The 72,089-nt window shown below is 40.4% G+C and overlaps 1 protein-coding gene, 1 non-coding gene and 2 pseudogenes across 2 annotated transcripts; 3 read left to right on the top strand and 1 right to left on the bottom strand.

The window, feature by feature from the left end:
• The first annotated feature begins 11,994 nt into the window (after window positions 1-11,994).
• LOC118668691 lies at window positions 11,995-12,139 on the top strand (annotated as a pseudogene).
• A 10,757-nt stretch (window positions 12,140-22,896) lies between these two features.
• TOPAZ1 (testis and ovary specific PAZ domain containing 1) lies at window positions 22,897-70,581 on the top strand. The gene is made up of 20 exons (XM_036333815.1): window positions 22,897-23,104; window positions 23,881-26,314; window positions 30,411-30,469; window positions 31,116-31,243; window positions 38,919-38,983; window positions 41,687-41,823; window positions 43,622-43,707; window positions 44,701-44,826; window positions 45,154-45,217; window positions 47,630-47,781; window positions 47,977-48,069; window positions 49,191-49,306; window positions 52,053-52,119; window positions 54,042-54,216; window positions 55,057-55,157; window positions 58,114-58,279; window positions 64,586-64,750; window positions 66,406-66,609; window positions 67,079-67,262; window positions 70,362-70,581. The coding sequence occupies exons 1-20, from the start codon at window positions 22,897-22,899 to the stop codon at window positions 70,579-70,581; spliced, it is 4,950 nt and encodes a 1,649-aa protein (XP_036189708.1).
• On the bottom strand, window positions 37,665-37,920 carry LOC118668663 (annotated as a pseudogene).
• Window positions 55,968-56,069, top strand: LOC118668725. Its single transcript, XR_004971732.1, has one exon. It is a non-coding gene; the product is annotated as a U6 spliceosomal RNA (small nuclear RNA).
• Window positions 70,582-72,089: the final 1,508 nt, after the last annotated feature.

Genomic DNA, 72,089 nt, shown 5'->3' with positions numbered 1-72,089 from the left:
GGCCCCACAGATGGTGACCAGAAGCAGCGATGGGGGGCGGAGCTGCTGCCTGGGGGCCTGATGACTCAGGCAGAGGGGGATGTATGGGAGCCCAGGTGCTGCCCAGGGCCCAGAGGTCAGCTGGGACTTGCCCTTCCATGACAGATGCTCGCGCTTCCATTGCCGGCCAGGCCTAGAGACTGCACCCATGTACGAATTTCATGTACCGGACCTCTAGTATTACCATAATTGACTTAGCAACCATCACAAGTGGATCAGATAAAGCAAGTGTGGTAGGGGAACACTCCAGAGCACCATGCTACAATTAGATGCTGACAATAAGACATATCCACATAGCTGTGCATACGTCTTAAACAAGCACTAAGTAGAGAAAGACTGAGATCCCTCCGTGGAACATCTATGTCAGAATACATTCTACTGTACATTGAAGGAATCATACATATATAAGGACATATTAAGTGCATTAGAAAGACTAGAGTGGAATGGGAGTGGATTTTAGGGGCAAAGGGAGAAAACACGTAGCTATGAAATGATACTCCCAGCAACTGCCAGACAACAATACAAAGAAATAACATGCTGGAAGATGGGGAGACTGAAAGTAGATGCTATTAGGAGCCTGTGTGATCAGCATACACAGACAGTGTTAAGGATTGTTTAACAGGAAGTCCAATTTGCTTTGCAGAAATAAATTTAAGTATTCTTAAAGAAAGCACTTTGATATTTATTGTAGTGGATGCAAAAGTAGCATAAGGCATAATAGTGCTTGTCTACGTCTTTCAAAGGAAAGCTTGCAGGAAACAGTAATCTGATAACCCAAGTGCTATTAATGGGAGCCTCAAAAAAAAAAAAAAAAAGAACATTAGCACTGAGACTGTCTTTCATTTATCCAAAACTCTGCTAGAGATATGTAAAGGAACTGCAGAGTCCTGAACTCAGATCACATGCATGGCCCTTCTAGAAAATAACAGCTCAAGACTGTAGGATATTTTTATCAGGCACATATGAAAAGGAAGAAGATCTAACCACTTAATAACCCAATTGTTTTAAATTCCTATGTAGCGTACAAGAGACATGGTTCCAAGTTAGCCTTTTAGTATGTGAATTATATATGATTTTAGATTAGACTCTTTAAACTAGAGACTCATCTCAGCATCTAATTGCTAGACAGGGTACAATAAAAATACATTTAAGGCCCCATGGAAACAGCAACAGCCATTAAAATTGTACTACTACTTAAAGAAAAACTTGTAACTGAATGAGACTGCTTTGGTATCACTATAGCACTCACATGTATGTATGTAGTTTGGAAAGGGCCAGCTCCTAGTGATATAAAATACATTTTGATTGTTTGCCTACAGTTGGGGAGGTTCTGAAAGTTACTGATAACAGCATGGAATACCCAAGCAGGATTTTGTTTAAGAGGACAAAGTATATGATAGAGGAAAAGGTGAAGAGTCATAATATTCTTGTCTAATTTCAATTTCAGCAATAAAAGGTTTCAACACATGCTCGCAGGCTCAGCACTATTGTGTATCTTGAGACTTCAATGCATTGGAATCTGTGCACAAGAACTTTGTAAAGTTGTCAAGATAAAGTGACTTACCGTCACTGTGGAACTGTCTCAGCTTGCTGCAGATGTAGTCGTCACACCTGTCATACCAAGTGAAGATACCCTGCAGATAAAAACCCAAAATTATGCCAGTGGACAAAGGCAGACAGGATGTGTTACACACGTAACACATTTAACCAAAGTGTAAAACATACACTTTGAATTGTTCTGGGGTAAGGAACTAGGGGTGGGAGCAGGAGGTTAGGAGAGGTCCCCAGCTCACTCCTAGAACTCTTCTTTCAAATGTATTAGGTAAATTTTTACGCTCCAGGGCAAAACTTATGTGCATTTCTTGGCAGCAAGCATCCTGGTATAAAATAGCCTTTGGCACACCACCATCTAGTGGCAATCAGAAAGAACTCAAAAACCTCAATTTTTTTTTTTTCTTTAAACTCACTGGAGGAGGAGTTTATGTACCTGGGAACCTGTTTTCTTTGCATTCTTGGCCCTCTCTGAAGAGGGGGCACTTGGTTGGAATTTAATAATGGCAGAGAAGACTGCCCTCATTTGAATGATCATGCTCCCTTCCATTATCTCAGGTGAGGATAATAGTAACTATCCCTAAGTTTGTTGTGAGGATAAAAATGTCTCACACATGCTTGTGACCATGCCTGTGCAGGGGAAGCACTCAAATATCTTTGCCAACAACCAGTGGTATAGCCAATGACATTCCTACACTTAAAAACTCAACTCACCACTCGTATGCAACCCAGCCATCCAGGCTTGTCAGTTGCCCACAACCACCCACAAATATAGGCGGCAAAGCGGTGGGCAGAGGCAGGGCTTCCACTGAGCAAGGGCAAGAAATCCATGAAGAAAAAGCTCCTATTCTTTCCCCTATTCTTAGAATCATGATTCTTTCTGTGAACTCCAAACAGAATTATGACTTTAACCATTTTTGGTTGCACAAACACCTCTAGAAGGTAAAACATGGGTTTACCAGAAAAATGCACACACAGTCTTACATTTGATGGTTTTGAATGGTTCACTGACCCCCAAAGCTTATTCCCATGAACTCTAAGGTTAAAACTGCCTCATTTAGAGACTACAGTGTTGTATGAAAACAGGTGAAGGGGCCTTTCCCTCTGCCCCTATGTGTTCTCTGCCCTGGGGTAAATGGGCTTGCCACTCACTCACTGGGGAAAAGCTGGCAAGTAGCCTTTAAGCTGCTGTAGCCATTTAGGTATTTTGTCAAGCTTTACTCTCTCCTTCTTCTAGACCAGGAAACAATGCCTGGGAGATGCCCCTGGGCAGTATGACAGCTAGAAGCCCAGGATAAAAGGCCTATGAAACACACTGACATTAAGACCCCAGCCATCTGTCAAATAATTTTGGATTTTAAATAATAACATGAGCAATTGTCCCACAGGCCTGGCTACCCATCCTATCTAATAATAGACAAACATGGTAATTAACCGTACCTCTGACACACTTCCCATTGGCTAATCAGGGCGATATGCAAATTAACTGCCAACCAAGATGGCGGCCGGCAGCCAGGCAGCTGAAGCGAACAGGAGGCTTGCTTGCTCCAGTGATGGAGGAAGCCAAGGTTCCCCGCCTGCCGCTGCCGGCCTCTGAGCTTACACTCTAAGAAACAATGTTGCAATTATAGAAGTTAAACAAAACCCAGAAACCTGCTTTCAGCCAGCTGGGCTTCAGCCAGCAGGATCGCAACAGTGTTTCAATTATAGAACCCAAACAAACCCAGATCCCTGCTTTTAGCAGCCAAGGTCTCAGAGCTGCAGCCGGGCCTCGGAGCTAAAGCCGCTTTCAGCTCCAGTGACAGCCATAGAAGGTAAATAAATCCCAGAATAAAAAAAAAAGAAGAAAAAAAGGAGAGGTTGGGAGCTTCAGTCACCCGCCAGCCTGAAAACAGCCCTCAGCCCCTCACCCAGACTGGCCAGGCACCCCAGTAGGGACCCCCACCCTGAAGGGGGTGTGACCAGCTGCAAACAGCCATCATCCCCTCATCCAGGCTGGCCAGGCACCCAAGTGGGACCCCCACCCTAATCGGGACACCCTTCAGGGCAAACCAGCCGGCCCCCACCCATGCACCAGGCCTCTATCCTATATAGTAAAAGGGTAATATGCAAACTAACCCTAACAGCAGAAGGACTGGGAATGACTGGTCACTATGACACACACTGACCACCAGGGGGCAGACGCTCAATGCAGGAGCTGCCCTCTGGTGGTCAGGGTGCTCTCACATGGGAGGAGCTCTGCTCAGCCACAAGCCAGGCTGATGGCTGCCAGTACAGCGGTGGTGGTGGGAGCCTCTCCTGCCTCCTCAGCAGCACTAAGGATGTCAGACTGCAGTTTAGGCCTGCTCCCCACTGGCAAGTGGACATCCCCCGAGGGCTGCCAGGCAGCCAGAGGGATCTGATTGCCACCTTAGACCCAGTCCCCCAGGGAGCGGGCCTAAGCCAGCAGGTGGTCATCCCCTGAGGGGTCCCAGACTGCGAGAGGGCACAGGCCAGGCTGAGGGACACCCCTTCTCCCCCTGCGAGTGCACAAATTTTTGTGCACCAGGCCTCTAGTCTACACTAATAAAAGACAAACATGCAAATTGACCAAACCTTCACTATGCCTTAAGCCACACCCACCATCCAATCAGAGCTACTATATGCAAATTAACCCAACCAAGATGGTGGCCAGCAACCACGGAGCTGGAGCGAGCAAGAAGCTTGGGTTGTCCCTGGCAATGGAGGAAGCCAAGCTTCCCACCCGCCCTAGCTGGCTCTGAGCTCCACTCAAGGATACAAAGTTTCAATTATAGAAGGTAATAAATCCCAGAATAAAAAAGAAAAGAAAAAATGGGAAGGCTGGGAGCTTCTGTTGCCAGGGGGCTTGGCCAGCCTGAAAACACCAGGCCTCTAGTCCTACATAATAGAAGGCTAATAAGCAAATAGACTGAACAGCCGAACAACCAGTCGCTATGATGCACACTGACCACCAGGGGGCAGACGCTCAATGCAGGAGCTGCCCCTGGTGGTTAGTGTGCTCACACGGGGGAGTGCCACTCAGCCAGAAGTCGGGCTCGCAGCTGGCAAGTGCAGCGGTGGTGGCGGGAGCCTTTCCCACCTCTTGTCAGCTGCCCACTACAACCACCTACAAACATAGGCAGCAAGCCGGTGGGCAGAGGCAGTGCTAAGGATGTCCTACTGATGGCTTAGGCCCAAGGCCCCGGCTGCCTCGGCCCTTGCAGCCCCAGCTGCCGCCACCCTCTGCAGAGTGATCAATGGTGGGGGGAGCAGCTCCGTGATCGATCGCCCCCCAGAGGGTGGCAGCAGCTGAGGCTACAAGGGCTGAGGCAGCCACTGATGCAAGGGCTGAGCCCCTTGCACAAATTTCATGCATCAGGCCTCTAGTATCTTCATAAAAGCTACACTTTCTATTAAAGTGACTAAATAAAGGTGCCAGAGCTGTCACCTACTGGAAGCCACAGGGCTTTCCCCACCCCATCATCATTCACTCCTGGACCATGGCAGCTGCCAGATTGCAGCATACCTTCTCCAAACTGAAAAGCTGTAAATGGCTCACTGTGATTTTAGGGATGTCATTAAATATAGTTTTATATAGTTCAATCATTTTAGAAAGACATTATCTGGCCTGGCTGGGGGTGTGCACAAACATTTTGTCCTTCCTAGGTCAAATACGTCACATACCCAATGGACTGTAGCATGAAGCAGGAAGAAGAAAGTTGGTTTTAGTGGAGGTCTTTGGATTTTCTTCCTCCCTGGTCTCCCCTCAAGAGTTGCTAAAGTTCCATTTTAAATTTTTGGTCTCAATTTTCCTAAATTACATGCAAGCCAAACAATGCCTCTGTGGGCATCATGCCACACTAATTGTAGTCTTGTCTTTAGTCAGCCACAGTCCCCGCCTTTCCCTTTTGTCTCCCAGGCATCAGAGCCATCTTTCATATCTGATGTTTTCTTTTATGATCTCTTTATACTTTGTTCTTTTCATCTGCTCTTTCATTAGATCATTCTTTGGCTATATCTACTAATGCTCATCTATAGATGTGTTCTTTATCTGCACTTTTCTCATGTTTCTACTTGGTTCTTTTGATGTCTTGCTCTGGCCTCACTTGCTCTGCTAACACTGTTCACAGATCATTCCTATTGCAAGTCCTTGACCATCTGTTCCAATAGTTCTGTTTCAAAGGGTTTGTGTTATTCAATTTGTGGTCTTCAAGTGTCTAGTCGTGGAGACTGTGAGCTACTTCCTTGAGGGTGTCTACTACCCTGCTTGTAATGAGTCCTAGTGAAGGCTGACAGTCAGGTTCTCCTCTGGTCCTTGTGAGCCTAAAGGATGAGCAGGTGAGGGATGCCAAGCACCACAGAACCACCTCTGACCTCACTAGACAATTCCCACCTTTAAACTCTTAGAAAGACATGGTCTTAGGAAAGAGCTACAGAGCACCACCCCTGGGTTTAGATGTGGAAGAACAGACACAGGGCTAACAGGTGTCTGGTCAGCCCTTCCTTTACTTCCTCTACTCCTCATACCAGCAGGGATTTTTGTCCTTTTGCTGCCCTGATGTTATCTGGCCTTCAATGGGGGTTGGGTTGCTGCTTCCAGTTCCAACAGGGAAGAAGCAGGCAGTGATTGTGCCCAGGCAACATAGAGGAAAAGCATGAAGAGAATCAAAAATGTCTTCTTATAACCATCCTCAGCCACCTCACATTTAAAAGCTGGGGCTGCCTCCCCCAGGAGTTCTCAATTGTTTTGTAAGTTCCTAGAGTCCACTCTTGCTTCTTACTTCTCCAGGGTTGATTTTCCTTGAGAGGCCAACAGCCCACATTGTTCATCTGGATTTGACACGAATCACTTACTATTCTTAAGGAAAGCCTCCTTCTCGTATTTGCTACATGCTTAACTCCTAGATGCACTAGATTTGGTTCTAGATGACTAAACAAAACCTTGAATAAAAGGCCTCAGCAATAATTTATTTATTTTTTTTAAAATATATTTTATTGATTTTTTACAGAGAGGAAGGGAGAGAGATAGAGAGTTAGAAACATCAATGAGAGAGAAACATCGATCAGCTGCCTCCTGCACATCTCCCACTGGGGATATGCCTGCAACCCAGGTACATGCCCTTGACCGGAATTGAACCTGGGACCTTTCAGTCCGCAGGCCAACGCTCTATCCACTGAGCCAAACCGGTTTCGGCCTCAGCAATAATTTAGAGAAAAAAAAAACACCATCATTTCCTAAAGATAGTAAAAATATATTTTTAATCTAGAAAAATGAGACCTTGGCCATCCCACCATGGTCCCAGGGTTGGTCTCCATGGATTATAGAACAAAGAATAGAGACAGGAGATGAGATACAAGGATGCTTATTCTAATCTATCTCCTTAGATTAGTTACTTGTATTGGAGAAACTGAGTGGTTAGGTGGTCAGCAGAGTGCAGAAAATAAATACCTACACACTCCATTTGCTGAAGGAGTGATTGGTATTTTGACTTAAGAACATTGAGAAAATCCAAAAATTCAAAGTGCATAGGAACAATCTGATATTGTTGACATAAAATTCCAGTTATTGATAGATTCCCAAGTACCTTCTGGATTCTCCAAAAATTTAGTCTCATTTTCTCAGACATGTGATGAGATTTAAGGAAGTCACAAACAGTGGATGAGATGACTGGATTGCTGGCGAGTTGTGACTCAACAACCTGCCCACTGGACAGGAAAAAGGAAGGAGACTTCCTACTCTCTGGCATCAGCTGCCAGACCTCAGTGTGGTTTTCCTACAGGAGGTAGTAACAGAAAGTATGTGAGCATTTCCACACAGCAAATGACTTCATCTTGGAGGTTTACTGGGTGCCAAAGAAGTGGTGTGGGTACTAGAGGGAGAAAGAACAAAGGAAGAGAAGTAAATACACACCTACTTCTTGGATGTGCTTCGTTACAAATCCATCTCCCATCAGGCTACGAGAGTCTTAGGGGCAAAATACTCTGAATTTCATAGTTCCAGGCTCTGCCACAAAATATAGGGTGGGACAAAAGTAGGTTTACAGTTGTTCATACAGAAAATACAATAATTAATAAACAGTAATACAAGAATAAACTGTTTCTCGTACTTACAAGTGAAACTTTTGCCCCACCCTGTATATGCTCAGTACATACTTGAATAAAGGAGCCAACTAGTGGATAATGAATTGGATCAGTAACTCAACAGCTTGCTATAATTCCTAGTGGCTCCCACTACCTACATGTATGATTCTAGTTTTGACCATGTGACTAGCCTCAGAGTTCACTCAATTTACTATCTTGACCTTAATGGAACATAAAGCCTAAAACTTCATTGCAGGACCAATATAACCATAGCCTAGGACAGTGGTCGGCAAACTCATTAGTCAACAGAGCCAAATATCAACAGTACAACGATTGAAATTTCTTTTGAGAGCCAAATTTTTTAAACTTAAACTATATAGGTAGGTACATTGTTATTAACTTAATTAGGGTACTCCTAAGGCTTAGGAAGAGCCACACTCAAGGGGCCAAAGAGCCGCATGTGGCTCCCAAGCCGCAGTTTGCTGACCACGGGCCTAGGATTTTATTTTATTTTTTTAATATATGTTTATTGATTTCAGAGAGAAAGGGAGATAGAAACATCAACGATGAGAGAATCATTGATCAGTTGCCTCCTGCACGCCCCTCACTGGAAATTGAGCCACAAACCAGGCATGTGCCTGACTGGGAATTGAACTGTGACCTCCTGGTTCATAGTTAGATGCTCAACCACGGAGACACGCCGGCTGAGCATAGCCAAGGATTTTAAGTCCAGCCCTTAGGTGGACAGATCTCCACTAAACTCAACTTTAAGAACAGCAACCCTAACAGTATACCTCTTGAGTAAAAAGAAAGGACATAAATGGAAATTTTGGTTTCTATTTTAATGCTATGGTAATAACTCAGCATTTCCCCATAATTGGTTTTAGAAATGCAATAATTAAATACAGACAAACATATAAATATATTATTTAGAAAAACACTGTTCCCAAAGGGATGCCATGAAAAGAATGTGACTCTGGGTGATTTAAACCTCTCTGAGCCTTAATTGAGAAGATACTTCAAACCAGGTTGTAAAGAAAATGTCTAGTCTAGCACAGACCTGGCAGAAAGTAGGTGCTAAACAAAGAGTTCCCTTCTACAAACTGCTTTAGATAATCTTATTGCTCATGCGATTCAGAATAGCCTTCAGACATCTAGAAACAAATGCCCCCAGAATCAATCTAGTAGTAAAAGGAAGGGTGGGGGTCATTAGCAGTTCTATGTTATAGAAAATTAGATGAAGAAAAATCATACATCTCACACATAGTGCCTGCCATCTTCATATATGCATAATTCATAAGGTTATAATTAAAAGGTGATGGAGGTAGATTGCAGCTCCCCACGGAGGTGCCACTCAAAGCTCTAGCTTTAAGTGTGCCAACTGGCTCTTGGGGACCAATGCCAAGAGTGTAGTTGAATGCTTTCTGCCAAAAACAAAAGATAATTTAATCAACATGGAAGGGCAGAAGGAGCTGGGCTCCTGAACCAACATAGTCTTGGGAATCACAAAGGTGTCTTTCAGGGTGTTCTGAGCCTGTGCCAAGTGGAGACAAGAGAGGTAGGTGGAGCCACAGCTGGAGAGTGGCCAGAAGGAAATGACAACCTCTGAAAGAGGAGAGATTGTGTGAAGAAATAAACCAGCCTCATAAGCCAATCCAATACTAGGGAAGAAGTACAAGGACATCCCAGGTTTAAAGTCAGTGGCGTTCTCTCGTTGAAAATTGTCTTTAGAGCAGCAGTGGCCTATCACGGAAGGGAAAGAGGAACAGCCAGTGAGGTTTTGATGTGTAGATGAAGCTGTGAGGCAGGACTTAGCCTAGGCACTGTATCATTTTGGTTTGAGTGCTTTGGGAGCCTGCACTGATAATCCAGGCAGGATGGCCAGTAGGAAATGACTTTAAGCCAGAGCTAACAAACCAGACCAGGTGCCCAAAGCAGCACTATCTTTTATTTAGCAATGCTCACACTTGACAGGACTCGTTCTGGCTTGAATCCAGGTACATTACAGTCCTGAAATGGAATCAAGACCAAGTACCTGAAATGAGTTGAAAACAAAAACCTGGGAGTTTACTATCAGCTAAAATAGCAACCATCTGGCCCCTTCATAGCCACGACCAAAATTAAAATGACTGGGTGGTGTTGCTATGGTGATTTAGTTACTACCATTGTAGACAGGCCTATTCCCTTGGGTAGAGTGACAAGGTCCCATGAGCCCCACATAATACTGCACTTTACCTCTGTATTCTGATCATTACAATTCAATTTTAAACTTCTGTTTCTAACCAAAGCCTCAAGGACCCATGAAATATACTAAGAGCCCAACTTCCTTTCAAATGCCATTATCTTGGACAGGCAGCACGGCTTAAATAACCCCAGGCCTTGTGCCCTTCTAGGGATGATTCTGAAGTTAGATGCAGAGTTCCCCCTACTTAGGACTTAAAAACAAAGCTAAAATTCAACCTCTAAGTAATTTTAGAAAAGCATAAAGCTAAAACACAAAAGAATAGCTTGTAACCAAAAGTTACTTCACTGAGGCAACTGCAGTTTACCAAAGGCCTAAGGAAGGGCTCCTCAAACACCCCATGGAAACAACAACAGTTGGCTTAGGAACCTTCTCTTCCCCCACATAACGACATAAGACACCATGGTTCTTCAGAGCAAAAATGGGGCAGTGGCTGGAGACCATATTCTCCAGAAAGCAGATTAAATGCACAGAGGAATTCATTTCTATGACGACAGGGAGACACACAGCTGACCTTAGCTCTTTCCAGGTCCCTCCATGCTGTAGGGACTCAGATTTTTCCACAAACTCTCTGTTTATCCTGGGCTTACCTTCCAGAGGTGATAAAGCTCTGGTCACAGCTACTAGAAGAGCAGGTTTCAGAAAAGACTCCAGGCACAGGCTGGATTCCTCACCACCCTTGAAGGCAGAGGCTGCTGGTTCAGAGAGAGCTTTTATAAGCTCTAACTAGATTTTTTTCTCAGGAAAACCTGAGGAGGAGGAGAATCCACAATTCTACTCAGCTGCTTCACATGAGGGAGCCTTCATTTGAGCAATAGTGCACTATTTCTTTTTTTTTAATAATTCTTTATTGTTGAACGTATTAAATATGTACCCTTTTCCCCCCATTGACCCTCCACCCCTTGCCCCAGGCCTTCACAACCCTATTGTCTGTGTCCATGGGTTATGCATTGTGCATACAAGGTCTCTGGTTGATCACCTCCCACCCACTCACCCTCCCCTGCCTTTCCTCCGAGATTTCCCACTCTGTTCCATGCTTCCACATGTCTCTGGATCCACTCTGTTCATCAATTTATTTTGTTATTTAGATTCCACCTATGAGTGAGATCATGTGATACTTGTCTTTCTCTGACTGACTTATTTCATGTAGCTTGATACTTTCCAGGTCCCTCCATGCTGTCTCAAAGGGTAAGAGATTCTTCTTTTTTTACTGCTGCATAGTATTCCATGGCATAAATGTACCACAGCTTTTTTATCCAACAGTGCACTGTTTCTAATAAGCAGTCAACACTTCTATGATTACAAGGAATATGCTAGGTAGGTTCTTAAGAAAACTAAAGTGGCTGTATTTTTCTGGAAGTAAATGGTCATTCCCCAGAGTCTAATGTGCCGTGGGGACAAACTACTGCCCAATCAGCACTTGGCAGCATGGGTTAAGTATGTGATTCTCAGGCCTCATTGTACAGGGGTCACACCAGAGGAGCTTAGTAAGATGCAAGTTGCTGGGTCTCACCTCCAGAGATTCTGAGTCAGTGGCCTGTGATTCTACATTTGTATCAAGCACCCTGCTAGTAACAATGTTAGTGTTCCATGGCCCACACACCTGAAGAACAGCATGCAAACGCTCAGTGGGGGCCAAGCCCCGACTTACACTTTTAGGAGTCCTTCCTATGACTCCACAACTCAGGTTGTCTGCTTCCATGATTTGTATGGGACACCATCAAATATTCAAACTAACGCTGAGCCTATATCAGTCATGAACAGGAGTGGCTCCAGAACCTCTCCATAGGGCGAGGATTAGGAATGCTAGACACAGGGACCTGGGGACACTGCTTGAGCTTAGATCATTTGGAGCAGCATGGGAAGGGACTGATGTTGGTTGTTTGGCAAAGGACCTTGATTTCATTGTTGAAATAGCAGTCACCCATAAAGATGGCTGAATCACACAGTAGTTCTAAGTGTCAATTTGTCCATCTCACACTGGATTCTGAGCTCACTGGGAGGCAAGGATTCATCTTAGTGTCCCAGAAGGGCATTCCATGCAGTAGGTGCTCAACAACTAGTTAATAAAATCAATTACTACCCCCTGGCAATGGTCAAGGAGACACCTGATTGGTGGTGTTGCTCTTGTATCAATCAGGGGCAAAGCAGACATACAGGCCTTAGTTCATCCTAGCTTGACGCCTGTGTCAGAGGTCAGGGCTGTTTCATGCCTGAGACACATTTTTAAAAAATCAATTGCTGCACCTGCACATCCCCTAAACCTTGCCCTAATGCCTACAGATAAGCACAGTGCCTTGCACACTATAAGACATCACAGAATTTTTAGATCTAATACTAGGGTCTCCAAGTCAAAGCTGCCACACAGGGCTGCACAGGCTATCAGTCACACTGTAGGCATCAAAGTGTAAGAGCTACGAAATTCAGAAGAAAACATAGGTGTAAGTCTTCATGACCCAGATTTATCAATGTCACAAAAAGCACAAGCAACAAAAAAAATAGAAAAATTGGACTTCACCAAAATTAAAATTTTATGCTTCAAAGAACAGCGTCAGAAAATGGAAAGACAACCCACAAAATGGAAGAAAAGTTGTGTGAATCATATATCTGAAAAGAGACTTATATCTAGAATATCTCAAAAACTCCTACACCTCAATAGTAAAGTTAAAAAAAAATAAATCAAAATTTTAATGGGCAAAGCATCTGAGTAGACATTTCTCCAAAGAAGAAATGCAATGTTCAACTTGATCAGTCAATAGGGAAATAAAATCAAAATCATAATGAGTTATCACTTCACACCCACTAATATTGCTGGAATTAAAAATGACAGATAACAAGTGTTGGCCAGGATATGGAAAAATTGGAATCCTCATACACTGGTGGTAGGAATGCAAAATGGCATAGCTGCTGTAAAACAGTCTGGCAGTTCCCAAAGGTTTAATACAGTTACAATATAACCCATCAATCCCACTTACAGGTATATACCCAAGAGAAAAGAAAGCATGTCTACACAAAAACCTATTCATAAATGCTCAAAGCAGCATTATTCATAGTATCCCCAAAATGCATACTAGTAAAACTCAATTGTTCATCAACTAATAAATGTACACATTATATCCATGCAATGGAATATTATCAGCAATAAAAAAGAATAAAGTACTAATACATGCTACAACATGGATGAATCTTGAAAAAGCGCTAAGTGAAAGAAGCCAAACACAACAGGTCACATATTGCATGATTCCATTAATATGAAATGTTCAGAAAAGACAAATACATAGAGACAGAAAATAGAATCATAGTTGTCTAGGGCTGAGGTGGTTGGGAGGAAAAGGGGAGCAACTGCTAATGAGTACAGGGTTTCCTTTGGGCAAGATGAAATGTTCTAAAATCTATAGTGGTGATGGTTGCACAACTCTGAATATGATAAAAGTCATTGAATTGAACACTTTAAGTGGGTTAATTGTTGTGAACTATATCTAAATAAAGCTATTGATTTTTTTAATCCACTGCAATAAAACTGACCAAAAAAGTACAAGGGAACAAAACTGTTCCATATTTTGAAAATCATTTTCGGTGGATTTGTTTATAATCAGATCCATTCATTAAAAAATTCTTCCAACTGCATCTGTTACCAGCAGGGCCACTGTGTATCAATGGACAAGTTGTACACTCAACAACACACTCGGCTGTAAATAGCAGCCTGCCCAAGAAGAACGTCATTTCAGGCCGTGTGCTTTCCAGCCTGGAAGAGTTGAGTTGACTTGTGCCCTTGGCCCTTCTTTGTGTCATCAAATAGTGCTGATTTTTCATTGCCACTCATTCTCCCCAACTTCAAAGACCCCAACTCACCTAAATTGTTTAGTAAATAATCCCTTTGAAATGCATGGCAGGGAAAAGAAGGCCAGAGTCAAGGGCAGAATAGATGTGAAACCCCAGCCTTCCACCTGGTTGGGTTTGAAGGGCTTCTATTTACTTCCTGAGTCTGTACTGTCCACTTGGGAACACGATCTATTTCCTCCTGAGCCCTGCAACCTTGGGTTGTGTTTCTTGCTCACAATGGACTGCCATGATTTCATTTCAGCAAAATGATTTGGAGTGTTACCTTGGAGTGCTGAAGCAGGTATCCCCCGCTTTTTGAATGTTTGCTTTTACATTACCACTTTGCTTTTACATTAGTACCTGTTTTTGCTAACTGAAATAATCCGAAGAGGATTTTTGCTTTTATAAAAAAAAAAAAAAGGGGGGGGGGTGAAAAACAAAAATAGTGTTCAGCATTTGTTTTGCAGCAGCCATTATACAGGCAGATCTCACCCTAAGCAGTGAGAATGGCCCAGCCAAACTCCTTCCTGGGTACTACACTCAGCTCAGCAGCTCAGAATTAAGCCACTATAACTTTGAACTGTGTCTGTGAGCTTTACATCAATTTATTTTGTGCATTCGTTAGCAAGATGTGTCCTAAGGTGATTGCTTCTTTGCTTCACACCATTTCAGCTTACACTTTAACTGCTAAAGAAAATTGACTGAACAGTTTGGCACACTGTTATTTTGAGAATAAAATGAGATGATACATATGAAAAAGAACCTTGAATGTTTATAGAGAACAAGTGGATTTTAGCTAGATAGAATTGGGGAAACGCAGTAATGCACTTTCAGCTGTATATCCTTAGGCTAATTATTTTACCTCTCTGGGCCTGAGCTTATCCATTTGTAAAGTGGGCATAATGGTAAGTACCCTTTCCTTGAAGTTTTTATGAGGATTAAATGTGTTAATATATATTAAGAACTTCAGAAAATTAATTCATACTTTGCTATTATTAAAGTGTTTCAATTATTATAATTTCATTGTACATTCCAGATTTTACTTTGAATGAATTTTGTAAGGATTTACTCCAATGTGTTGGCCACCAGATTATGGGTTTCCTCTTATCCTGATGAAAGCCATATTCCAATATTTCTAAATAAATCGTAACTAAACAGCATAATTTAGTGGCTAGAAACTTGATTCTGGAGCTCATAATCTGGTTTTTTAACCTAGTTCGGTCATTTTCCTATAATCTCTGAGCCTCAGGTTAAATAGGGATAATACTACTAATTTTATATGGTTGTTGTGAGGATTAAGTGGATTATTCTATGTAACGACTTAGAACAGAGCTTTCTACATACTAAGCACTGCATATGCATTTACTATTATTATTTAGATTCAAAATATGAAAATGTTATTGTTGGGTTATCTTTTTTATTATTGTTTTTATGATCAAAATTCCTTACTCTTCAGAGTTGCTGCTAAAGTAAAATAATCATCATCATCATCTCCAATGAAAATCAGGTACAAAGTAGGTCCACCCTCTTAAGCCAAGGTAGACCTTGAGAAGAATTCCAGGTTATCCATCCTGAGGTTAAAGTCCGGATTTACATCAAGTTAAACATTTAAACAAGTTAAGCACAAAGGAAAACAACTAATAGGAACTATTTAAGGTGGTTATTTCTTCATGCAAATTCAGATTTCAGGACAGAAAATACAACCTGTTCACCCCATAGTAGGGTAGTAAGTTTGTTAGCAGTACGTGGGGAGGGCTACAGTTGATGGACAAAACAACTAATCACACGCTTAGAACTTTTTAGAACTGCTCAATGACTGCCATTTTCCCCATTTGTGCTTTACAAGTACCTGTTCAAAACCATCAACAATAAAAATGGATAAGTTGGGGTACATTAGTACATTAAATATTATGCAGCAATGAAAACAACCAAACTGGAGCAGCAGAATGGATGGATACTGGCAACATAAACTGAGGGAATCACAAAAAATTCATACAGTATGACCCATTTACATAAAATTCAAAAAGAGCTAAAACTTTAGTAGCTCAGTTAAGAATAGATGTACAGGGAGTAAAACTACAAAAGAAACAAGAAATGGTTATCACAAGAGGCAAGAAAGGATGGAAGTAGGGGAAGTTCCTGATAATTGGGCAATGTTCCTTTGTTTGGCCCCCAGTGGTGGTCACAAAGGTATCTGCTTTATGATTATGGATTAAAATATTCATTTTATCTCTGAATGTTATATTTCACAAAATCATAACTCTAAATGTGTTTTTTAAAATACAGATTTGTTTCTCCTTTGTGTTCTAAACTATTTGCTAAGATTTATTTTTAGGTGTTGACATGAAATAATTTATAACAAGTAGAAATCAGTCGTGCCTTGATGAGAATTTCAATATTAAACTATGGAACACAATTCTATTTTATGGGTATCAACCCCAAAGGAAGGAGAGGGGTAGAAAGATGAGCTCTGAACTCACCCAGCACCAGATTATCAGCAGGCTCCTTGCTGCCACACTCTCAGCTGAACTCGCTTCGCTAACAAGCAGGAGGGTAGTATAAGAGCAAGGCTGAGCCCGAGCCCCCAGTGGGAAGGTTGGTAGGCATAGGTGGGTGGAGCTTCCAAGAAAAGTTATCTGAGCAGATTCAGGTAGCAAGGTCAGGCCTGGGGAGAGGGATATGAAGCTTGAGTCCAGAGGTAGGGAGACTCTGCAGTGTCTGCACGGGGAAGGGGCTGCCGCGTTACAAAGGCAAAAATCTAACTGGAGGAGAAGGCTGTCTGAGGGCGATTAAGTACAGCATCCTCACCCCCTTAATTCTTAGTCACTTCAATCAAAGCTCACAATGCCCAGCTGCTTTCTTGGTTGGGACACAACAGTATAAAGCAATGGTTCTCAACCTTGGCTGCACATTAGAATCACCTGGGAATTTTTTTTAAATCTTGATTTCTGGGCCTCATCCTCCGGAAATTCTGTTTCTTTGTTACTAATGTTGTGGCCCCACCCCATAACAAAGAAACAGAATTTCCGGAGGATGAGGCCCAGAAATCAGGATTTTAAAAAGATTCCCAGGTGATTCTAATGTGCAGCCAAGGTTGAGAACCACTGGTATAAAGGCTTTTTTTTTTAATGGACTTTGCTCTTAATGAGGTATTTTGAGATTTCTCTTACTCCTCAAACTGGTCAGTGACAAAAAGGATATATCTATGGGAAAGCCTAGGAAATTGTCAAAAATTTGTGACCAAAGACAAAGAAAGAAACTCAGTTTAGATGAGGGTATTGGCAATACTGTGCTTAAGAAAGTGTCAGATGTAAGCCAAGATGTCTTAAATGTAGAGCTAGCACTAGCATGAGGACTTGCCTTTCAAAATCTTAATGCTCCATGCACTAAGGGAAATCACTTATCTAAGTCTGCCTTCTGCCTAAATTTCCTCCCGCTGTCGGCGTGCTCTGGTTCTATCTGTGCTGACCCTTCCTTTTGACTTAAAGATCTCCAACGTCTTTCAAAGCAGCACCTGGACAGTGATGGGTGGGGGGACGGGGGTAACTAAATCATCCCATTCATCCCCTTCTGTGCTTACTGTCTTCATGCAGTATTCTCACCTCAGTAGAGGAGAGGTCATTATCAAAAGTTACACAGGATGGAGTAGAAGGGAGTCATGGGGACTTTAGAGACTTGGCTAGAATTTTGGAAGCAAGACTTACCACACTTATAAAAATAACACCTAATATTGAAAACCAGATTTCTTCCCCAAAAGTTTTCTTCACAAAATCTTGTTCAAAGGGACCAAAGGTCAGAACTTGTATTTCCTTTTCCTAAGAGGAAAAAGGTGTTTCTTGGGGAGGAGATGTCTGTCTTGGCTTGGAGATTTCCAAGGAGAAAAAAGCAAGGGGCTGCCTGAAATGTCCAACTCTGAGCTGTGCTGACTTGGAGGTTAACTAACAAATCTGGCCCAGATGGTGTGCTCAATGGTTGAGTGTCAACCTGTGGAAGAGGAGATCACGGTTCGATTCCCAGTCAGGGCATATGTCCAGTGTGGGGCATGCAGGAGGCAGCCAATCAAACGATTCTCATCATTGATGTTTCTCTCTCTCTTCCTCTCTTAAGTCAATAAAAATGTTATTTTTTTTAAATAAATCTGGTAGTTGGGGACCTGTGGGCTGGAGGGACCCAAGACTGATTCCCAGTCAGGGCATCTGCCTGGGTTGCAGACTCGATCCCCAACGCGGGGGACGTGCAGGAGGTGGCCGAACAGTAATTGTCTCTCATCATTGATGTTTCTATCTCTCTCTCCCTCTCCCTTCCTCTTTGAAATCAATTTTTAGAAAAGACAAATTTTTAAGGAGTTTTAAAGGTTTAATTCTGTCCAGACCCTATCCCCAGATTCCCTGACGCCAGGGGCACAATGATCCAACCTTAACTTTCCTTCCATTTGATGTAAAACTTCATTATTAAACTATGTATGACCTGACTGAAATTTCTAATGCACTAAATGTACTTTTCTCTTACCTCTCTACCTATGCCCCCCCCCCCCCTTGCCAAAGTTAGAGCTCTATTTCAAGGCTTCATTAAGCTCTGCCTTTGGGCTGCCGTCCTCAGATAAGCCCAAATAAAAAATCTAATATTGTCAGAGAATCAGGTTCTTTTCATTGACAACCTCAAAGTTATTCCAGTTGGAACTCCAACTCTTCATTCCCGTGGAGGTGCTAATGAAGAATGAGGTGACTAGGAGAAGGCAGATCTCTGAGCACGGGACAAAGAGCAGGACAGGCTGAAGGGCTGGGATGGAGGAGTTAACATTTACTTTCAGGAACATGTATTTAAAGCCTGATGCCTTTATGTCACAAATTCTCAGTTGCTTGTGTGTCTCTACCTCTACCCGAATCCCTGCTATTATCTCATTTGTAAGTGAAGGGGCAATAAGAGTAACTTTAGGATAACTGGGAGTTACAGAAGATAGGAAGAAAAGGACACGTTTTATGACAACCTTGGAATTGCTTCCCTGTTGGATCTGCTTCCCACTTGCAGGAACCCAGAAGAAAAACTGGTCGGCAAGGAGGCACAGCTGGCGAGCTCAGGGACTGTACCTAATGTAGCTCATTGAATAGAGCTTGAGGAGCCATGAGACCAGGTGCCCTCTGCTGGTTTCCCACTGCACTGGCCTCTCTGGCAGTAATTAAGTGGGCCTAGTGTCCCCCCAGCCAAATTTGGAAGGCTCTTGAAGCCAGAGGCAAGGGCATGTTATGCTGGGGCAGGTGGAGGTTTGGGGGCAGCTGTGCAGATGGCAGAGAGTCACTGAGAGCTGTAACTGTGGCTGCAGTGGCTGTGGGGGAAACCAGCCACAGTGCTTAGGAGGGACTCTCCTTCCTGGGCGATTAAACCACACAAAGAGGAGCAATTGCTAAAGGATTTAGGGCTGGTTTGTAGTTTTCTGTCGTTGTGGCTCCAGCTGACTTCAAGGTGAATCATAGGGCAGCCAGCAGCGGTGACTGGGGTTCAAGCCAATCTTGGAGAAAACTAGACTCACAAACTGTGAATGTAGCTTGTCACAATGATGGTGCAATAAACTAAAAACTCTCTCCAGATTCTACGCAAGGAAGTGAAAAAATGCTTCGGGAGCACGTGGATGCCAAGCACCCTACAGAACCTTACCTGTTAGTCTCACAAAACATGAAGGAAGTGATTGATCCCCAGAGCCTAGACCCGTGGTCGGCAAACCTCGGCTCGCGAGCCACATGCGGTTCTTTGGCCCCTTGAGTGTGGCCACGAAGTTTCTATCGCACTGTATGTGCACGCCCGCACGAGGTATTTTGTGGAAGAGCCACACTCAAGGGGCCGCAGTTTGCCGACCACTGGCCTAGACTATGGTTCTCAAACTAGAGCCCACCCCAGAATCCCCTGCAGGGCTGTTAAAACACTGACTGTGGGGTCCCACCCAGAGTTTCTGACTCAGGAGGTCTGGAGTAGGGTCCAATAATTTGCATTTCTAACAAGTTCCCAATTGAGGCTGGTCTTATTAATCAAGGATGTTTCTCACTGGAAGAAATACTATGCAAAGGGAAGGGCAGTAGTTTACTAGTAAGTAGTGCCTTAGGTAGGGCTGCAAGCAAATAAGGTCTCCCTAAATTTTAGTGCCTACAAACACAACTATATCACCTGAAGCCACTGCTTTATAAAAGGCAGAGGACTTCAGTTTTAACAAAGATCTAGCTCTCTGAAGTATGCCCTACCCACCTCGTTGTGAACATACCTGAAGAGAGTTGTGGTTGTGTCTGCCTGATGTTGTTACTTTTATGGATTTTGCAATGTTTGTGTTGTCAGCATTTAAATCTGTAATCTCATCTGATATTGAAATTTCATTTATGTATCTGGAAAGAAAACCAGTTTTCAAGAAACGAAGGGGCAAGAGTATAAGTAGGGAGACTCAGAGACATCTGGCAGGTAAAAAGAAGAAAGGTATGGGAGGGTTTGGCAAGTGGGGCTTGTGATGTTGAGATCATAGTATAAGGGTCAGCCTTGGACAAACAGGAATGTTTGTTCTCTGGGGCAGGAGAAAAGGAGTGAGAGATTAAATATGCAAATAGACTGTAGCCAGATGATATATAAAAATACAACTCTGACCCACAACCTGAAGCAACCTGTCCAGGAAACTAACCCCCTCATCTACAATATAAGTGGCCCGGGAAGCCAGCCTGTTATAAGTCAGATTTGTGAGAAGTCAGACTGCTACCTCCAGTAACAATTCCAAAAGCTAACCAACAACTTCTGTAACAATCAGACCCAAATGGCCAAGAATTAATATCTGACAACTTCCCTAATTTTTGTCTCTACTTCCAATTTAGGATCAACCAGAGAAAGCCTACAGCTCAAAACGATTTTTCTGTTAAAGAGGCATATTTGGGGATGACATACTCTGGTTTTCTTAAGGAGATACTCTTATTTCAATTTACAGATGAGGAAACTGAGGCACAAAGTGAACTTGGAATGAATATGTAGCCTGTAATCCTTAAAATATTTTTTTTTCTAAATTCTCCTATTCTTAAACTTGTTTCCCTTTTACTGGGGGTATTTACAAACAGAAAGAAACAAAGTTTAAGATCCTTTACACGTGCTTACCTTCTTATTGAATTTATTGGAGTGGCATTGGTTAATAAAATTATATAGGTTTCAGGTATACAATTCTTCAATACATCATCTGTATACTGTATTGTGTGTTCACCACCCCCAGTCTCCTCCCATCACCAATTACCCCCCTTTACTCTCTCTACCTCCTCCTATCCCCTCCCCCCCTTTTATAAAAGCTCCTAAGGACACTCCTTTTAAGCTGCTCATCCAAAGTGCAACATTGTCTCCGCATCATACCACCATCCTTTAACGAAGAACACAACATTGTATTCAAAACCAACGAGTTCCTCTTTAAACACACCCAGCGCAGAGGTGAAGAGGAGGGATCTACCCTGCAGGAGACACACAAGAAAGCAGCTGAGAGCCACGTGTTAGCGGGCAGGCGTCTGCCGGCCCTCCGAACGCGAGGAGGACGGTAACAGAAAGGCCTCCTGAGGGATGATCCCGGCAGTGAGTCTGGAAGGTGGAGGGACATGCAGCTCGCCAGACAGATAGACAAATAATTTCCAGGACTGGCGTGTAGAGAGGCAAAGGCATGACAGAGCGTATGAAATCTGGGGGGGCTCCAAGTAGCCATCCGGGGTGGTTTAAAGGCGGGGGATGTGGTGTTAAAAGATAGTAACCCTCCCCCCCTCAAAAAAAAAAAAAGATAAAATTATGATTCTCCTATAGATCTAAACATGGACAAGTGTTAAAGATTCTCTCTCTCGCTAGGGGTCCTAACCGGTTTGGCTCAGCGGATAGAGTGTCAGCCTGCGGACTGAAGGGTCCCAGGTTCGATTCCGGTCAAAGGCATGTACCTTGGTTGTGGGCACATCCCTAGTCGGGGGTGTGCAGGAGGCAGCTAAATAGATGTTTCTAACTCTCTATCCCTCTCCCTTCCTCTCTGTAAAAAATCAATAAAATATATATTTTTTTTAAAAAAAATAAAGATTCTCTCTCATCAGGCAGATTTTATAACCACCGATTTAAAGGATCAGTCCAAAGAACAGACACACGTATAACTCGGGAATATTGAAACGAACGTGCAGATGGATGCAACGCCGGCTTCTTCCCCGGTGGGAGTGGGACGCCCACGGCGCTCCCGCAGGACCGCCTCTGCGTGTGCCGAGACCCTTACTTTGCATGGCTACCCCGTGCCAACAGGGCCCACAGGCGCAGACTCAGGCCGTGCAAAAGAGTGGCTCCTGCGCACGGTGTTCCACCGAGGCCCACCTTTTCCCCTAAACCGGCAGTAAGACAACATTAAACCCTCAGGTACCACCCCACAAAGAGCTGCAGGTACCTCGCCAAAGAGTTCGGACTTTGTGTCAGCTTCAGCGTTTGGGCAAAGGAGGTTCTTGAGGGTCAGGCTGGGCAGTGCCAGGACCTCCTTTCTTGGGGGGCGAGGGGGAGGGCACGGCCTGGCGGCAGGTGGACGCTTGCCTGACATAACGCAAGGACGGAGGCCCAGGTACAACTTGGGGGACCGATGCAGCCCGTCAGCCGAGAGCCGGCGCCACGGCCAAGGGGAAGAGTGGCTGACAAACAGAGGGTAGGGTCAGGCAGAGCTCACGTGCACGCGGGGTGTCCCCGGCTCCCAGGCTTCAGGCGTCGGCAGCTGGGTGGGTGGTGGCGCGCTGATGTGAGGAAAGACGCCCGTTTTGCCCGTCCGGAGTTTGAGGTGGCCACCGGGCATCCGAGTGAGCACATCCGGGATGGCAGATGGAAAGGGACCCGAGACCTGAGGTAGAGTTGGCAGCCCCCGGCGGACAGCGCTCTCTGTGAGGAGCTCCGAATGGTTCCGAAAGGTTGCGGCCTAGAGGAAGGCGCCGCGGAAACTTCGAGAGAAGCCTGACAGGGCGCGCCGCTTTGCCGCACGTTGCTGCCTCACGCGCCCGCCCAGCCGGCCTCGCTGCCCACTTCCGCTTCCGGTCGGTCAGCCATAGGGAGTCCAGATGAGGGGCGGGAAGACGGGCATCGGGTCCCGGGCAGCGGGAGCAGCCGTGTCGCCTCCGGCAGGCTCCTCAGCGAGTAGGGCGGGCGGTGCGGGGCAGATGAGGGGGCCGCAGCCCTCGAGCCCCACGATCTCCTGTGGGTGTGAGGGCCCTGCCCGCAGCCTGAGGAAGCGAAGCCGGCGGCCGGAGCCGGGCAAGGCGGGAGCCTGCGTCCCTGACGCGCCCGGGCCTGAGGAGAGCAGGAGAAAGAGGAGGATGGTGGGCCGGGCGTCTGAGAGAGAAGAGGCGGACGGTGACACGTCGTCGGGTGAGGCATCCGGGCCTGGGAAGGCCGAGGCGAGGTGGCCGGCGGCGGGTGGGTGGGGGGCACGTCGGCCCTTACACCTGTGGGACCCGCAGGACTTAGATTCAAAAGCAGAGAAGGGGGCGCGGTCCCCTGGCCATCGGGAAGACACAGTAAGGAAGCGCCCAGGGCCACTCCCTCCCTGGCCTTTGTACCTCAGCCCGCTCCATCTTTGTTTTACCGCTCACGTTTCACTTAACCAGCGTGGGCTTTACTGATGACCCGGAGAGATGGAAGACACGGGAAGTCTCTTAGCAGCGGTTCTCAACCTGTGGGTCGCGACCCCTTTAGCGGTCGAACGACCCTTTCACAGGGGTCGCCTAAGACCATCCTGCATATCAGATATTTACATGACGATTCATAACAGGAGCAACATTACAGTTATGAAGTAGCAACGAAAATAATTTTATGGTTGGGTCACACCATGAGGAATTGTATTTAAAGGGCCAGAAGGTTGAGAACCACTGTAAGGAGTATTTGCCCAGTTAGGAGCTCTTGGTCAGAATGAGACTATAAGAGGAATTCCTACTAGTGATCCCTTTTGGCTTGTGTGAACTGACCATGATGCCGAAGGTTAGTCAGCTGTCTTAGAACTTGCACAGGTTTGTATGTGGCTCCTTAAAAGAAATCAGGAAAATGAAAGTGGGTGGCATCACTTTTTTTTTTTTTTTAACTGGTGTTGCTTTTTTTTCCCTCCTCAATATAAAATATTTTCTGGTATATTTTGTCGTTTTGATCAGCCAAGGAAAAAAGAAAAGTTACTGGAGCCTCAAGTGATGATCCACAGCCAGGGACTGACCTGGTAAGAAAGGAATCATTAACCAGTTCGGAATCTTTCCAAACAGTGGAGTGCAGTGAAATTCAAAGTACACCTCTCTTGCGGTCTTCGGGTAAGGAAGTTTTGGTAGACGGTATTAAAAGAAGACGTCGAATTAAAACACTTGAAAGCTTAGCAAGTCCACTCTTCAAAATAACTGAAAATAAGGCTACACAAAATAGAAAGGTTGAATTTCAAGATGAACTGTACAAGAATACTCCAAAATATTCTTGTAACAGCGTGTCACCTGGAGTAGAAAATAATTCCACTTTAAAATTACATGATTGCAGTTGTTTCCCCCATTCCAAGGATTGTAATGATGAAAATAACCTTACATATAAACCTGATGGTGGATGTATCCATGAATCAGAAAATTCCTCAGAGTTAAAGAAAGAAAACCTTGGGAGTCTTTCAGATAAGAGTGACACAAATAATATTACTCAACTTTTAAACACTGAAGAAAACTTAATGGGAGTAAATAAATTATTGCTTGAAAAAACTGATATATACCAAAGCAAAAATAATGGCTTGCTTCCCTGCCGTCAAAATGAAAAAAATAAATACTCAGTAGAGGAGAGCAGTGTTGGGAGAAAACCCAGGAAAAGGATGAAGGTGTCTGAAAAAAGAGATGAAATGGTTGTCAAAATGAACTTCTCTAATGTGCATAACAAGTCTGAGTTGCTGTTACAAGAAAACCATATGGGTGCTGAAAGTACAGAAGCAAAAACTTTAAAAATTTTGAGAAAAGCAAACCATAATACACTTTCTCCAATGGATCATTTATCAAGTCTTCCAGAAACAGTAGGAAAAAAGACAAGTCCTAAGCATCTTGTAAATACTATGTTTCAGAAAACCCTAGCGCCACTTTTGAAAGAAGAAACCAAGAATGCTTCAGAACCCTTAAGATGTAAAAGCACTGAGCCAGAAATGAAAAGCTCAACAGAGAAATCACCTAGTGATTGCCATCCTATTGAAAAGAGATCACAGGAAGACTTAAGAAATGAAGCTGAAGAATCCAAGTTCAGCTGTCACAGAACAATACCAATGACAGGTAAAAGAACTTGGCCGTGTTATTCATGTGCTAGAGTAACTGCCTATTGTTGGAAAAAGTCTTCCTTGCCAAAATCAAATAACTCTCTTCCTGGGTCTGGGGAAAGTGTAAGGCAAGATGATTTCCTTAAACATCAACCAAATCAGACTCACTTAATTGACTCCAAATTACCATTTCAAAGTTCCATAAAAGAAACAAACAGTGAATCTTCAAGTAAAGAAAAATTGGATTCTAATATAAATTGTCTGTCTGCGATCTCTGAAGTAGTCTCTGCTATAAAACCTACTTTAATGGTCATAAATGAACCTGTAATCGATGATGAAAAGATGAAGTACGAGGAACCGAGCAGAAGTGGGTCAGAGGTAGTTTCTAATGCAACTGAAGATACTCGGTTAACTAATGGGACTCAAAACTTAACAGGAAATAAAAGAAAAGATAGAGGGACTTTAACAAAACTTAATTTGACACTGGCTTCCCAGCATGGCCAGGAAGCTAACAACTCTACAGGCAAAACTATTCACCGAAAAACATGTGTTGCTAAGCCAACAGTTGTGGTTCCAGACTTGGTTAAAATACTGAACGCAGGACGGCTGACTAATTTTAAAATTCCTCTACTTAAAAATAAAACAGAAAAAAGAAAAGAAATAAATGCCAAGTCATCAGAGAGAGAAGCATATAGTCCCCTAGAGCTTCTTGACAATATATCTGGAACAGAGATAAGACAGAATAGGAATAAAGAAAACATCTCCACAGTAATTTCAGGACTTCAATCTTTGAACATACAAAATAGTGTCGCTCCAGTGCAATCTAGTTCTGACTTATACTGCAATAAGAATTTCCATAGTATTTCTTCAAGTTTCTTAAAGCAAGGTAATAATAAACCATCTAACTATATCTCTGAACCAGGCAATGTTGTTTCTAATAAGAAAGCTGTTTCTCTCACAGTTGAAAAGAATACCTTTTTCTGTGATCCTGGGTGTATAGAGAAAAGTCCTGCCTTCTGCTCTGATGAACAAGAAACATTCAAACAAGTTTCCTCTGAAGTTAGTGGTAGAAAAACGACTAAGAACTTTTCAGACATTAAAATTATTCCAGATATTCTTAAAGCATATGAAGATGATGTCCTCTTAATTGATGTAATTCAAGATGACCCAGACCTTTTCGGAGTCTCCAATGAAGGGGAGCTCTCATTTACTTCAGAGGTCCCCATGGTAAACCAGGAGCCCAATGTTGCTGAAGAGCAGCAATCAGCAGACTCCAAGCACATGGAACTTCCTGAAAAAAAAGAACCAAGTGATAACTTGAGGTATGCATGTTCAACTATGCCTTTTGGTACACATTATTGGGGGTTTCAAAAGCACTTTCTACTCTTAGGTGTCACTAATTTATTCTGTGATCATTGAAGCTCCATTTTTTAACCCTGTTACTAAATATAGCATATTGCTGAGGCATGGAAATGTCATTATGCTAAAACTTATAATTGAAATAAAACAATGATATATGTATATACATACACATATGTATATACATATATATACATATATACATCTATATACATACACATATGTATATACATATATATGTTGGAAATTATAATGGAGCAGATTGTCCAAAATAAAATGATGATTCAGTCTTTTTAAATTACTGAGATTGCTTCTTTCAAAGTCAAATTTATTTTCATATGTTCTTTAATTATTATCAAAATACAGATATGCTTTTATTTCAGCCAAGGTACTTATTATGAACAATACTGTATGTTTTAACCCACTTTCTGTGAATTTTTTAAAAAATAGTTTTATTGATTTCAGAGAGGAAGGGAGAGGGAGAGATAGAAACATCAATGATAAGAATCATTGATCCGCTGCCTCCTACACACCCCACACTGGCCCTGACTGGGAATCGAACGGTAATCTCCTGGTTCATAGGTTGACGCTCAACCACTGAGCCATGCCACCCGGGCTGTGACTTTTTTATTAAATAAAAAATTCATTTTTGAGGAACAGAGAAGTCTTGGAAAAGTTTATTTGACGTAATGAGGACTTGAAAGTAGAATCAGAAGTTAAGCCAATTTTCAGAAGAAAAGAAATGTGTTGTGCTGTTAAGGTCAGGGTTTTAAATGATGATTTAGCCCCCAATGAGGACAAGTTTGCCTGGTGCAACTTTAAATGGAGCCAAGTAGTAACCTTCATGCTTTGGAACTTGAGCTATTCTGGGTTGGCTCAAATATTCTTTAACAGTATTTCATATTTTACTAAACTTTTATAATTCTTCAAGCTCTGATTTATATTTGTATGTTGCAATACTTGAATATTGTAATGGTCTGTGAACAGACTCAAAAGGAAACATGAAAATACTTTCCACTAAGAGAGTGGTACATGACTTAAATTTATCTGGTATTTATAAATTTTAGTTACTTTTGTAATGCCATATTCTTCTTGATGTTCTTAGTGTTACAAGAACTTGTAATCTATAATCACAAAGTACTTTCTATGTGTCAAATGAAGGACTAAGAACTTTATATATTATTTATTTTATTTTTAAACTTGTTCTGCTAGTAATTATTCTCAAGCAGTCATCTTCAAAACTTTTTGTCAATTACCCATAGTCAAGACATATTTTACATTACAATCCAGTCAGTGCATACTTATGAATATGTGAAACAATAGATTTACAAAAACAGACTTTTCCTTACTACAAGTGGTATAACATATTTTGTACTTTGGTCTGTTTCATTTTTTAAAAAATGCTAGTTGGAACCCCTTAAATTTCATCACCGCCTTGAAAAATTCTTTGGAGGATAAACGATGTACTCTGTGTAGTTTCAGAAGCTTCTCTTGTTCTCTCCTTTTTGCTCAAATCATCTCTTTTGCTTTTCTGTACTTCTGTAGCCTCAGCCATATCTCTTTGTTTCTCTTTTGCTCCTTCTATCCTTCATTTGTTTCCCTTCTTGCTCTATCAAGGCAGAACTGTAACTTTCCACTCCACAAATGCAAAACTGTAAAATGTTTATGTGGATTGCAATTTTGCTTACTTTTTTTTTAACTGAGGTGAATTTAACCTCTGTGTCTCTCAAATTTGAAACAAAACTAAATTACTTGTAATGAAAGTGGCATGTGCAATTTTACTTTCCTTGTAAACTATTCATAGTAAAAAGTGTCTCACACTTATGAACTATATCAGCAATATTAAAATACGATCTTACTACTTTGAAATTAAGCAGTACACTTGCTATACTATTTATTTTCTTCATTTTGTTTTGTCAGGAATAACCTCCTGTATATCTGAAGCTAATAACCTATTATGAATATAACTTTCAGGATAATTAGAAACCACAGAAACATCTCTCACTTCTCTATTGAGTCACTTAATACTATTCATGCTATTATCTTATTATCTCACAATTTTCCTTCCTCTCAGTTTTCACTACTGGTATCTTATTCATCTTTCCCTTAGATTATTGTAATGAGCTCCTGGTTAATCTTCCTGAACTCTCTTAGTATATCTTCTCCATAGTGTTACTATGAAATAGAAATTGATCTGCCAGTGACTGCTTACAGTGCTTCACCAGCTTTCAGCCACTTGAGGATAGAGGCTAAATTGCTTGGCATGGCTCTTTAAAGCTCTTTGACAACTGTGTGATAGGGGATAGGAAAGGGGATGAAAGGCTAATAAAAGATAAGCAAAGCAAGAAGCTCACTGTTTCCATAATCTCATGTATTTGAATCCTTTTGCATATGCTTATCTGGAAGTCCCTTTATTTTCAATCAGTTATCCTTCAAATCACATCTGAGATGTTTTTCTAGGGATTTGTTCCAATAGTTCTCTTGGCATATATGTCAGTATATTATGTCTGCCTGTATGTAAGTCTCCTCCTATACTGGGAGTTTCTAGACAGGAGAGAGGCATCTTCATTTGGGTCTCCTTCATGTCTTGCCTAGAGGATGTTAAGTGCTGAGTATATGGAGAGTAACTAGACACACTTGGGCCTTAGTCTCACAGCACTTTTAGTCTGTCAAGGGAGGCAAATATCAAGCAAGTACAATAAGATATGATTAAGTGCAAGATACTAAAGGTGTCCTGGTCAAAGTGACAGTTAAGATGAACACTAAAAGATGATTAGGAATTCGCCAAGAGGTAAAGAAAAGTGAGTAGAATTTTGCCATAGAAAGAATAGCCTATATGAAAGCCCACAGGGAAGAGCATGTCACAACTGAAAAACAGAAATAACATCCCTCTCACATCAGTGTTCCTCTCTCTCTCTCTCCCTCTCTCTCTCTCTCTCTCTCTCTCTCCACCCCCTTCCACTCTAAAAATCAATGAAAATATATTCTCTTGTGAAGATTAACAAAAAAAGAATGGTGTATATAAAATGTTTTGTTCGGTTTCCCTTTTTCTTGACTATTTAGGGTAAGTTTAATAAAACCCATTTATTAAATGATTAAATGGTGGGATTATGGGTGTTTATTTTATTCTACGTACTTTTTTATATTTTTGTCTAATTTTTTAAAAAATAGAATAGTGCTTAGCCTTTTGTTTTCGAGTTATAGATGTAGTTTTCATTGTTGGAGCCTATGCTATTGGCTGTAAGAAAATTTTATCTCATTAAATCTTTACATAACCTCGTGGGTAGGTGGTATTCTCATTTTACAGATATGATTAGACTCAAAGAAGTTAAATATTTTTGCCACAGTTAACACAAAGTGGCAGAACAATATTTAAATCCAAGTTGGACTAACTATGATCTCCATAGCTTTAACCTTTGGACTAGATATGTTGTTTTCAGAGACCACCAAAAAAAAAAAAAAACACCTCAAGCTGCTCTCAAACCATCTTCCTTTTACATTAGCAATAAGACATACATACACATATCTTGTATTGGTGTAATACTTGAAAACTTTTTAAAATGCTGGGTAGCCCTAACTGGTTTGGCTCAGTGGATAGAGCGTCGGCCTGCGGACTGAAAGGTCCCAGATTCGATTCCAGCCAAGGGCATGTACCTTGGTTGCGGGCACATCCCAAGTAGGAGATGTGCAGGAGGCAGCTGATCGATGTTTCTCTCTCATCGATATTTCTAACTCTCTATCCCTCTCCTTTCCTCTCTGTGAAAAATCAATAAAATATATATTTTTAATAAAATGCTGGGTACATGCCACTAGGTTCTTTTTGAGTAACAAAGTTTGAATGGCAGCATCCTTAACAATTGAAGTACATGTAATTGAAGAACCAAATGAGGAATCTGTTTGGCTATGCTATGTTCTGAGTCTCAGTATAATTCTCTTTCCCTGGAGGGCCTAAGCTGATGTTCACAAGCTGCTAAAGCTAGTATTGTATAATATTTAGAGAAGTAGATAGTTCTGCATGGAATATGTTATAATGTTTAAGCTCTGTTTGTTTTATAATAGAGAATTTCCTGTACTGGATCCTGGATTGAAGTCAGAGATCTGTACTTCCTTGCCAGCAGGTAAAATTTGACATTTTCAGAATATGCAGTATCAAGGTATCTTTTCATATCTCCAAGCCTAGTCAAAATAAGTTCATTAAAATAAGAAGCTTTTCATTTGTTAGTTTTCTCAAGTTGCAGATCAGATTTTGAAATTTTTTTATTTTATTATTTTATAAATAACTTTGTTAGGCTTTATCTACAAAGGATAGATGATTGGCCTTAGTAATTCTTGTAGTCTTATTTTGAAATTGAAATGTATATTTAAGCATTATCACATTTTATATCTGAGTTCTTTTAAAAAAATTTTATAATATCTAGTTATAGGTTTAAATACCTAGATCTTTACAGGAAATAACTTAATTTGAAAGTTAATTTTACTTTGACTTTCAAGTTTCAAAATATGTTGAAAATAGCTGGACATGATCAAGAAAGATTCTTAAAAGTATCTTGATATGTTTCAATTTTATCTTACTGCCAGTTCTTTTTATACCATATAATGGAGTTATTTGATAAAGGGGAATAATTGTATAATTTGCTGAAAACTTTAAATTTGTCATATTGGACTTTAAAAGACTGAATTCTAACTTATTTTTAGGATAATCTTTGAATGACTTGCTTATTTTGTCATTTGTAGTTTCTACAGTTAAATATTATTTCTTTTCAGCAAGTGAGATAAAATATGATTTTAAAGATGCAAACATTTCCTTAGGAGAAGTTACTAATAGGACCTCTCAAAATGAAAAACTGGGAGACTGCAATGAACACATAAAAAGTTCAGACTTGGATGAAAAGGTACTAGGGAATCTTTTGCATTTTCTTACTTTTTGGTGTGAATAGAGATAATACAGAAATTTGTCTGAACAGTGTCATCAGATGAACAAGTCTAACTCCTTTTTATTGACTAAAAGAATAATACTCTCTGGCCATTGGATATATTGTTTAATGTTTTGCATAAGCACAATAACAGTTTTAGGAACTTTAGAGGGTAAATACATTGATTTATAGGACATAGGCCTGACCTACCACCTTTCCACTTTTATATGTGGTTTTCTGTGAATTTTTAGAAATGTTTTATTATCAATTTTATACTTAGGTATGTATATCCTATATAATAAAAGGGTAATATGAAAATTGACCGAACGGCAGAACAACTGGTTGCTATGATATGCACTGACCACCAGGGGGCAGATGCTTAATGCAGGAGCTGCCCCCTGGTGGTCAGTGCACTCCCACAGGGGGAATGCTGCTCAGCCAGAAGCCCAGAAGCCCAGAAGCCCAGAAGCCTGGTTCATGGCTGGTGAGTGCAGCAGCTGTGGCGGGAGCCTCTCCCACCTCTGCAGCAGCACTAAGGATGTCTGACAGCCTGCTTAGGGTGGGGAGAGGGCCTAAGCAGACAGTTGGACATCCCCCAAGGGTTCCTGGACTGCAAGAGGGCACAGGCGGGCTGAGGGACTCCCTGGAGTGCACAAATCTCGTGCATCAGGCCTCTAGTGTGTTATATTTATATAGCTACTACAGGCCCAGTGCACAAAAATTTGTGCACTTGGGGGGGTGGGGGGGTCCCTCAGCCCGGCCTGTGCCCTCTCGCAGTATGGGACCCCTCGGGAGATAACGACCTGCTGGCTTAGGCTGCTCCCGGGTGGCAGAGGGCAGGCCCAATCCCTAGGTGCAGCCCCTGGTCGGGCTCAGAGCAGGGCCGATTGGGGAGTGGGGGTACCGGCCCCTGTCATGCACAGAGCAGGGCGATCGGGAGGTTGTGATGCCACCCTCAGTCACACTCAGGGTAGGGCTGATTGGGGGGTTGGGGCACCGTCCCCTGTCACACTCAAGGCAGGGTTGATGGGGAGGTTGCGGCGCCACCCCCTGTCACACACAGAGCAGGGCCAATCAGCGGGTTGGGGCACTGCCCCCTGTCATGCACAGAGCAGGGCCAATCAGGGGGTTGGGCCGCTGCCCCCTGTCACGCACAGAGCAGGGCCCATCAGGGGGTTGGGGCGCCGCCCTCTATCACCCACAGAGCAGGGCCGATCAGGGGGTTGGGGCGCCGCCACTCTCACACTCAGGGCAGGGCCGATGGGGAGGTTATGGCTCTACCCCGTCACACACACAGCAGGGCCAGTGAGGGGTGGAGGGGTTGGGGCGCCGCACCCTGTCACACACAGATCAGGGCCAATCAGGAGGTTGGGGAGCTCCCCCATATCAGGCACAGAGCAGGGCTGATCAGGGGGTTGGGGCGCCTTCCCCTGTCACAAAGAGAGCAGGGCGGATAGGGAGGTTGTGGTCCCGCCCCCTGTCACACACAGAGCCGCAGGGCGATCAGGGGGTTTGGGCGCTGCCCCCTGTCATGCTGATCCCGGTGCCGGGAGGCCTCTCGGCTCCGCTGATCCTGGTGCTGGGAGGCATATTACCCTTTTACTATATAGGATAGAGGCCTGGTGCACGGGTGGGTGCTGGCTGGTTTGCCCTGAAGGGTGTCCTGGATCAGGGTGGGGGTCCCCACTGGGGTGCCTGGCCAGCCTGGGTGAGGGGATGATGGCTGTTTGCAGCTGGTCACACACCCTTCAGGGTGGGGGTCCCCACTGGGGTGCCTGGCCAGCCTGGGTGAGGGGATGATAGCTGTTTGCAGCTGGTCACACACCCTTCAGGGTGGGGGTCCCCACTGGGGTGCCTGGCCAGCCTGGGTGAGGGGATGATGGCTGTTTGCAGCTGGTCACACACCCTTCAGGGTGGGGGTCCCCACTGGGGTGCCTGGCCAGTCTGGGTGAGGGGCTGAGGGCTGTTTTCAGGCTGGGGATGACTGAAGTTCCCAACCACTCCTTTTTTTCTTTTTTTTGTTTTTATTCTGGGCCAGCTTTAGCTTTGAGGCTTGGCTCCAGCTCTTAGGCCTCCGCTGCTGAAAGTAGGTTTCTGGCCTTTGCTTACAATGTTGCGATCCTGCTGGCTGAAGCCAGTGGACTAAAGCAGGTTTCTGGGGTTTTGTTTAGCTTCTATATTTGTTACATAGTTGCTTAGAGTTGCAGCTCAGAGGCCTGCAGCAGCAGGCGGGGAACGTTGGAGTCCTCCGTCACTGAAGCAAGCAAGCCTCATGTTAGTTTCAAGCTGCCTGGCTGCCGGCCGCCATCTTGGCTGGCAGTTAATTTGCATATTGCCCTGATTAGCCAATGGGAAGGGTAGCGGTCATACGCCAATTACCATGTTTCTCTTTTATTAGATAGGATATATGTGTGTGTATGTGTGTATATATATATATATATATACACACATACACACACATATATACATATATATATCAATACATACGTTCATATATGCAAACATTATACACACATGCTGTTTTTTCCAGAGATCTTGTTTTTTCTTCTATGTATCAGTTATAGTCTGAATTTATATGTAACTATTTTTAGGTTTACTATGGTAGTAATTGCTTAATGATTCTAATTTTGAGCCCCAAATAATTAAAATACTAGTGTACTTTATATTTTTAACTTTTCATTTTCAAATAATTGTAGATTCACAGGAAGTTGAATAAGTAGTAAAGAGGATCTGTGTACCCTTCACATAATTTTCCCATAATTACATCTTAAGGTACAATACCAGAAACAGGAATTTGCTAGTACAATGAGTGTATGTATTTCTGTGTATTTTATCAAGTGTGCAAATTTTTTGTAGCCTCCACTGCAATCAAGATAATCATTTCATCACTACAAAGATTTCCCTTAAGTTTAGTCATACCTTCCTCACTACCTCTAACATCCCTAACCTTAGCAACCATTAATGTTTTCCATCTCTGTAATTTTGGTATTTTGCAATAAAGGTAAGTTCATTGGAGGATGGCTAGAAGGTTATTAATTTTATTACTATTCCAAAAGAACTCACTTTTAGTTTTATTGGGTTTTTTTCTATTGCTTTGTTGTTTCCTGTTTCACTGCTCTGATCCTTTTCTCCTTCTTCTGCTTGCTTTGGGTTTAATTTGCTCTTCTTTTTGCAGTTTCTTAAGGTTGCAACTGAATCATTGATTTGAAACCTCTTCTTTTCTAAAAGAGGCATTTAGTGCTATGAATTTATCCATAAATGGTGGTTCAGCAGCATCCCACATTTTTTTTAATTTTGAGATAAATGCAGATTCACATGCAGTTGTAAAAAAATAACATAGTAATCCCATGTACCCTTTACCCAATTTCCCCCAATGACATTGCAAAACTATAGTACAAGAGCACAATCAGAATATTGGCATTATTATAGTTATAATACAAAACATTTCCGTCACCACAAGGATCCCTCATGTTGCCCTTTTAGTGCCATGGCTACTTTCTTCCCTCCCACCCCTAATCCCTCCTTAACCTTTGACAACCACTAATCTGTTCGCCATTTCTATAGTTTTGTCATTTCAAGAATCCTATATAATAAAAGAGAAATATATAAATTGACCCTCCCTATGCTGTGCTCACCAGCCAATCAGGAGTGAGTATGCAAAGTATGCCATCTTTGTTGGGTTAATTTGCATACACAGGCACCAAGCGGCTTGGGTCCCTGGAACATCCTCGGGACCCAGGCCACTCATACCCTGTAGGCCCGCACATAGGCCTGAGTGGCTGGGGTCCCAGAAGGCCCCCAGCCACTCCAGGCCTATGGGCACTGGTGCCAAGTGGATGTTCCCGCCCCATGGCCGCCTGCACGTGCGCCAGCGCCAAGCAGCAGCCCAGATCCACGCCCGCTAGTCTGGCGCCCACAATGCGGGGCTGCCAGTCTGGGAGGTGTGCACCTGGCGGCAGTGGCCGCTGCGCTGCCTGGGTCTGTACGCCCCTCAGCCCAGCGCCCACAACGTGGGGCTGGCTGCTGGCCTTGGGGGCATGCCCCCCCACCACCACCACCCCTCTGGCAGTGGGGACATGCCCCTAGCCCAGTGGATACAATGCAGGGGGTCCTCTGCACATGAGCTGCAGAGGAAACACCTTTTCTTTTTTTTAAATATGTTTTATTGATTTTTTTACAGAGAAGAGGGGAGAGAAATAGACAGTCAGAAACATCAATGAGAGAGAAACATCGATCAGCTGACTCCTGCACACTCCCCACTGGGGATGTGCCCCCAACCAAAGTACATGCCCTTAACAGGAATCAAACCTGGGACCCTTCAGTCTGCAGGCCGACGCTCTGTCCACTGAGCCAAACCAGTTCAAGCATAAAAACCTTTTCTGACAACTCATTGGCTAAGCTCCCTGTACACCGCCACTTGCAGTGTTCTTGGTAACTTGGGTTATAAGAATCCAAGAAGGTGATCTAGGGTTTTTCCACCTCACTCCTGGAGGAAAAAATGAAGGTCCACTACTGGAGGGGCTAAGAAATGTCATATCCTGCCCTAGCCAGTTTGGCTCAGTGGATAGAGCCTCGGCCTGCCAACCGCAGGGTCCAGGTTTGATTATGACCAAGGGCATGTACCTAGGTTTGCAGGCTCCTCCCTGGCTGGGGCCCAGGTCAGGGCTCATGCAGGAGGTAACCAATCAAAGTGTCCCTCTCACATTGATGTTTCTCTCTGTCTCTCCCTCTCTCTTCCACACTTTCTAAAAATCAATGGAAACATATCCTCAAATGAGAATAAAAAAAAAAAGAAAGAAATGTCATATCCTATGAAAGACACATCTTGAAAATGCCTGAAGAAAGTTGTCATTTTTTCATGGTGAAGGGACTAGAGTCCATGTTGATTCAAACACCTTGGCGGCTGCGGTGGCTGGCAGTGGCTGCAGCAGCAGGGTGATGGGGCTGGCGCCTTCCCCTGATCAGCCCGGTCACCTCCCGCAGAGGGAGGCCAGACTGCAGCTTAGGCCACAGGGAGCGGGCCTAAGCTGTCAATAGTACATCCCCCGAGGGCTCCCAGTCTGTGAGAGGGGGCAGGCTGGGCTGAGGGAACCCCCTCCCTCCCCAGTGCATGAATTTTGTGCACAGGGCCCCTTGTGTTATATAAATGGAATCATACAGTTTGGAACCTCTTCAGATGGGGTTTTTCAGCCAGTATAATCCTCTGGGTATTCATCAAGTTTGTTGCATGTATCAATAGTTCATTTACTGTTATTGCTTAATAACATTCCATAGTATGACTTACCACATTTTATTTAGCTATACACTCTTTGAAGGATATCTGGGTTGTTTCTAATTTTGGGCTATTACAAATAAAACTGCTATAAACATTTGTGTTCGGGTTCTTGCATTAATCAAATTTCTAATTTCTCAAAACATGCTTTTGCCAACTCCAGTATATAAATCAAACCATGATGCTATATGGCTTAAATTTACATAGTGATGGTATCAATTATTTCTCAATAAAACTGGAAATTTTTAGGGAAAACATAATAAAATTTAAAAGATTTTAAAAAGATACAAGTAAGATACTGGTTATCTCTGACTACTCAAGTAATGGGTGATTTGGGGGATTACTTTCTTGGTGCCTGTTTTCTCAAAAGTTTAATATTTGAGCATGTATAACTTTCTTATAGTAATTAGAAAATCACAACTCCAAAAACACTAATTGTGAAATGTTTTAAGTACAGCAATGCTTTAAATACACCTAAATATTTTTTTTCCTTTTTACATATTTTTATCATATGATTTTCATTTGGCTCAAAAATTAAGAAAAGTTTTTTAAATTATACAGATAACTAAGGGAAAATACAGATAAATTTTAGCAAATACAGGGACTTGTGGCTATTTCCTATCATCATTTACTCTATTGTCTGGCATAAAGGAAGTGGTCAAATCTTGATATAATAAAAATTCAAAACAAAATTAAAAAATACTCACTCTGGCCCTAGCCGGTTTGGCTCAGGGAATAGAATGTCGACCTGTGGACTTGAAGAGTCCCAGATTCAATTCGGGTTGCAGGCTCGATGCCCAGTAGAGGGTGTGTAGGAGGCAGCAGATCAATGATTCTCATTATTGATGTTTCTATCTCTCCCTCTCTCTTCCTCTCTGAAATCAATAAAAATATTTTTTATAAATAAAAAATACTCACTCTGAAGCCCCTCTTACTGGTCCAGATACCATTTCCCACCCGGCGTCTTGCCCAGTCATCCAGATCTTTTGCACATATACAGTTTTATACTTTTCCAAAAGTATTATCACTTAAGCCATGTTACAGGATCCTAGGGTAGGATGTACCCAGGTCTCTCTTCACCTCCCTGGGAGAAGGGTGGAGGACAGAGACAGGTGGAGGACAACCAATTCAGATCTTCCCAAGAAATATGCCTTTTGCCCGGCGGTCATCCCAGGTCAACACCCAGGATATGAAGCAAAGGGACTTGTATACACACCCGTACCATTCGCACATGGAGACATCAACCCTTTAGCAGTCTGTCTTCTCATGGGGTGGAAGTCCAGGTATTTCTGCCAACAGTTTCTGGTCTGGTTCTGGTTGGGGAAGCAGCTGTCAAAGGGATAATCTGGTAGTTATTGATTTTGATCTTGATGTCTTCTGCCATGTTGCTGACTCCTAAAGATGCCCCTGAAGCCACTTGCAGTTCAGTGTGACCCTCAGCAAAGATGCCTCAGTCTGACCATAACAGCAAAATGGGGGTGGAGTATGGGACCAGATGGTCTCCAGGGTATCCTCCAACTCTAAATTTGGTATCTATTACCAAATAGAATTGAGACCTAAATACATATAAATATTTCTCTTTTTTAATATATTTTTATTGACTTCAGAGAGGAAGGGAGAGAGAGAGATAGAAACATCAATGATGAGAGAGAATCATTGATCAGCTGCCTCCTGAACACCCCACACTGTGGATTGAACCCACAACCTGGGCATACGCCCTGACCGAGAATCAAACTGTGACCTCTTGGTTCATAGGTCAATGCTCAACCACTGGGCCACACCGACCGGGCATATAAATATTTCTAATGAAAAATAAATGTATGTTCATAAATACCACCTAAAAATAAAAGTTACTCAAAGCTTTTTTTCTTAATGAAACATAACCCTGGACAGGTAGCTCAGTTGGTTAGAGCATCATCCCAATAAGCCAAGGTTGTGGTTTGATCCCCAGTCAGAGCACACACAGGAACATCCAAGAATAAACCAATGAATGCAAAAATAAGTAGAACAACAAAAAAACGATCGTTCTCTCTCTCCTTCCTTTCTCCCCTCCCTCTCTCTAAAATCAATATATTGAAAAGAAGCGTGACTCTCTTTTTTTGCATGACTTTAATTGTTCATAATAATTTGAAATGTTGGCTTGTACAAGAGGTGATATCAAAAGCTGAGAAATAGATTGATTTGTTTTTCTCTTAAGCAACAGTGGAAATTCTGAAGTCAATTTTCAGGATTTTAAATAATGTAGAGTAGGATTGTTTTCTAGGTTGGCGATAAACCAGTTGTTTAATTAACATCTAATACATTCTAATAAATCTTGTAAGCCTCATAGCTTAATATGGAATACAGATATTTAAACTTGAACTTTTTAACATATCTTCACAGTGTAAATTTTCAGACAAAGTGACTATTAAGGAAGAAAAAGAAAATATGCATGAAGTTTGCAAAAGGTCTGTAACAATTTTTAAATCTGTAACTTTAAGACAGTTATTCATATGATTTGCATCTTGAGTATGTTTTTCATTCTGTGCTGTATGTGCTTGGACTGCTATGCCATAAGCCACACATGGGCATTATTTAATTAATATGTCAGTTATACCTAGATGTCAGGGATATTGTAAGTTACCTTAAAACTGTCACTAAGTTTTTTGAGTCCTTAAAATAGTTTTTGAGAAAGGTATAAGGAATAATGATCTATATAATAAAGATGTAATATGCAAATGGTTGTTACATAATGACCAACAACTTAATGACTGGATCACAGATCAGCAGGAGGGTGGGGCAGCAAACTACAAGTGGGTGGAGGAGAGCTACAGGAGGGGGCAGGGCAGCAAACTATGAGGGGAGCAGAGAGAGTGGTGTGGGGAGCAACAGGAGAGTGGCAGCGAGCTACTGGCGCACGGATTTGTGCACAGGGCTACTAGTAAAAGAATAAGGACTATGTATGTGACTTTTATGATGGTAAGAATGGCGGAAATCAGGTGAACATTGCAGTTTGCAGGTATTTACGTGACTGCAGTGATTAGTACTGAGAGTTACAGTACACTTACTAGAACATATATGGGTACCAAATTTAGGGTTGGAGGATACCTTGGAGACCATCTGGTCCCATCCTCCACCCCCATTTTGCTGTTGTGGCCAGAGCACACAGAGATCAGGTGATGAATATGTTCAAGTCTTTTATGTTAAGCCAGTGGGTTTCTTTTTTTTTTTAATATATTTTTATTGATTTCAGAGAGGAAAGGAGAGGGAGAGAGAGATAGAAACATCAACGATGAGAGAAAATCAGTGATTGGCTGCCTCCTACATGCCCCCAACTGGGGATTAAGCCTGCAACCCGGGATTAAGCCCTTGCCCGGAATCGAATCTCGAACCCTTCAGTCCACAAGTGCATGCTCTATCCATTGAGCAAACCAGCTAGGACAGCCAGTGGTTTTCAAAGTGTGATTCTTGGAGCAGCATCATAGAGCAACTTGTCAGAAATGCAAATTATTGGGTCCCATTCCTGACCTCCCAAACTCTGGAGATGGGGCCCATGAATCTGTTTCAATAAGGCCATCAGCTGATCCAGATTCATGCTAAAGTTTGGGAACCATTGTATTAAGGAAAAGCCTAGGTAAAAATTAGATTGGCACAGAAGCCCTTTTGATTCATGACTATTTGGAGATCTTAAAGAAAAACTAACAGGGTTAACTTTTCTATTGAAAGCATTCTGCTTACAACTAAAAAGTGTCATTGCATCCTGCAGAGTTGTATTATCACTTTGGCTCTGCCATAATGACCAGGAGTGTGACCATTAACCTGTGCTTTAGTGATCCAATCAAAAATAAAAGAATTTTACTAGAGAATCTTTTCCATCTATAAAATTCCATAATTCCTATTTCTTTGTTTTATGTTACTACTTTTTGTTTTATTTGGAGAGGAGTTATGTTGATTGCACACTGATGTCCCAAGTTGGGAAGAGAACTATGTTTTATATGTATTTTTTTAATTAAACTCCATTGGTGCTAAGTTTCAACTATTATTAAGTGTGGGCCCCTTTTCTTACTATTTTTATTCTCTTTTGGCCTGGGGAACCCCAGCTGGAAATGCTTATTAGAATTGTTTTTTAGATAAAATATTATAGTATCTGAGTGATCTTCTAAAAGGAAATTCACTTGTATCTGTCAGTTCTGAGATGCTTCCCACCCTCCCCCTTGCTTAAGTTATTTCTTTTTCTAGATAAGTTTCTAGATAAATTCAGGTTAAGTTTTTCTAAAATTGGTTTTATAGAATCTCATATATTAGAATATAGTCAAAGCTGTTTAAATGAGCAACCAAGAAAAATACATTTTTTAAACTTCTTCCCAAAGGAAGCTCCCAAGTACATGTATAAATTTATTATATATACTTGTCCTGAAGAATAATTTATAATTTATTTTATTGCACTCTCAATAGAGTAATTGAATGATCTTTTCTGGATTGGAACACTAGGCCAGTCCTTCCTCAAACCTTTTGTCTGGCATGATCAAAAATATTTTGCTTTAGTTTTAATTCCACCACCTAATTCCTACCCCTATTCCAGTCATTTAACAAGCTTTGGTTTTCTGGCTAAGAAGGTAGAAACAACCTGTTAAAAATACTGAATAATTGACCCTGGCCAGGTATCTTGGTTAGGGCATCATCCCAATATGCCAAGGTTGTGGGTTTGATCCCTGGTCAAGGCATATACAAGAATCAGCCAGTGGCGTGACTAGTGTAGCTCAATGGTTGAGTGTCGACCCATGAACCAGAAGGTCTTGGATGGATTCCTGGTCAGGGCACATGCTGGGTTTCAGGCTCAATCCCTAGTAGGGGGTGTTTAGGAGGCAGCTAATCAATGATTCTCTTTCATCATTGATGTTTCTCTTTCTCCTCCCTTCCTTTCTCTGAAATCAATGAAAAACATATTTTTTTAAAGAATCAATCAATGAATACATAAAGTGGAACAACAAATGTCTCAATCTCTCTCCCTTCCTCTCTCGAGCTAATAATCTATAAATACCAGATAATCATAGTATAATAATAGTATATAGGAATATATAGCATTAGGTTGTATTCCTACTTAATTTTATTCTCATTACTTTGTTTTTGGAATAAACTTAAATTGTGATTTTGTTTTTCTGCTCACACAGCAAAGATTCTAAAAATGCAGAGATTATGGTTAGTGAATGTCAGTTAGCAACACTGGGCCCAAAACCTCTGTGCTTATCGCTGCCACCTTTGAATCTAAGTGCTTTTCAAGAAGACACACTAAAGCCATGGATGAATGGTACTATTTTCTCAATAAAATTATGTTGGCTTTTGATAATATAGAAACTATATAGGAGATTTTTCTACTAAAAACAAAAAAATTAAAATAGAATATATTAAAATTAAAGGATGTGTACATTTAGTACTTTTGATGGAATAATTTCTGAAGTATGTATTTATGTGATATTGGTAATACAAGTAAATTATAGGTTATACCTAAAATTTCATACTTTAGTTGATTATTTAGAATATATTTTAGAATGTTTCAGTTCTTTTAATAATTCATAATGCTTTGATAAAAATATGCTAGATTGGAGAATGAATTTAGAAACAATAAAATGTTTTTGTGCAGCTCACACCTAACTCTTCTGTAACTTCACACTACTGACTTCATGCAACCTGTTATATACTATCGCAACAAGCCCATGATGGTCATGTATTTTATCTTGAAAACCTTTCAGGTTTCATAATGAAAATTACTGTAAAGCTATGCAGTGAAAGTTTTAGCTTCTTCCAAATTATATCTGGATGCTGCCCCAAAAAAAGAAAATTATTTAAAATTTAAAAAATTTTTATCTTTAGAAAAAAAAATTTTAAGATCCTCTTATTTTAAAAGACCAACATTAAGGAATATGATGCCTAATATATTCATCAGCTCAGGCTGCAATAACCAAATACCACAGACTAGGTGGCTTAACCCTTTGAGTGCCAACCAATATCCTAGGAACTTTGCTAAAATTGCCAAGGCATTTTTGCTGATTTTACAGCAGTTTAGGAAAAAAATTATGAATCGCAAGTAAATGAAATTACATATTCAAAAACTTAAGGAAACCTTACTGCATTGGCATATTTAGCAATATTATCATCACTAATAAAAGCAGACTTAGAACTGGACGCCATTTCGAAGCTTTGATAGTGCTCCCAGCACTTTTGGCAAAAGACAGGAGGAGCGCGATTGTGCTCCCAGGCACTCAAGGAGTTAAACAACAGAAATTTATTTTGCATGGTTCTGGAGGCTAGAAGTCCAAGATCAAGGTTCTAGCAGGGTTCAGTTCCTGGCTCACATGGCCTTTCCTTTGGCACATGTGTATAGAGAGAGTGAGCTCTCTGGTGTCTCTTATAAAGACACTAATTCTATCAGACCAGGGCCTCACCCTTTTGACCCAATTTAAACCTTAGTACTTCCTTAAAAAGCCCTATCTCCAAATGAAGTCACAGTGAGGGTTAGGGCTTGAACATACGAATTTGAGGGGGGTCACAGTTCAGTCTGAAGCACCTGGGATGTCAGTAGCTTTCTTTCCTTAGAAAAATTTATTGTGCAACCAGAGTCCTTATATGCATATATGCATAACCCATGGGCACAGACAATAGGGTGGTGGAGGCTTGAGGCGCAGGGCGGGAGAGAAAAAAAGGGGACATATGTAATACTTTCATCAATAAAGAATTATTTTAAAAAGTATTGTGTATAGTATTGTGTATAATACTTCTCTGTTTAATTTAGAGATAATCATTTGAATGCAGTGCTCAATGCTGCTGTGTAAGGCTTTTAAGAAAGTATCTTCAAAAATAAAAAGAAAGTATCTTTAAGCTTATAATTTTAAATTTAGGTCTGAAAATACTTAAAGAGCACCTAATCTGTAAATCATTCTGTATTTCACAGAACACCCATGGCAGCACAGTCTATGGTCTATGAATTGAGCATGAATAGAGTCCCAAGTAAAACTTTAAAAGCAGACAGTAGTGGTCATCTGTTTTATTGTATAAAAGAAATAAGTTGTAACCTATTGGTTTATAATGTCATTCTTAATTATTTTTAGATTTCAGATTTTCAGGACAACATTGTGTCCTAAAGTTGCAGAATCCTGAAACCTGTGAAATATTTAACAGGGAAAAGGTTGTAAGGGTAAGTCCCACATTTTAAAAAAGTAATCTGCCGAGCCGGAGTGGCTCAGTTGCATAAGTGTCATTCTGTGCACCTAAAGGTAGCTGGTTCCATTACAGATCAGGGCACATACCTGGGTTTCGAGTTTGAACCCATCAGGGAGCGTACAGAGGCAACTGGTCGATGTTTCTCTCTCACATCAGGGTGTGTGTGTGTGTGTGTGTGTCTCCCTACCTCCCTCCCTCCCTCCCTCCCGTCTCTCTAAACATGTTCTTGGTAAAGATTAAAAATAATAAAAAATAATAATCTTATAAAGCACATACTTTAGGCTTTATTAGTAGTATTTCCCTATCATTTTTTAACCAGTTCCAGATATTGTATGGATTTTTTTGAATTGGGGTTGGTGGTAAAGAGGCAGAAAATTTGTTGTGATTCAGAAGATATTTACAAATAACATAAGAGGTTGAAAGCAGAAGAGGGGGTAGATATCCAAAACAGAAAATACGGGATTAAAAAAAAAAAGAAAAAGAAAATACGGGATAAATATTCCCTATGATGAAAGGGAATAGTGATATAGAAGTTTGTCACAGAAAGATTTGACTATCATTTGACTTCTTCTGTTCATCTGAAAAGCTAAGGAAAATTTTGGTTCTAATAAATACATTTGAAATATGATGCATATTATAATAGAATTAACTTTTTCTGAAAGCAAAAGGAGGCAAGCTACACAAGGAAGAGGGACTATATCAGCTTTTTAAGAGATACAAAGTAAAGCACTAACTTCGATGAATATTTTACACTAAAGGAAATTGCAAAAATTTAGACAACTCACTTTAATTGATTTTTCATAATTTTTGAAATGTAAATTGAGGCTTTATTTTTATCAAGTCAGCAAGCAATTTATTTTGATACTGTTTTTGGGTATATATTTCTGATTGCTTGAAATGTTTTCTCACTTGACTATAATAAGTATTTTATATTTAACACAGAAAGGGAATTTGTCTTATTTTCTAGGTGTTTCAGAAGTCCCTAGGGTTGATGATACCCCATAGATATTGCAAATTTCATTTTAACACATTACGTGGCTGTGAGCGATCACAGTGCAAGTTTGCTCACGTGCCTGAGCAAGGGGATGAAAAGGTAAAGTATGTAAAGTCTGGTAAATGGTTATTTTTTAAATGACCTAAGTAAGGCTTATTATAATGTTCAAGGATTCTCCTCCCTTCTGCAGTTGCTTATAATCTTGACTGTTTCCTTGACTCTTTCTTTGACAGAGATTCTCTAATTACTGTTTTTGTAATTAATTCAGCATGTATTTCAGATCTGAATTAACCTAACATCAGCTTCTTTATTCCATTGCTTTAAATTCACTTTTAAACAAATGGAATAAGCATAAAGATAGGATTGAAATTTGCGTAGTTTTTATGAAATATCAAAAGGTAATTTTACATTTTTCACAACTTGCAGGTTTGCATGGATGTGCTTAAAAAATATATAAGCATCAATGAGCTGTGTTTGCTACAACGTGCAGGTATGAGACAATGAAATGACTACTCTAAATTCATTAATGTGTTTCAAACCATGTACTATTGTATCTTATAGTTTGAAAGTAGTTTAGTACTTTTAAGTATGAAAACCAAATGCCTTAGAATAGTTCTGTTGGTCTTAGAAAGAATTAAAAATAAGTGCCCTGACTGGGTAGCTCAGTTGTTGGAGCATTATCCTGTACACCAAAAAGTTGCAGGTTCGATTCCCAGTCAGGGCATATACCTAGGTTGTGGGTTCGATCCCCAATCGGGGCATGTATGGGGAAGGCATCCAGTCGATGTTCCTCTCTCACATAGATGTTTCTCTCTGTCTCTCCCTTCTTCTCTGTCTAAAAATCAATAAAAATATATCCTTGGGTGAGAATCCTATATAATAAAAATCTAATACGCAAATTGTCCCCTTGGGTGGTAGTTCGACTGGGATACCGGGAGTTCAACTGCTCACTATGACGTGCGCTGACCACCAGGGGGTGGCGCAGAACATGGCAGGTGTTGGCAACACGCTGCGACCTCTCACCAGCTACCTGGGGGCAGAGGTGATAGGGATGGAGGTGTAGTGAGGATGTGGGGGAGGGGGGCTCTGCCGAGCTCACTCTCACTCCCCCTGCTACCCTTCCCCAGGATGCCAGGGCTTGCACACCGGGGAAGCCCCCACGCTCAGGTGCCCCCCACACACACTCAGGTGCCAGGCACCCATGAGGAGCCCGCCCTGCACCCACATGGTGTCTTCCGGGTGAGCCGGGTTGCAGTCACCAGGACCACAGGGGCTAGTTGGGCTCCCCCTGGGTTCGCGCAGGAGCCGGTCTGCAAGGCTGGCTGAAAGAGAGTGCACTGCCCACCCGGCTTCTGTGCGGCACCACTGGGCGGCCCAGCCCGCGATGTCCGGCCGTGCTCACAGCATCTCCATGTGGGGACTCGGGCACAGTGACTTAGGTGGAGGGGGATGCGCAGGGACCTGGAGACCCAGGTGCTGCCCAGAGCCCAGAGGTCAGCTGGGACCTGCCCTTCCATACCAGATGCTCACACTTCGATCACTGGCCAGGCCGAGGGGCTGCACCATGCACTAATTTTGTGCACCGGGCCTCTAGTTTAAAAATAAAAGGAGAAACTATATTAACACTTTAACAATTTAAATTTGTAAGTATTTAATGTCAAAAAGGAGGGATGCATGTCAATTAGTGGACTATAACACTAGCTAACAAGTTCTTTGCAACTATACCTTCTTTTTTAAACATCTGCAGTTTCAGTTTTATTAATAAGTTATAGTAGCAGACATTGAATTTCCCATGTTATCTGTAATCTGCTTCTTATATAGGCAACTATACAGATACTGCAAAGTGAATAGCCAGAAGAATTTTTCTGAATGTGCCAGGAAAAAAATTGAAGTATATAAAGAAACTTTGGAATAAAGCTGAATATTATCGTAATGTATTAGTACAATGTATTAGTACATTTTTAGTACAATGTTCATAATCATAAGCTGGAATAAAAAATATCCTCAAGGTCAACATGTTGGTGGGGTTAAAACAACAAGAAGGGGTATATGTCAAAATATAGTCTGAATCTATCCCCAAATTATATAGTTTGTCATACATGACCAGGCCATTGCCTGAAGACTCCCTAGGAGTGAGGCTTCCTGGACGTTCACATTGAAACCATGACGTTTGAGGAAGTTTGGACCTATTTTTTGTGGAGAGCCCATGAGTTAGTTTTCAATCTAGTTCCTAACATGCCTGGTTGGCTTCAAATGTCATTGCCATTAATTTTTGCTTTAAATTACAGTGGAACCTCGTTTTTTTAACTTAATTCATTCCGGAAAGCTGTTGGAAAACCAAATTATTTTTCCCATTAGAAATAATGTAAATTGAATTAATCCATTCCAGACTCCCAAATGATTCCTTGCTTTAACCTTTCGTATATACAGTACATGTGTAGTGTACTATTTAATCTATAAATAAGCACTTGAAAAACAAAAAGGACATGAAATATAAATGAAATTTTAACAAAAGGAAATGTAAAAAATGAAAATTTAATAATAAGCAGCAACAAAAACACAAAAATATTCACAGCACAATATTCTGAGACTTTAACAATGGTAAACTGACCCATACTCACCCATTCTCTCCTTTTGTTTATCCCCGAGAGATGCATGACTAATCATACAGGCATCAGCATGAAAGGGTTGTCAGGTTGAGAAGCAAACTGTTTGAGATGGGAGACATTCGAGAATCGAGGTTTGACTGTATTTTCATCAAATATTTCTGATACTGGAAATGTGCCTTTTAAGAAAATGAATTTCTACTACTCAGTCTTTAAAAATAGAAAAATTGTCCAATTTAGGAAAGATGAATATCTTAAAAGTAGCAAATGACTTTAATATATTTTTTCATTTTCAGTAAATATGTTTACAGAGTACTACAGAAAGTTTCCTCCTGGTATACACTTTGATTTACAAGTGCTAAATGACCTCCTGAATTCTTTACTCAAGCATTGCTTATTGAAGGAAGTATTTCAGGTATTGAACCTCAGCATAATGGTTAATACGCTGGTAAGTAACCTGAAAATATATTATTTTTAATAACTTAATTCCTCTATTATAGTTCTTGTTTATATAATTTAAGTTATAATTTCCACATTTGTTGACTACTTCCTAGAAAACACTTTTTTTCAGCATAAATTAGAGACATTTAAAATGTACTGAAAGAAGACATGAACATGAGTGTAATTTTTTTGTTTTATCCAGCCTGCTCTGAAAATATTACTAGAAATATTTGAGTATGTGGCAACTATGAAATTAAGGAGTGCTGTACCTGCTTTAATTGGTATCTTTTGCAAGGTATGGTTTTATTTTGTCTCTTATTCTCTGGTAGTGAATAATCAATTAAAAGAAAATGATTTAGAAAAAAATAATGATTTTTCAAAAAAATAATGATTTCTGCTTACACTCTTAAACTGTCTTTTATTCACATTCTTAAGGCCAAGAATTCTATTTTTAGAAATGTTTCTTTTCTCCTGAAGTAGGGTTTATAAACAGACTCCAGTGACTGACAGGCCTTCCCTTTACATAAATAGTTCCAAGCACTTCAGGTGACTTCTTTCTGATTCGTAAACTATCCTCATATCTACACCTTAAGGATAATTATAGAAAATTTTCCTCTTACAAAAAATTTGAGGTCATTTCTAATAAAAATAAATGTATAAGTAAATATACAGATAGAAAGTCATGACCAAAACACAGTAAATGGAAAATGGTGGCTAGTAATTAAATTTATATTTGGCATAAACAAAAAAATTATGGCTCTCTAAAAATATATTAAAATTTTTACTTTGGTTGAATACTTCCTTGGATTTGTACTGCCCCGCCATTTATTTCTGAATAGGCCTAATAGCCAGAAAACCCCTCATTTTCTTTGGGAAGCAGCACTGGAACTACTCTAGCTGATGAACAGATACTTCAATGAATACTTCTAGTTCCACATTACAAAACTTGACAGAATTACTTGCCTGGAAAATTTTTTAATCAGATATTACTGATCACCTCTGGGAGTTGTAGAAAACCTCAGTATAATACTTCTCAGGAAGTTTACAATCAGGGATAAGGTATACATCAGTGCTTTACTACAGGTGGGATGAGTGAAAATAAGGGGTAAAGTGACAAAATTGTTGAGATAACTTGGAGAACAGGAAGAATATGCAAGTTTAAAGTTCAAATCACAGCTTTCTTTTTGCTTTAAATTCTTGAAGTCGGGTGTCTTATGGTTTCCAAGTATTTGAAGAAAGTATGGTTTAAATTTTTTAAGGAGTGTTAATTCTACTTGTCAATATTTCACTTTCCGCATCACTCTCTTAGTTGTTTCACACACTTTATGGTTTTCAACGCTTTCATATTTTTATTAGAATGACTATGGTAAAGATAAAAATATATATATATTTTTTTTTTTCCCCTCTCTTCTTCAGCTTGTTGAAGCTGGGCTGTTGCTTGACCCAGAACACTTTAGCTATATTGTTAAACTCTTACACCAAGTACAAGCTCCCAAACAAGAAATAACTGCAGTTCTAGAAATGAAATCCAGGTAAGAATCACTATAATTAAGGCGTGTGTGTGTGTGTGTGTGTGTGTGTGTGTGTGTGTGTGTGTGTGTGTGTGTGTTGGTGGGGACTTATAAAGGATGAAGGCAAAGCACTTATCACTATTCACATGTGCAAACATCTAGTTACACAGTGTACGCCTTAAGCCTTTCTCCCGTCTCTTGTTCATGTCTTAGTTACACTGCCATTAGTCAAGCTGCCTCTAGCCAACTCTCCTGGCCAGCCTCACCAGATCATTCTCAGTACCTGATTTCATCTCAGTGCCTGGTACATTAAGTGTAAAAGGAATCTCTCTTGTCCTCTGGTTCACAACTTAATTCTACTTATTGTGCTCTCATATATGTATATAAATTACCTTAATAATTTTTTCTCTTTCACTCTTGTCATGTAAGCTAAGTAAAATATTTTAGTTCCTCTCTTCCATTCTTTTTCTCACTGCTTGCTTTTTCTGTTCAACTTATGGCCTTCCAAAGCCCTTTAAAAAAAACTATGATAATTATAAGGGTAGTACCATAATATATCTGTATTGAGTAAAAGAAAGGCCATAAGTTTTTTTTTTTAATTACTAAACTGTACATACAAAAAGAATAGCCTCCAAATTATGTTATTCTTCCCCTGAGCTAGAGGCTCATTGCTGCTGGAGTGTCATTGCAACCAGGTCTTGTCAGTGGACAGGGCTAGGGAAGATATTATATATGCATATGAAAATATGTAAATATATGTATAGGAAATATGTGTATACAAAACACACATAATAAAATATTTCTCTTTGTTTGCATATTAAAAAACAGTTCATACTGATAGCTTGATTCTAATCCAACACCATGGGTTTATTTTAGCCTTTTCTTATTTATAAATTTTTCTCTGACAGTAAGAAATCTGATTCTCATTATCTACAATATGTTTATTCATTTATTCAATCCTACTATCTATCCACATAAAGTAGTCTCAGAACTGCTAACTTATACCCCTGGGGAGAGGGATTACTATCTCGAGTTCAGTATTAGTAAAAGCTATTTTTTCTTTTGCCTTACAGCATTCAGCCAAAATACTATTTCCTACATTAATTTAAGGTAGTTCTTTTTTACCCCCACTCTCATTCAGTATGTTCATTGTAGAATATTTAGGTTTATTTGTTACTGTTTGTACTATGTTTTGGAGTTCTTCTACATCCTAGTTAGTTTTATTTAGGGAGGTATATAAAACATTATTGTTATTTGTAAGAATCAACGCTGTGCTAAAAACTATTCAGTGAGAAGAGTTGCTCCTCCTTACCCCTACTCCCCATTTCCATTCCCTCCTTCCTTCTACTCCTTTTTTTACCTACACATTGGAAGTAACCAGTCTTTTAGTTTCTGGTTAATCCTTCTTATTCTGAGCAAGTATGTGTGTGTGTGTGTGTGTGTGTGTGTGTGTGTGTGTGTGTGTGTGTGTGTATGTGTGTGTGTATTTTTATCTTCACTTCTTTCTCACATAAAGTATAGCATACAAAAAGTATTCTTTACAACTTTGCTTTTTTCACTCAAACGGTATATCTTGGAAATCAATCAATTCATAGAGAAATTCATCACTTTTTATAAATGCAAAATACTCCAGTGTGTGGATGTATGATAAGTAACTGGTATTTCAGTTCTCTCCAATTTGTTGCAATAAAAATGGCACTTGTTTGTTGATTTATTGATGGTAGCCATTCTCTCTGATGTTTAGTGACATTGAGTATTTTTTATAGGTCTATTGCAACACTCTTAGTTGAATGGTACCTTTTTCTTTCCCTTTTTTCTTCTTTTCCTCTTTGCAATTGCCAAAGGTTGCTTCTCCTTTCCATTTTTATCTTTTTGTCCTTTCCCAAAAGCTATGCATTTCAAATTGTCTTCTTTAAATCATATAAAATTTTTTAAGTTCCTTCTGTGTGCTCTGTGTTCTACCTACCCATACACTTTTTTTCCAGCATTTTTAAACTTAGTGTGGACTTAGTCTTTGTAGTGGTTTGTGTTTTTTTTAATATTTCTTGACTTTTAGAGAGATAGCAAGGGAAGAGCGATAGATAAAAGCATCAATGCGAGAGAAACATTGATTGCCTCACACATGCCCCCCACTGGTGACCGAGCCCACAATTGGGGCAGCGCCCTGACGGAATCAAACCAGTGACCTTTTGGCTCAGGGGTGGACACTCAACCACTGAGCCACACCAGCTGGGCTATAGTGGTATTTTTTTAAAAAAAAATCAATGTTAGATCCCTCTGGTAATTCCCATTTTTTATTCTCCCCACAGGTTTGTTTGTGTTTTTTTTTTGGGGGGGGGTTGTTTTTGTTGTTGTTTTTGCATTGTTTTTGTTTTAATCTGACTTTGCTTGTGGAGCAGTGAAAGTGGAGTGGGAACAGTAGAGATCAAGGGCATCAAGTGCTGTGATTTAATACTTTTTCTCTTTTTATTCACCATTATTTTGAAGCTTTGGCATTCTGACTTCCAAGTTAGGCTTAAGGTATGGTTTTGTGTGGGATTTCCTTTGTCCTTATTGTTGCCCATGGTTTGAGGAGGAAATAGTGTGAAGTAGATATTTATGCAGTAGACATTTTTTTTTTAGCTCTAAAGACTTTTTATAGTATATTAATGCATTCTTTTTCCTCCAGTCTCTTGGGTATAAGCTGTAAAATAAATGAATTAAGAGCAATAGTGACTTTTGGGGGAACAAATGACACTTTAATTAACACTTTCCTCTATTGTTAAAGGTTACAAATGAGGCAATTTAAAAAGAACTGGACCTGTGATTTAGATTTAGCCTTGAATGAAATAAAGGTATGACTTTTTAAATAAATTGCTGGGATCATTGCTCAGAAACTTTGAATAGTAAACCCATTTTAGGAAATGTTTTAGAAATGTGGCTGTTATACAGAGAAAAAATGATCAAGGGAAAGAAAGTTTAATTTTTTTTAATATTTTGAAATGCAAACATAATTTCTAGAATTGTGGACTATCCAAAAAGTAATTCTGGAAATAGTTTCAAAATTAACTTACTTTAAGGTGTAATAATCTAGAGCTTAGCCTTTATTTATTTATTTATTCATTCATTCATAAAGAAGAAGAAACATTGATTTGTTGTGTCATTTATGCATTCATTGGTTGATCCTTTTTTTAAAAATACTCACTCAAAGATATGATTTACTGACTTTTAGAGAGGGAGATGGGGAGAGAGAGAGAGAAACATCGCTGTTGTGAGGGAGAAATATTGATTGGCTACCTCCCGTACACACCCCGACCAGGGACTGAGCCCCCAACCAAGGTATGTGCCCTGACAGGAATCTTACCCCACTTTGTGATCTATGGGACAATGCTCCAATCAACTGAGCTACCTTCCAACATTTGTTGGTTGATTTTTACATGTGCCCTGACTGGAGATCGAACCTGCAACCATGGTGTATCAGGATGAAGCTCTAACCAACTGAGCTACCTGACCAGGGCTTAAAGTTTAGCCTTTAATTCTTATCACTGGCAGACTCATTCAGTGCACAAGCAAGTTGGCTTACTTGTCATGATCCATGGATGGCTACAGTATGTGAAATGACAGGAAAGCCAAGATCAGCATGCACTCACCTAGCATCCTATATAATAAAAGCCTAATATGCTAAGTATCCAGTTGTCTGGTCATCAATTCAACCAATCAAAGCATAATATGCTAATGATATGCTAAGACCATTCAACCACTCGTTATGATGTGCATGACCACCAGTGGGCAGATGCTTCAACCAGTAGGTTAGCTTGCTGCTGGGGTCCGGCCAATCGGGCCTGAGCAAGATGGGCCAGACATGCCCTAGACCCCTCCCGTGGCCCCTCCCTGGCTGGCCAATCTCCCACGACCCTCCCTGGCCCCTATAGTGCACCAATGGGGTCCCTCAGCCTGGCCTGTGCCCTCTCGTAATCCGGGACTCCTCGGGTGATGTCAAAGAGCCAATTTCGGCATAAAAGGCTAATATGGAAGACCGAACAGCGGAATGACTGGTCGCTATGATGCACACTGACCATATGCTCAATGCAGGAGCTGCCCCCTGGTGGTCAGTGCGCTCCCACAAGGGGAGCACCACTCAGCCAGAAGCCAGGGTCACAGCTGGCAAGCCTCTCCCGCCTCCTCCGTGGCAGCGCTAAGGATGTCTGACTGATGGGTTAGGCCCGCTCACTGCACCTGGCCTCTTGTTTAGAGTATAAGAAATAGAGGGCTTTCAGGATGAATTTACTTTTTAAGATAATTTTTGTACTCATCTAGTACTTGCTGATCTAATCTTAATTAGTATTTATATCCTTGAAATAATTTTTTGTTGATTGGTGTGGAAAACTATTTCTTAGTTTATAATAAAATATAATAGTAAGTTTACTAAACTTTACTTCATAGCCCCCTTTTGTAGAAGAAATTCCATAAAATCTATCTCAGCTATCTAGTTCAATTTTAAGGGTGATATCATTAAGTACATTAGGAACTAGTTAATTAAAGCAAATGTACATTTCCATCTAGAACTTATAAAGGCTCTGCAATAGTCAGAAAAGCAAATTATACAATAGCATGTTATTGATGTTGTAACACTTGTCAGTAAGTTTCTAAGATTTGCAGAGATTGTCTTATTAATTTCTATACATTTAATGCCTGCATATGCCTACTGCATAATATGTTTAACAGCTTTCTAAATAACAGCTTTCTTTTTCTGTTTTGTTTTTAATAATTCTAATAGCATTGTAAGGAAAAAGGTGACTGGACCAAATTGGGAAATTTATACCTTAAGGTAAAAATGGACTGTGAAAAATTTGTAGATTTCCAGAGATTTTGTACTTGTGTTGCTGAAACGCTAACAAAAGGCTATAAAGAAGAAAGACCAAATGTTCCATTTTGTGAATTTGCTCAAACAGGTAAAATGTCACTGTTTTGGTATGAGTTTTGTGTGTTAGGGTAATGTAAGATTCTTAACGGGAATGTAAAGCTCTTAATATTTCCCATGTTGAGGATAAGTTAATATTGCAGGTTTCAGATACTTTTCCTGTTTATAAATTTTTCCATCTACATATTGTTAAGTTAGGTTAACGATATAAAGTTAAAAATTAGTGTCTTAATATCAGATGTTTCATGTTCTTATTTTTCTTTTTATTCAGATTGGTAAAACTGTTGTTAGCAAATTATATTGGAGCACCTGAATTTTTGAATCATTAAAATTGTTACAGTCTTCACTATTACAAGTCACCAAAATTCATATATTTTTGAAATTTTATTTTTACATGAACTGCTATATTCTTTACTGCTATATTCCTTATCAGGGGCTGGCAAACTTTTTCTGTGAAGAACCAGATAGTAAATATTTCAGGCTTTGCACACATCACATATGATCTATGTCACATTTTTTTTTTCTTTTCAAAAAAACCCTTAAACATTAAACTAAAGAATTCTTAGTTCGGATGTGAGGGCGATCTGGCTGCGACATCTGTCACCCCATTGATCGCCAGGGTTGGTTCGGTTGATCTGGCTGGCTAGGCGGGTGTCCCCCTCCTCCCTCACCAATCCATGTGCGTCCCTCCCGAAGAATTCTTAGTTCACAGGCTATATCTAAAAACAGACCACAGGCCACATTTGGTCTGTGGCTATAGTTTGCTGACACCTGGTGTTTGTGCTCATATCATTAATTCCATATTAACTTGCCTTTTCCATTTTTTAAGTGACTATTTCACTTTCTTCCATATGCCTACTTTGTGTTTCAGTGAGCAAAGATCCGCAAAATAGTGAAGTAGATAAAACTTTGCTGGGAAGAATCGGAATCAGTGCTATATATTTCTATCACAAGCTGTTGCAGTGGTCCAAGGTACTTTAAATTTTTGTTTTGGCTTGGTATTGAAAGTGTTTCAAATTTTTGAACAGAATATAGGTTAAGTTAGGAATTTGCTAATAATCATCACAAGTGACTAAATGACTCCCAGACCAGTAAGTGAATTATTAGGTGCTATATTAGGCAAATGTGGAAAGGACATGGCATCAGACTGACTACTATGAAGAATTTCAGTGTAGTAAACACTTAGGAAACTGCTAAATATATTTATTTGAAGCAACTTTCAATTCAGAATTTATTTCCTCAGCTCCTGAGTAGCATTGTAATTTTGCAAGAGTTCAAGACACCTTTTTAAAGATAAACCCAGGATATTCACAATTAATAGAACTCCTTAAAAATCACCTCCTAGAATGCTCTGGAATACTATATACTATATATCTTGATGTCTGCCTTTGAAGTTAGCTAACCATAAAAGTGGTCTAGTGATTCCAGACCATGTTATACTACCATTCTTTAGATTTCCATGAGAAGTGGTGGGTAGGATTAGATTTAGTAAACTTAAGTAGGAGATAAGAAATCCAAAATTGGGAGTAAGTGCTGAGGGATGGAGTAACATATATAGAGTGGGACAGTTGAGAGAATGCTCATTATTGAATCAACTATTAATATGTATCTTTTGTTACTTTCTTCTTATAAAATGGTTATTTCAAAGTTGAATGAGGTCAACGACATTTAAGTACATGGTCACTCATACACATATAAAAGTCATGAACTTTTTAAAATTAAAAACAGCAGAATCATTGTAGAAGGTCCTCAGTCTCTAAAGTCTCCAAGAGGTTTAGTACTGTGCTTGCTTCGGCAGCACATCTACTAAAGTTGGAATGATAGAAGATTAGCATGGCCCCTGCGCAAGGATAATACGCAAATTGTGAAGCATTCCATATTAAAAAAAGAAAATAAAAAGAAATTTAGTACTCTTTGTATAGTAGGCCTGGGATGGGCAGAATGTATCTTGTCCCAGGCCTCACAACCTAGTTTAAGTTTGATCTTAGCATTAATATCTTAGACATTTAATGCGTGAGAAATTAAGGACTACCTAACAAGAGGACCGTTTTTAAAAACACAGATTGGCCCTAACCAGTTTGGCTCAGTGGATAGAGCGTCAACCTGCAGACTGAAAGGTCCCAGGTTCGATTCAGATCAAGGGCATGTACCTTGGTTGCAGGCACATCCCCAATAGGGGGTGTGCAGGAGGCAGCTGATCAATGTTTCTCTCTCATTGATGTTTCTAACTCCCTATCCCTCTCCCTTCTGCTCTGTAAAAAATTAATAAAATATATTTTTTTAAAAAAACACAGATTGATTTTGCTCATATTTTAATTTTAATAGGTTATTATTATTTCTTAAGAGGCTGGTGAATTTCTATTTTAATTAAAATTTTTCACTATCTTATTTAGAACAGATATTCTTAGTTTTTTTAATGAAACCTAGCTTTTTGAACATAAAAGTAAAACCATTGAAATTAAACTAAAGCAGCTAACTCTTAAAAGTGCACTATTTATATTGTCAAATTAGAAGTACCTTAACATTATAATATGCATCTGACTCAAAATAGTGTAACATAATATAAAACAAGGGTCTTCAAACTAAGGGCCAAGTCTGGCCCACAGCCTTTTTTTGTATATCTTGAGAGCTAAGAGTGTTTTTTACATTTTTTAAATATTTTTTTATTTTATTTATTTATTATTATTAATTATTATTATTATTATTTTAAATTGATTTCAGAGAGGAAGAGAAAGGGCGAGATAGAAACATCAATGATGAGAGAGAATCAATGATTGGCTGCCTCCTACACACCCCCACACTGGGGATCAAGCCTGCAACCCAGGCATGTGCCCTTGGCTGGAATCAAACCTGGTACCCTTCAGTCCACAGGCCAACGCTCTGTCCACTGAGCCAAACCGGCTAGGGCGTTTTTTACCTTTTTTAAAGAGTTACACATTAAGAACAATAACCAAAGAAAATGTACAACTGATCGGATGTGACCTGCAAAGCCTAAATTATTTACTATCTGGCTGTTTATAGAAAAAGTTTGCTGACCCCTAATATAAAATAACAATATATGTCCAATTTCTGATGTGCAGACTAGAGAGATAATCTTTATGTCGTCTACATGAAGTAATCTGTTCAGTCAGAGAAACAGTTTTTAGCCAATAATCTTATCCTTTTTTTCACTATCATTCTTTATCTGAATTTGATAATAAATTGTCTTCATTTTCTTTTTCTCTCCCTCCTGGACCTCAGGATGATCCACAGAAAAATGTGCAAAACTTATAATTAGTAATTTTCCACAGCAAGGCATGAAATCCTTGTGCCAAATGAAATCTTTAGGGGAAGCACAATGTATAAAACACATGAAGGGAGAACTGCTGAAAGGGGTCCCAGGATGGGTGAGGAGTAATATGAACAAAGCCCTGCTTGCTTCCCTTCCCCTTCCACCCTTGTGGCTGAGCAGGCAGGGGCTTAAGTAGAATCTTGGAGCAGTTTGAGAACTGTCCGTCTAGAACAGCGGTTCTCAACCTGTGGGTTGAGACCCCTTTGGGGGTTGAACGACCCTTTCACAGGGGTCGCCTAAGACCATCGGAAAACACATATATAATTACATATTTTTTTGTGATTAATCACTATACTTTAATTATGTTCAATTTGTAATAATGAAAATACATCCTGCATATCAGATATTTAAATTACGATTCATAACAGTAGCAAAATTACAGTTATGAAGTAGCAACGAAAATAATTTTATGTTTGGGGGTCACCAAAACATGAGGAACTGTATTAAAGGGTCGCAGCATTAGGAAGGTTGAGAACCACTGGTCTAGAATGATGATTCAAATTGGATAATGGGTTTCTCTATAATTAATCAGTGTGACTTTGTATTTCTGTAATACACTAAATGATTGTTACTCAGTGCTCTTTATTTTTACTCTAGGGAAGGAAGGTCTTAGATATGCTATATGAATTGAAAATACATTTTACAAGTTTAAAAGGACTTACAGGGCCTGAGAAGTTAGCACCAAGATGTCAAATTGTAAATATTGCAGTAGAGATTTTTCTAAAAAGTGGAAGCATAGATGGTGCAATGTGGGTATTAAGAGGTAAGTTCTGATATATGCAAACATAAAATAATTTGTGTTGTATAAATTCTTGTCTATGTAATGAATTACCTTAAGTCAGCAATTTTCAACCTTTTTCATCTCATGGCACACAAACTAATTACTAAAATTTTGCAGCACACCAAAACATATATTTTTTGCTGATCTGACAAACATAGGTACAATTTTAATTCATTCACACCAGATGGCTATTGTTGTGTTGGCTGTTGTCATTTTTATTTGACAATGTAAGGGATAAAAGGTCAGTACCCCTGACTAAATAGTCAGGTATTGCATGTTTTTAAAATTTTTGAGGCACACTGATTGAAAATCGCTGCCTTTAGTTGATATTGAATTGTGGGTGATAATTTGGTCTAAACCCTAGTGGTCATGTAGGTAGGAAGATGAAAGGAGAAAGTTAACCTAACTTTAAAGAAGAAATTGTATGAAACTTTGTTGAAAAGCTAGTTCTTACATTCTTGTAGGCACCATACTAAATTCTTTACCTGGATTATCTCAGCTAATCTTCATAGAAGCCCTATGAGTTTGGAATTATTACAATTTCCATTTTATGGATTAAAAAAATGTTGTCAGAGCCCTAGCTGGTTTAGCTCAGTGGATAGAGTGTCAGCCTGCGGACTGAAGGGTCCTGGGTTTGATTCTGGCCAAGGGTACATGCCTGGGTTGCGGGCTTGATCCCCAGTAGGGGACATGCAGGAGGCAGCTGATCAATGATTCTCTCTCATCATTGATGTTTCTATCTCTCCCTTTCTGAAATCAATGAAGATATATTTTTTTAAATGTTATCAGAGACATTAAGCAATTTGTCCCAAATGACATAAGTAAGGAGTGGAGGCCAGATTCAAACCCAGACAATCCAGGTTTAGAGCCTGCAATCTGCATAAATTCTATATTTGCATGTACAGGCAAACATGACTTCCAGTGAAGATAAGCAGAGCTTACTTTCTCTGTAAATTAATCCATCCAGCAGAAATTAAGCCAACAAAACAACTAAGGTTTGTTTGGTAGTAGTAGCACAGCATGGTTTCTAACGGTAACTCTGGCTACTTAAACCATCGGGTAGATTTTATTTGACAAAATGGGATAAGAATGCCCTAGCTGGTTTTGCTCAGTGGCTAGTGCATCAGCCTGCAGACTGAAGGGTCCCGGGTTCGAGTCCAGTCAAGGGCATGTACCTCGGTTGCAGGCTCCTTCCTGGCCTGGGCCCTGGTCGGGGCACATGCAGGAGGCAACTAATTGATGTGTATCTCTCACATCAATCTTTCTCTCTTTCTCTTTCTCTTCCACTCTAAAATCAATGGAAAAATATCCTTGGTTGAGTATTTTAAAATGTTAAAAAAAAATGGGATAAAAATAAGAGACCTCGAGAATTCAGGTAGGAAGATGGAATATATGCACAAGTAAAGCAAGTAGATAACCTTTACACTAACCCACAAACACATACTGGCACATCTCCATATTCATATTGGTGGTTTGTTCAGTGCCTAATACAGACGTCATGAGTAGACTTCATGATCAGAAGCTTGTTGGAAAAGGTTTTCTTCAGCTTAACAAACCTAGCCAATGAGGTTTGCTAAGTGCGGAAGAGTAAGATATAAAAATATAAATTAGAGAAATGCAAGAGCTTACAAGCTCTGTTAGAAAGAAGAAATGTGGCAAGAAAAAGAAAGATTAAAATAGTTGATAAAAATGGGCTTGGGTCGTTCTTTGAAAGGAAACTTCTGCGTGAAAGTTTCTGGCACAACTAGTTTTTCTCAAACCAGAGAATGAGGGGAGTTTGTGGTAGAGATGTGGAGTGGTCTGAGGAAATTTAAAATTCTTACAACTTTGATGTGTCCATTTTGAGATTATCTTTGAATTTTCTATAAGTTATAAGAACAGGATTCTCTTTTGCAGTGAGCATTTTAATTGAAAGTCATTTTCATATGTCAAATGTTCTTGCTTTAAAAGAAGGGCCCACAGAAGTATGCTAAGTTTTCCCCAGAATTTTTTTGTCTTGAAAGGGTTCTGCAGGGAACAGGCCGTTCTCAAGAAAGAAATACAAATGGCTGAATCTCATTTGTAGTGAGACTTATAAGAGAAGTACACATTAAAATAACAGAACACCTGTCAGTCTAGCAAAGACCAGAGTTTGATGATTTGCTTTTTGTGAGGGCATATTGAAATAGGCATTCACATGCATTGTTTAGGAGCTTTTTGGCAAAATACCTGTCAAAATTGAAAATGCATATAGGGATAGTTTCTATTTAAAAATAAACATTATTTTAAAAGTAAATCAACCAACATGTTCTCATCGTAAGTAATAATATATGTGAAATCACAGATTTTTATATTTAAGGTGATCCTTTTTAGAATAGTATAATATACAAATAAATTATTAAACTTATAGTGTAACATCTAAAATTAGTTCAGGTACCATCAATGATGTATATGTCACACTTAGGAAAAGTTAGGATTTTTTTTTTTTTGCATTTTTGTTTGTTTTCTTTTGCCCAACTGACACTCTGTGTTTAACATAAACTGCTTTTTAAATCTTTAATAGTTTTGTTTTGAATCGTGCGTTAGGCAGTTCTTGGCTATCTCAAAATTACATATTCACTCATATGGTTTTTAAATTTTTTTATTGTTACTTTTAAATTTTGATATGAGGTGGGAATCTAACTTTATCTCTTTTCCCCAAATGTTCTAACTCATCCTCTACTCACTTATTTGAAATGCCACTTTTATCATATACTAGAGGCCCGGTGCACAAAAATTTGTGCACTCGGGGGGGGGGGGGGGGGGAAGGGCGGTCCCTCAGCCCGGCCTGTGCCCTCTCGCAGTCTGGGACCCCTCGGGAGATAACGACCTGCTGGCTTAGGCCTGCTCCCGGGTGGCAGAGGGCAGGCCCAATCCCTAGGTGCAGCCCCTGGTTGGGCTCAGAGCAGGGCCGATTGGGGAGTTGGGGCGCCGCCCCCTGTCATGCACAGAGCAGGGCGGATTGGGAGGTTGCGATGCCACCCTCAGTCACGCTCAGGGTAGGGCCAATTGGGGGGTTGGGACACCACCCCGTCACACTCAAGGCAGGGTCGATAGGGAGGTTGTGGCGCCACCCCTTGGTACGCACAGAGCAGGTCCGATCAGGGGGTTGGGGCGCTGCCCCCTGTCATGCACAGAGCAGGGCCCATCAGGGGGGTTGGGGCTCCATACCCTGTCACGCACAGAGCAGGGTCGATCAGGGGGTTGGGGAGCTCCCCCGTCACGCACAGAGCAGGGTCGATCAGGGGGTTGGGGAGCTCCCCCCTGTCACGCACAGAGCAGGGCCCATCAGGGAGGTTGGGGAGCTCCCCCCTGTCACGCACAGAGCAGGGCCCATCAGGGGGTTGAGGAGCTCCCCCCGTCACTCAGAGGGTAGGGGCGATAGGGGAGTTGGGGCACCACCCCCTGTCACCCACAGAGCAGGGCCGATCATGGGGTTGGGGCACTGCCACTGTCATACTCAGGGCAGGGCCGATGGGGAGGTTATGGCTCTACCCCATCACACACAGAGTAGGGCCCGTGGGGGGGGGGGGGCGCCGCCCTCTATCACCCACAGAGCAGGGCCCATCAGGGGGTTGGGGCGCCGCCACTGTCACACTCAAGGCAGGGCTGATGGGGAGGTTATGGCTCTACCCCGACACACACAGAGCAGGGCCCATGGGGGGGGGGCGGGGCGCCGCACCCTGTCACACACAGAGCCACAGGGCGATCAGGGGGTTGGGGAGATCCCCCGTATCAGGCACAGAGCAGGGCTGATCAGGAGGTTGGGGCGCCTTCCCCTGTCAAGAACAGAGCAGGGCCAATAGGGAGGTTGTGGCCCCACCCCCTGTCACACACAGAGCCACAGGGCGATCAGGGGGTTTGGGCACTGCCCCGTCACGCTGATCCTGGTGCCGGGAGGCCTCGCAGCTCTGCTGATCCTGGTGCTGGGAGGCATATTACCCTTTTACTATATAGGATAGAAGCCTAGTGCACGTGTGGGGGCCGGCTGGTTTGCCCTGAAGGGTGTCCTGGATCAGGGTGGGGGTCCCCACTGGGGTGCCTGGCCAGCCTGGGTGAAGGGCTGAGGGCTGTTTGCAGCTGGTCACACACCCTTCAGGGTGGGGTTCCCCACTGGGGTGCCTGGCCAGTCTGGGTGAGAGGCTGAGGGCTGTTTTCAGGCTGGCGGGTGACGGAAGCTCCCAACCGCTCTTTTTCTTTTTTTTTTTTTTTTTATTCTGGGCCAGCTTTAGCTCTGAGGCTCCAGCTCTTAGGCCTCCGCTCCTGAAAGCAGGTATCTGGTTTGTTTCGGTTCTATAATCGAAACTCTGTATCAACTCCAGCTCTGAGATCCCGGCTCGCTGAAAGCAGGTTTCTGGGGTTTTGTTTAGCTTCTATATTTGTTACAATGTTTCTTAATCTGCAGGCTCAGAGGCCGGCAAGGCAGGCGGGGAACGTTGGAGTCCTCTGTCACTGAAGCAAGCAAGCCTCATGTTAGTTTCAAGCTGCCTGGCTGCCGGCCGCCATCTTGGCTGGCAGTTAATTTGCATATCTCGCTGATTAGCCAATGGGAAGGGTAGCAGTCGTACGCCAATTACCATGTTTCTCTTTTATTAGATAGGAGATTAGAATCTTATATCTTCTTGGGTCAGTTTCTATACTACTCTCCCAGAGATCTCGTTTTCTGTGCTAGCACCATATTCTTTTTAGTTAATATAGCTTTAGAATAGGTGATAATATTTATCTTTATCTTTCATACTATTTTTTACTATTCTCAACTGTTTATCCTTTAGGATGTATTGAGTCAGTTTTGTTGACTATTTGGTCAGGATTATATTAAATGTATACATTTAGAGGAGAATGGATATGTTTTATTGTTTTGGGGGTTTTTCTATATTTTTATTCATTTCAGAGAGGAAGGGAGGAGAGATAGAAACATCAATGATGAGAGAGAATCATTAATTGTCTGCCTCCTCTATGTCCCCTACTGGGGATCAAGCCCACAACCTGGTTATGTGCCCTTGATGAAATCAAACCCTTCAGTCTGCAGGCTAATGCTCTATCCACTGAACCAAACCAGCTAGGGCAAGAATGGATATGTTTAGATATCTCTCCCCTCTCCCTCAATCATAGTATTCACCATAGTAAAGGATAGTTATTTGCTTGTCTCACGGACTAGCCTGGAAATTCATTCAGGGCAGACTGTCTTTATAGTCTTTCATTCTCAGTGCCTACATTCAAAATCTTCATGGTAATGACTGAATATCTATTATAAAAAATTTGATTCCCTTTTGACTCAGATTTTTAGACAAATGGAAATATTTCCCAACTATGGAACAGAGGAAAACACGAGGATTAATGCAGTAAGAACTTTCCTCACCATAAAACTTGTATTAAGTACACCATAAACTGGCTTTTATTCTTAAGAATGTATTGTTATAAGTGTTCTTATAAAATTTGCATAAAAGTATTTATGTTGATAAAGTTGTGAACTGATTGAATTAAGCTTATTAATTTCCAAATGACTTCCCAACTATTGGTTTCATTTAACTTTGCTATAAAATAATGAACTGATTCAGATTTTTTAATATAGCTACACAATTTGGTAAGATTTCAAAATGAATCTCCTAAAATATATTAGTCTTTCAAAAATGTATTATTCTACCTTAACAATAAACAATGAGTGCTAAATAAAAACAATGAAATTTTTATGAAAAAAAAACCACAGTATATTTTTTGTGGCATCTATCCATCAGATCTAAGAAAAAATAAGGAACTTCAGCATTATAGGTGATAATCTCTTTTTTTAAGCTGTGTGATGGGCACATAAGAGTTCATTTTATTTAACTTACATATGTTAGACATTCTTCTATACATATCAAATATTTTATGATAAAAATTGTCTTTAAAATTGGGAGGAAAAACTGTTCCCCAAGAATAGCAAAACTAATTATGTATTCTTTATTATAAAATTGTTGAAGTTTTCCACACAAATATTATTTTACATTATTATAGGTATGTTATAATGTGAACATTTTTGTCCTATAAAAATAAACATTAACTTCTGAATCAATAACTGATTAGTATACTAAGAAAATAAAGAATTTAAAAATAAGGTATTATGATCATCACTGTATACGTGTTTCTAATAAATTTGAGCCATGGTTATCTTTTTGAGTACACATATTTTAGTTTTGTCACTTTCCAAAAGGTAAAAACATTAGTTGTGATTATACTAAGTATAATTTTCATAGTGTAAATAAAGTGTTAGTACTTTTTTCTTTTTCAAAGAGTCAGAATGGATAATCGATACACCACAATGGCCTTGTGATAGACTGGATATACTCAATCGACACAATCTGCTCTGTACAATTGCACATGAAATCTTAGCCAAGAGCCTTTACAGACAGACATTTGAAGTTTTGCAAAATCTACCAGGTTTTCAAAATTCTCAAGGTATGTTTTTTAAAAGTCTAGCTTAATTATCTCTTGCTCATCTGGTATTTAACTGTTAATAAGAAACAGTTTCCCACCTGTTTTGGTTGAGTTTTATATTCCAGCATATATTTTTAATGAAGTTGTTTTCTGTAAAATCTGTTTTCTGCAAATTGAATATGCTTTCCTGATGGTTTAAAAAATGAAAAGCAGCCCTAACCAGTTTGGCTCAGTGGGTAGAGCGTCGGCCTGCGGACTGAAGGGTCCCAGCTTTGATTCTGGTCAAGGGCATATACCTCGGTTGTGGACACATCCCGAGTAGGTGGTGTGCAGGAGGCAGCTGATCGATGTTTCTCTCTCGTTGATGTTTCTAACTATCCCTTTCCCTTCCTCTCTGTTAAAAAAATCAATAAAATATATTTTAAAAAAGAAAAGCAGAAATGCTTATCTGAGTTGACAGCAGTTCCTAACAGAAACCTTTTCATCATTCCCCTTTCCCTACCTCTGTCAAGTCATCAGCAAACAATGTCAAGTGCCCCCAGCAAGCTTTATATCTTAAAATAATTCATTGCATTTGGAATAATGAAGAATACTTTTTCTTTTATTACTTAGCAAATATAGAACATGATTTCCATTACCTTATAACATAGGTAAACATGGAATAAGTAGAGGAAATTAAGCAGATGACAAGTTCAAAGAAAAGAGAATACTAATGTGGGCAGTGGCAGGTGGTGCTCTTGAATGCTAACGCTCAGATCATACATGCACGGGAAGAGGGAGCCCAGGAGGGAGGAGCAAAGGCTTTGAGTGGTGGGTTCAGAGTGACGGTGAGCATTTAATGAAAACCTTAACCTGAGGGCCTCCCCTTAGTGCTTCATCAATCAAAGTTGGTGTTTTAGGAAAGCTCCTCTGGTGGTAATGTTTAGGAAGAGACTAAAGGTAACGATATTAATTTTCTGGTGAGGCCTGGACACTAAAAGATCCTGAAGTGATTGAAGACCTAGAGTCTAGATCAGTGGTCGGCAAACTGCGGCCCCTTGAGTGTGGCTCTTCCACAAAATACCACGTGCGGGTGCATACATACAATGCGATTGAAACTTCGTGGCCACACTCAAGGGGCCAAAGAGCCGCATGTGGCTCGCGAGCCGCAGTTTGCCGACCACTGGTCTAGGCTATAGATTGAACTAACTGAATATAGGGAATAGAAGACTTGGAAATCTCCAAGGTGACTTCACTTTCTTCTAAGTGAAGAATAGAAAGGAATAGAATTACCCAACAAAGGATTTTCTTTTATTTGAAAGTGACTATTTTTGAGGGGATGATTTATTTTTACTCATGGTAAATATATGCCTGAGGTCTGAACTGTAGAGAGAATGCAAACCATGCAGCCATCCATCTCAGATACTGTTGATGTGGTCACAGGTGGGGGTCATAGAGGTGTTCATGCAGCTTCTGAAATCATTGTCACCCTTTCTTTCATATTCCTCATTGTAAAATAAATTACCAGTTTGCTTTGGTTGAATGCTTTTTTGTTACTTAGAGAATATGTAAGATGATTGCTTTTGAGCGCTCCTAAAATGCCAAGGGGAGCAAAGGGAAAAGGAAAGTAGTAAGAGCGAGAGGTTTGAGAGACTAAGATAGACCAATTTCATTGTATCTTTTTTTTTTCTTTTCAGAAGTTGTGGAGGTCTCACAGTATAGCCTTCTTTTTAATAAACTTCTGGATGCCTGTGTAGAAAGCAATAGTCTTGGTATTTCATCCTCCGTAGCAGAATTCATGATTTCAAAGAGTATCCCTATTGATTTTTCCTCTCTTAGAAGATTAATTACTTCTTTAGGAAGGAGTTGTTTATGGCTCAAAGCCAGAACCCACTACAAAAGTAAGTTGCATTTAAAAAAATTTTTTTTTGATATATTGGTTTTGACTTTGATTCTCTAACCCTGAATCCTTATATAATATTTACAACCAGACATTCAAATATGTACAAAGAGCAGTTAATATACATTCAAAGACAGTGGTCCAAGTAGCTATTCTGGTTTTTTAGTTATTCTGAAATTGTTGTGTTGACTTTAGCTTCAAATATATGGTTGTCATGATGAGGCTCAACAGTCGTTTTTCAGAGTTTTTTAAACATTTCTCACTTCATATTTAACATTTGAAAACACTGTACAAAGAATAATTTTAAATGTACTAGGATATAATCACTACCATATAATTTGTGAGATAAATCTGCTTCTAATGAACAGTTATTCTATACTGCAAGTAATTATCACCTATGGACATTTTGGAAGTCTAGATTTTCACCTATTAGAGTTTTAGTAAAGTTTGATCTATTATTTGATTTTCAGGTGCTCTTTCATTGAGTTGCTATCCACCATTAGAGGGAAATTTATACCGAAAACTTCTACGGATTCCTTCTTATTTATCTGAGGTTGAAATGCTTTTAGCTATTGAAATCTTCCTGGTATCCAATGCTAGTAGTATTCAGAGTCCTGGTACTCCTACCCAGACACTGCAGATAGTTTTGAAAAGGTTGGTTGATATAACTTATAATTGCATCCTGAAAGCAGATCATGACTCCCTACACATTCCCTAGGAAGTAGATGATTTATATATTTATATAATTGTGTAGTGTATATTTACAAACTTGGTAACATTTAAATTAAGAAAGAGTGTGACCTGTTTGAGACTTAAAACCAAAGCATTCAATAAAAACTTTTAACAACTTTAGAGATGCTGTAAATGGTTCAAGAGACGAGTCCTCTTTAGGTATCAATCCTTTTCATATACTGGTAGTTTTTAGATGGATACCTAAAAGTTATTTATCTTTTTGGTCAACACTAAGATCTAAAAGGGAAATATGTGATAGTTTATTAGGTTCAATTAGCCTAGTTTCTGTATTTTAAAATGTTGTTATAAATGCATAAATAGTATTGTGTAGCTGTTGAACCACACTAGTATTCCTTCAAATAATTTTGTTCAAGGTCCCAGAATTTAGGCTTATACCATTTCTTATCAGTCTTACCCAGAAAACTTGTAATATAAGGGTCTTATGGGACTCCTCCTTTAGAGCTGACAAGAATTTTGCTTCAGTTTATTGGTGTTACAAACCAGATCCTCAGATTGAATAGTCTTTCAGCTATCTATTACTGTGTATAAATTATCCCAAAACTTAGTGGCTTAAAACAGCAAATACTATTTTAGTTTCTATGGGTCAGGAATTTTGGAGTAGCTTAAGCAGGATGGTTCTGGCTCTGGATCTGTCCCGGAGTCAGGATGTGATCAGGAGCTGCAGTCACCTACCTGATGGCTTGACTGGGGCTAGAGGATCCGTTCCCTAGATGGCTCACTCATAAGGCTGTTGGCAGGAAGCCTCAGTTCCTTGCCACATGGGCCCTTCCATAAGTTCCTTGAGTGTCTTCATGACATAACAGCTAACTGCTCTCAGAGTGAGCAATCCAGGAGAGAAAAAGCAAGGAAGAAGCTGTGCTTTCTATGATCTCTGTCAAGAACTCTGAAGGCTCTGAGATTTTACCCTATTTGCAGGCTACAAGCAGTTTCATGGATCCTAGCATGACACCAGACTCCTGGGTTGGAAACAGCAGACTTTATTACTCTAGTGCAGCAAGCAGCATGATTATCTGCATATTTGTATCCCTCTTGTCCCCAAGTCCCACAGATAGACCCAGAGGATACCTGCACATGCAGTAGGTTCTATTACAGCAGAGGAATCCTACACTTAGAAAACCCAAATCCGGGTAATAAGCATGCCTGCTCCTCTGCTCTGCACGGAAACACTGTCTCCATCTTGAAAGGTTGTAACAAACCTGTCCTTTGCTCCAGGAGGAGAAACTCTTTTCTTTCAAGATTGTTCATTACATAAACATCATTGAAATCCAGAAGGAGTAGTAGTCAGTGTTTCTGCTCTCAAAACTTCGGGAAATGCAAGGGACCCGTGGAGAATTGTCATCTAACAACCTAGTGTCCAGAGTTGTACACTGTCATGTCTGCTTCATTCTATTTGTGATAAATCAGGCATTTCATCTCGCCTATATGCAAAACAAATTAGGAAATAATTTTAGGGCCATTTTTGTTGTTGTTGACACTATTAACAAATGTTCCCAACCCCCTCCCCACCTTAGCGCACCTCAGCTCAGCCCCCACTCCCCTTTCCCTCTGGTCATCACCACACTGCTATCTGTGTCTGTGTGTCATGCATATATGTTGTGGCTAATCCCTTCACCTTCTTTCATCCAGTGCCCCTCTCCCCTCTGACAGCTGTCATTCTGTTCCATGTACCCATACCTCTGTTTCTATTTTGTTCAGCAGTTGATTAGGGCTAGGGTCATCTTCTTTTTTAGACCAACGAAAATTGGCTTTTTTTTCCCCTTCATTATGTCTGTTCTTTTATGAGGGCTTCCTTATTTACCCTGTACACTGCAGTGGCTGAGGCATTGGGCTCCCCATCATCCTAATGAGGATGTGGTTTTCTCATAGGCTTTCATTCTCCACATATATGCAGCCTCTGTACTCATTGTTGGATTTTAGGGGTGTTTGTGACCCCATCTTTAATTTTGTCCAAGCCAATATTGTTTTCTCTTATTATCATACTGAGCCCCATCTTGTTAAACCTCTATGAGAATTTTATTCATTCTTAAGAGTTTCAAAAACTGCACACAGTTGGCACATGCTCAATCTACCAGGTTCTATGCACTAATTCCTAAGCCAGAAGGTACTAGAAAGCTCTTGACCAATCTTTCCTTTCTGTGACCCTTGGGGTTCCTGTTCCTCACTCCCACCACTCTGTAGACTACACTGTGCTGTTAATGCAGGTAGGCTCATTCTTGGGATTTGCTGCTGGACCCTATAGATGCCAAGAGCAGGATTCAGCAAACACAAAAAGTGATGCTTAATATAACAACCACATCTCTATTTTAAATACTTCCCACTCCCTATCCCATAAGGGGGGAAAAACCATTTGGTATGAATTTTATGAAATTTGAAGACTAGTAGAAAAGTTTTTAGAAAAGTAAATTTTAGCAATTTGTGAAGTACCTTAAATCAGGGCTGAAGAAAAATAACCAGAAATTTAGTAAAGGAACACTGTAATTTCTGTTACCAAATGTTAGCTACATAGCATTTTACAGTCAACAATAGGCAATGTCAAAGTAAAACATGTCAGTAACTCCAAACCTGATTAAATTCAATATTATTCTGTGCATTGTAATGAAAAATTATGCAATTTTTAGCTTTGAAAATATAAAGATTGAGGTTATTAGCAGTGTTCTAGATCAGTGTTTTTCAGACCGCGGTTGTAGCCCATTGTGTGGTGCAATCAGTTTAGGGGATTGCAACCACATAATTAAAAATGAGACAATAGAAATAGAGTACATTGTCATAAGGATGCATCTTGTTTGCTGAAACTTTTCCATTTTTATGTATGAGGATTCTACTGGGTCCCAACACAAAAGATCTTTCTTATTGTGTCATGGTCAAAAAACTTTGAAAGCCACTGTAGGAGAATGTAGTGAAAAGTCTGCCATAACTAATAATAATAAATGTAAATCTCTTGAAGAAACTGTCTAGCTTTTTTTCAAGTTCCTGACTTTGTGGGGTGTTTTTACTTTATAGATGTGAAGAAAACAAGTCTCGGAGCAAGGATGATTATCAGGCTGCCGTGGAAAGATTAATGATGGCTGCTCGTTTATCAGACCCAAAGCTTTTCGTTAAGCACATGACCGTCAATGTTAATAAGGAGCAGGTTTATAGTTTGGAACATTGTTCTGCCCTGAAATGGTTGAAAGAGAACATGAAGTGGGCTGGAAAGGTTTGGCTTTTCAATAAACATTAGTTAATACTTTATTTTTTAAGTTCAAGTAATCATTGTTGAAAATAAAAGGCAATAAAAATAAAGACAGTTTTCATTATATTCAGCTTTTGCCCTTTATTTACAGTAAGTTAGTAGACTTCAAACACTAAAAATTTTGATTGATGGAAGCAATTTATAATAGTTTTACCCCCACTGAAGTGATTTTTCAAATTACTTCTTTTTAAGTTAGGTAAGTCTAAGTAAATACCTATTTATTTTGAAATTCAAACATTGAAAAATCACAAACTGAATGAATATTGTGCAGCATTTAATGAGAGGAAGACATAAAAGGAGAAATGTGCAAGCAGGTAACCAAGTATTCAGAAAAGCCTTTAGGGGTGTGAAATAGGTTGAGTGTATACTCCGTCCAGTTTCTAAAGCCTATTCCACATCTGTAATACAGAATAGTCAAGTAATGTTGAAAACTGACTCAAACACAAATTCCAGAATAACTTCTGAGTTATACCAAACTTTTTCAAGTTACCCTGTGAATAGTTTTCCTCTAGTGTATTTTAGAATGCTATATGTATTTTTAAAATACATTAGGTATGACTAAAGAAAACTTCTATTTTATTGTTGACACTTTTAAAGATGTTCCCATTTCCCCCCACCCTTTGCCCACCTCCAACCAGCCTCCACCCCACCCCCTTCTTTCTGGCCTTCCACACTTGTCTATGTCTATGGGTCATGCATATATGTTCTTTGGCCAATCCCTTCACCTTCTTTCATCCACCCTTCACCTTCTTTCATTCAGCCTTCCTCCCTTCCCTCTCACAGCTGTCAGGTCAGTCTGTTCCAGTATCCTCCCCTCTGAAGAAATGTTATTTTAGACAAATATACCAGCACTTAAATATCCAAACAAGGATTGTCCCATACAAACCACCTTAGGAAGTTAAAACTCCTTTTCTGAAGTCATCTTCAGAATTTACCAGTCATTCTCTAAGGTGGTCATCTTCAGTCCTTAATTTGATACTTTAGATTTGCTACTTTAAACCATAATCATTTGGAGAAGAAGTCTGAATAAGGTGAATAAAAAAAAAAGTAAGTCGTGACTACAGGGGCTGAAAGTATTTTTTAAAGGAGCTCCCAAAATATGGTAATGGCAGCATCCTCGGAATAAGTCTGTAACCTCACAAGACTGAAAAAGGTAAATCCTAGCGCGATGCTTTGCCATGGTAAGTGTGGCATGAATACTATTCTGGATGAGAGGTGGGAAGTGAGATGGGAGACGTCAAAAGGATGGCCAGTTCTCTAGCAAGAATAAACTGCATGACTATAACTGTCATTATTTAAATGCAGCCCTAGGAAATAGGTGTGGATATAACTACCATCAGTTTGAGGACAATGAAGAATGGTAAACGGGCAATTATAAATTGGTCTTTTCTAAAGGAGGTAACTGAAACCCAAAGAAAGGAATTAGAGAAACAGGAGACTGGTTAGGTGCTGACCGCAAAGAATCATTTGAAAAGATGAAGACGCGAGAGTTGATA

The sequence above is a fragment of the Myotis myotis genome, unplaced genomic scaffold (genome assembly GCF_014108235.1).
Source record: "Myotis myotis isolate mMyoMyo1 unplaced genomic scaffold, mMyoMyo1.p scaffold_m19_p_13, whole genome shotgun sequence".
Classification (NCBI taxonomy): Eukaryota; Metazoa; Chordata; class Mammalia; order Chiroptera; family Vespertilionidae; genus Myotis; species Myotis myotis.
Note: the sequence above shows the minus strand (reverse complement) of the source record. Positions and strands in the feature narration are given on the sequence as shown.

Excerpts from the sequence above, each read along its gene's own strand:
- TOPAZ1 (XM_036333815.1), top strand. The coding sequence starts at position 22,897 with ATGAGGGGGCCGCAGCCCTCGAGCCCCACGATCTCCTGTGGGTGTGAG. Across the intron at positions 38,984-41,686 it reads ATGCATGAAGTTTGCAAAAG|CAAAGATTCTAAAAATGCAG; the intron begins GTCTGTAACAAT and ends CTGCTCACACAG. Across the intron at positions 49,307-52,052 it reads GTTCTAGAAATGAAATCCAG|GTTACAAATGAGGCAATTTA; the intron begins GTAAGAATCACT and ends CTATTGTTAAAG.